Raw genomic sequence first — 69,454 nt, 5'->3', positions numbered from 1 at the left:
AAAATGCAGGTAGTAACTCTGCGGGTTTTTCTCCACTGGAACTGTAATTAATGTGGATGCTGTGCACTAAGTACAGGGAGAAATACAGACTTCAGAGCAGTGAAAATGCATCTCATTAACACCGGAACTACTGTATCGTCCAAATGCATTATGTTCAGCAAGGAAAAGCTGGGTAATTGAATTCCCACCAAAGCACAGTTCATCTGCATCAAACAGCACCATGCTCATCGTGCAGCTCCTTCGGGCTGCTGCTGGAAATGAGGATTAATTAGGATACCTGCTCATTACTCACAGAGCAGGCACACACACTGTGGTCAGGCTTGGGGCTGTAGTGAGAGGCTCTGCTCAAACCCCAGCCAGGCAGAGCAAGGCAACTCCAAAACTTTGGATCTTCTTGCACTCAAGATGCACTAAGAGTCAACATTTTTTTTTGTCCGTGAAGAAAAAGCTGGCAAAAAACCCCAACAATTCACAGGAAGACACCTCTGCTGCATAAATATTTCAGTAATAACTAATAAGTGATTTATGGAATTGGTTTTGAATTATTCTAGGCTGGATTGGCTCGAGTGGCAGGGATGTGCATAAATCATTCCATGCACAGCACCCCCCAATCCCAACATGCGGCTAATGAACCCTCCGGAGCCAAACACACTCCTCCTTCAGGAAGAACCCACTGATCTGCAGCATTTTAATGGGTAAATTATTATTAATTTAAATAAATACATTAAAAACTCCCAAATACATCAGAGGAGAGAGTTTGGGAAGGGGAAGGAGGCATCCAGACAGAAACAGCAGAGAGGGTTTGGAGGTTTGGAGCTGGAAATCTGTGCTTTGAGCAGTCTTTCAGTCAGATCCAAGTGGGACTAATCCATCCCTTTGCTGCAGAACCTCCCATCCATGAGCCCCAGCACTGGGGTGTGTAAGGGCAGCAGGAGCTCGTTAAATGCATTTTAACTCATTATCATCATGTATTCTCCCTTTTCCTCCCCTGTCACATGTTCACCAGAGCCCCAGCACACGGCTCTCTGGTATCCCACCGACACAACTTCCAGGCTGAGAAACCCCTGCAAAGCCAAACCCCAGAGTTATTCTGGGCACAGGCATCTTGGGGTAAAGCAGCACACGGAGAGGAGGTCACCCCATCTCATCCTGGGGTCCTGGTATGATTTTCCTCCACATTCACCCCAGACCCTGATCCCCCCCAAAGCCCCCCACAGTGAGAAGGGGCCAGCCCCCTCAGCATCCCCTTTGGGTGTCATTTTGGGCTGTAGGGGAGGCAGTGGGAGCAATCCATCACCCTCAACCTTTGGAAAACCAGTGACTGCTGGGATATCATTTTAAGCTGCCACTTGGGTGAATTTTACTCCCTAGAGGTGCAAAGGATGCTGAGCTCTGGCTCATTCTGGCTCCCTAAGGTGGGACATGATCCCATCACTCCCAAGACCTCACTGTGCTCACCAGTGCCTCAGCTCCCATGCAGCCTGGCACACCCCATTACTTCAGTGCTTCAAATCCCATTATTCAGCTCTAACGAGGAAATAATTTTAATTAAGGAAATTAAAAATGTATTTGCTTTGGAATTTTAAGTAGGTGCTAATTTGAAGGGATGAAAAAGAGCTGTGCAGCCTGTTTGTGTGAGGAGCAGCAGGGGATGGGGATGGAGGAGGGGAAGGGCCCTCTGCAGCACCTGGGGTCCCTGGGGAGCAGGGGCAGGGCGCTAAGGCAGGAGCAGCAAAAGGCAGAGCCACCCCCCAGCTAAGGAGGGCTCCTGCTGATTCCATTCCTGCAGGAGGGTGGAGCCAGGTGGGAGTCAGGCTTTTCTCCCAACAAGTGACAAAAGGAGTAGGGCCTCCAGTTACAGCAGAGGAAGTTTAGGTTGGATGTTAGGGAAAATTTCTTCATGGAAAGGGCTGTCAAACACTGGAACAGCTGCCCAGGGCAGTGGTGGATCCTCCATCCCTGGAGGAATTTCAAACCCCTGTTGATGTGGCACTTGGGAACATGGTTTAGTTTAGCAGTGCTGGGAGAACAGCTGGCCGTCAATGATCATAGAGCACTTTTCCAACCTTAATGATTCCACAGATCTATGAAATACAGCAAAAAAGGTTGGAAAATCCTTCAGAGAAGCTCTGACGCCGTGAGGCCACAAGGAGGGACAAGAATATTGCCAAGCTGGCCCTGGTCCCTGTTACCGCTGAAGATCAATAGATCACGCGGACACAGGTTGAGGTGTGGTGAAGAAAGAGCAGAGTTTATTTTTCCTCCCAGGATTTATAGGCTTCTTACCATGGCCAGGGATTGGATGCTCAGGATAACACTTTCTCACTGCCTGGCCATGAGAAATGCCCATCAGAAGACGTGTAACAGAAAGAATGTACACATATCTATGTTTACAGTTACTGTCCTGGGAAAGTCATTAGAAAACTATGTTAGCAAGCTCAGAAGCTGAGTTTTCAGGGCGACAGGTCCCCATGGGCTGCAGTGTCCTCTTATGTCCCCTGGTCCCCAAGGGCTGAGGTTCACCTGGAGGTGCCAGGTCCTGCTTCCATTCCCTCCTTCACTTGTTGCTAGTCTCCAACACCAAAAGACTCCATCAGCAGTGTCCCAGGCTTTCCACAGGTGCCACCAACCCACTGGGAGCTCAGCTGAGTGCCAGTGCCACGGGGGGTGGGGGGGGTGGCTTTTGGCCAGAAGGAAGGAGATGCTTCTCACTTTGTGTCCTTGCAGCAGAGACAGCCCAGAGAAGGCTGCAATGCAAGGCTCAGCTTAATGCAGCAGGGTAAGAGTCCTACCAAAAACAGCAGCTAATTACTTAAGTAATACCCAGTATTATTAATGCTGCAGCTCTGCCATCACCCATGTATTTATAATAATAGTGTTCCCACTGTAATAACATTAATCATAATGGATTTACTAAGAAATTAAGGGGGAAGGGATATTATCTCCCTCGGGAACAGCACTTGACAGCAGCCCTATTTACTGTGTGGATTTGGATTGGTTTAATTCTCAATGTCTCGCTCATTAATCTGCTTTTCCAACAGCCCCTCACAAACACCCCTCTGGGAGCACAACCACAGGAGGAGGGAGGCAGGACAAGCACAGCCAGCTGAGGGGGGCTCAGGCAGAGCAGCCCCAGGGAATCCTGGCACAGGGTCAGCACAACCACCAGGGCTGTCTCATGGGGTGTGAGGGCACGGTCCTCTCCTGCCTTGGTGGGCAGTGTGCACGTCTGGGCATCACCCTCTTCTCCAGCCAATCTGCTATTCTCAGCTCCATGCTTAAAAACTCCTTAGCTTTACCTGGTGAGCAAGGAATAGTCAGCATCTCTTCCCAACATTTATAACAAGAGCTCAAAGGTTTTATTGAAACTTGTTTTCCCATATACCTTTCTCCTCATCAGGCTTCTGGCTCGGGACACTTGGACCAAGAGCAGCTTGTCCAAGCCAGGGAATGCAGTGAGACACCCACAAAGCTCAGGCCCACCACCCTAACCAGAACCCATTGAGCTTTCACCAATGGGTTTTTACCAATCAGACAGCTTTTCACTGTCTGATGAAAATGAAAGATTAATGTATGTCCTGAAAGTCAGATGATCTGAGTAAAATTAAATCCTGATGAAAATCAAAGCTTGGTAAAAATTAAAGCCTGAAGTCCAAAGTGATCCAGTGATTTTTACCAGGAGTACGGCTTTCCTTGGTTAGTTTATAGCTGTGAGTAAAGACAGAGACATTTTATCACAGCTTCCATTAAACCCCTCTGATGCCTTGCCTGGGAGAGTGGAAGTGGCCTGGAAGCTGTGCACCTGTCAGCAGGAAAACAAGCTGGAGGAAAAATGCTCCCAAATCCCAGAAAGCCCTGGAGCCTCCTGGGCTGGTGTCCCCAACAGGGGCAGCTGGCTCTCCTCAGCCAAGGAAACACTGGGATTCCACTGGATTTATTGTACCTATCCATTGCATCACACAAAGGATCTGAGGACACCTGGCTAATTTTTTCACCCCAAGTTCTTGATACACAAATAAACACACTTCCCCCTTTTCTTTGTCCATTTAATATTTTTTTCTTTCTATTTTCTGCTTGAGGAGAGGGCTGGGCTGAGATTCATGAGTGTTCAGGAACACCCCCATGTCCAGCCCCCAGCCAGGGAGGCTGCAGTGAAGCCTCCTCAAGGTCTTCTCTCCTCCTGGCTGAGCAGCCCCAGCTCTCTCAGCCTTTCCTCAGAGCAGAGGGGCTCCAGCCTGCAGCATCTCTGGGGCCTCCACTGCCTTGCCTCCAACAGCTCCAGCTCCTTCTGTGCTCAGGACCCCAGAGCTGGGGCAGGGGTGAGCCCGGGAGGGGCTGCAGCTTCATGGGCACCAGCAGGGAATTTTGTGTTATCCCTGGAGAGGAACTAAATGCACTCTGGTGTTGAGGGATAAAATGAAAGGAATCAAGCCTGCCCTGGGCAGGGTTGCCACCAGCACCAGCATTTCCTTGTGCAGTCTGAAGGGATCTGTCAGGGGCAGATCCCAGGGCTCCCCTTGCTCCGGCCCCCAGCCCAAAGCAGCTGCAAGGGTGGCAGGGCTGGGCTGTGGGTCCATGCCCAGCTCAGTTCGGAGCTCCCTGTGCCACCACAAGCACAGGCTCCAAAGCAAACCCTGTCCATGGGGACACAGCAGCCGTGCAACGCTGGCACCCGGCAGCTGAAGCTGAGCCTGCAGCACCCTGGGGTACCCACACAGCCCAGACAGTCCCCAAGGCTTCCTGGAGCCTGAGCCCAGGCTCAGAGGCCCCAGTGCTCCCTTCTGGGGAGCTCCAGAGGAACCGAATTGAGAGAGCCTCGGAGCCCTCAGCAATCCCGCCAGCAACCCACGGGCTGCAGGACACAGATGGTGCTTCCTGGCTGGGAGAAGCCTCGTGCCCATCTCCAGGCACCACAATCACAGCGATCCCCACAGCTCCAGCCCCTGCCCAGCTCCTCTGTGGGCAGCATTAAGGCTTCAGCAGAAGCACCAAAGGCCGAGGGCCTTCTGGCCATTTTCCCTTCCCCACTGCACGCCTGGGCAGCTTGCTGAGCACAAGCACCCTTTTCCCCTCTCCCCCTATGCCCTGCGCACACTGGGCACCAGAGAAAGCACCTGAGACACTGGGTATGAGAACACATTCTATATTTCTATATATAATTCTGTATCTATTCTATATATTTCTATTTCTATATTTCTATATTAAAGAACAAAAAAGAAGAAGAAAAAAAAAACATCTTAAAGAAAAATCCTGCCTGGCTCAGATGGCCCCGGCAGACAGAGAGCCTCTCAATTCAGCTCTCCTCAGAGCTCCAGCAGCACCGCCAGCCACGGGCCCACAGACAAGGGCGGTTCTTGCGTGCCCTGCGGAATCCATCTTGCCACTTCTGCAAGATGGAGCCTTGAGCTGCCCGGAGGACAAAGGCTGTTTCCAGAGCCAGCATTCTGATGGCAGGGCTGATGTCCTGTGCCTTGTCATCAAGGGCTGCAAGAGAGAGGAACAGATCTCCATGGTCAGATCTGGATCTGCGGGGACCTGAGGAGAGCCCCGTGCAAGGGCCAACCCAGGTGGCTCTGGCCATGGCCAGGAGGGAGCAGGGACCAAAGGGATCAGCCCAAAGCCACTGGACACTATTGGCACTCGTGCCCCTGAAATCTCTGTGTGTGCCCTGGCCACACCAGGCCTGGTCCGCACAGGGAGCAGAGCCCTCGGCAGCCGGGGCAGGGATTGCAGCTCCCCTTGGCAGCCGGGGCTGGCAGCCCGCTGCCCTCACTCACCCTGACAGATGCTCTGGAGCTCTCGTTTGTTCCCCCGGAGGTGCTGCCCGGCCATCCCTGGGAACACAGAGCCTGTCAGGGTCCCAGCAGCACAGCTCCCTGCCAGCGGCGCTGCCAGCCCTGGGGCCACACGGCCTCCTTCCCCGGCAGGGCTCAGCCCCGGCCCTTGCCGCATCCTGACTCAGCCCAAGGGCCCCGGCTGCCAGAGGCCGGCAGCAGCAGCCCCGAGGGCAGCCGGGGCTCCAGGGCCGGGGCAGCAGCCGGGGCTGGGGCCGAGCTGCGGCGGGGCAGGGAGGGAGCCCAGCCCGGTTCGTGGCTCACCAATGAACCTGATGGCCGCCGCTCGCAGGGACTCCTGCGGGCTGTCCAGGTACAGCAGGGCCCGGTACAGGTGCTCAGCCGCTCGGCTCCTGTCCTGTGCCAGCTGCAGAGAGCGGCGGGAGGGAAGGGTTGGCGCGGGCTCTGCCCCTCGGCCGGGCACTGCTGCCTGCGGCCAGCCCCGGCCTCCCGTGCCCGCCCAGCCCTGAGGCACCGGGCAGCAGCCGCTGGCGCCGGGCTCTGGAGGGGGCAGAGGGCCGGGGGCTGCCCGGGGAGCCGCGGTGCTGCCCTGCCCGACAGACCAGCGGTGCCGGGGCTCCATGGGCACACGGCTCGGGGCCACAGGGGGCTGGAGTAGAGCCCGCGGGGCCCAGGGAAGGGAGCAGCGTGTGGGGCACAGGCTGGCGGCCCTGGGTGCGGCACTGGGCAGGGCACAGCTGCCAGCCGCACACACTGAGCTTCTCCAACCTTGGGCTGGGGCTTCCAGCCCGCCCTTACCAAGCCCTCGCCGAACCTCCAGGTCTGATCCACCCGCAGCATCTGCTGGAGATCCTTCCTCTTCAGGAATCGGGCGGAACAGAGCAGCGTTTCCCGGGAGGCCTGGAGAGCAGCAGAGACCCAGAGATGGCACCACAGCCCAGGGCACAGGACCCACGTCCCTGGGCCAAGACCAGGAGGGAGCTGCAGCCTGCGAGGCAGCAGAGCAGGAGGCAGCCGAGCGCCCTGCCAGGAAGCCACGGCAGCTGCCGAGTCCTCACATCAACCACGCGCTGGTTCTCGTCATGGCAGTGCAAGGAGAGTGGGAGCAGGCTCTGCTGCACGTGGGACTTCAGGGCCTTTTTCCCCTCCTTTGGTACTAAATCCATCATCTCTCGGAAGATGAACATGGAGCACAGCTGCACCTGGCTATCGTCCTGTACGAAAGGAAGAAATAAAGACCTCAGCATCAGCTGCTTCAGGCCCACCTGGGCACAGGCCTGCAAATGCCCAGGGCACAGTGCCAAGGCAGCAGCCATGGCTGGAGACACAGAGCCTTACATTGTCAAAGAGCGGCAGGAGCGCCTCAGCCAGCTGCAGGCCGAGGGGGATGGTTATCGGGCCACCATTGTACAGGAACAAACGGCTGAGGAGAGCGATGCTCATCCCAAGCACATGGCTGTCATTTTCCCCCAGGAGCTCCACGAGCCTTTCATGCAGGCCCCACATTCTTTTGGCCTGTGTGGAACACAAGTGTGTGAAATGCCATCCTGCTGCCACAGGGCCCAGAGGCCAAAGGCCTGTGCCAAAGGCCTGGGGCAGGAGGCAAGAGGCAGGAGGCAGGAGAGCTGGCAGCAGCTGCCTCAGTGCCCAAAGGCCAGCCAAGCGCAAGCCACTGCCTTCCCCAGCCCCACGCCGGCAGCCGCTGCCCCCTTCTCACCATGGAGGAATTCTTGCCGAGCACCACAAGGCCTCTGAGTGCCAAGCGACGCCTCTCCCTGCACTCGCTCTGCAGTTTGTTTGATGCGATCTCCAGGACGCTGTCACGGTATTCACTCGAGTCCAGGCACTCCAACATCTGAAGGGCACAGGCCGGTGATGGGGCAGCAGCGCACAGGGCTGGGCCCAGGCAGCAGCACAGGGCGTGGGCACCGTCCCGGGCGGCTGCGGCACCGAGAGGGCAGAGAGCTGGGAGACAGCTCAGCGAGACAGCGCTGCCCTTCAGGCTCACCTCCACAAGGAACGCCATGGCGGCCAAATCCCCGTGTGCCGTGTCTTTGCTGAGCAGCCCGAGCAGGTAGAATGCAATCGCAGAACACAAGGGTAGGGACACGTGACGCATTGCTCTGATGGGAGGAAAAAGGAACCAAGACCCTGAGCCAGCGGGACAAACCTCTCCATGGACTGACTCCCAGGAGGAGCTTGGCCCTTCTCCACCACCCTGCAAGGGGACCCAGGCCCTTTGGGAAGCAGCTGCTCTTGGGCACCCTCCTCTCCCAGGCTTGTGCAGTGTCCTTGGCCATCCCTTGGTGACAAGGCCCTCTGGCCCATGACCACGGGGACTGTGTGGGGCACCCCAGGCTCGGGGCACAAACGCTGTTTGGGGGCAGCTCACCTGGCCAGCACACCCACAGCACAGTGGTGCGTGCCAGCACACAGCAGCGTGTCCCAGCCACACTCGTCTTCCACTGCTGCCACCACATCCTCATAGTGCAGTCGGCAGAGCAGGGCCTTCAGGGTCTGCACTGCAAACCTGTGTGCACAGCAAAGCCCAGGTGATGCTGGGAGCACGGGCTTCTGCCCTGGGGACATGGCAGGGACAGGAGGACTGGCATGGAGCACCTGTTGGGGCTGATGGCAAGGCCGTGTTGCTGCTGGCATCTCTTCCAGAAAGTATCGACCTTCTCTGGCATATCCAATGTGCTGAACAGCACTTGCAAGAGCAGATGCACCAAGAGACGGGGGAAATACACTGTCACTGCATGTGGGAGACAGGGCAGCTGGAGCATCTTCCATATCACCACAGTTGCCTGTGAAGGACAGAGCAGCCTGAGTCAGTGCTCAGTGCTCAGGTGTCCATGTGGCAGGGCCCGAGCATGGCAGGGAGAGGCCAGTGGAGATGTAGGGACAGCAGCCGGCCTGGTGGCCCTGGAGCTGCTCCTAGGCCAGGTTGGAGCCCAGTGCCTGATGCAGGGAGATGCCATGGGAGGAGGGAGGATGGAGACCTGAGGGAGAGGTGACCTTGGGGTGAGCAAAGGTCAGTTGCAGAAACTCACAGCCAGGGCAAGGACAGCCGTGTGGTCCCCGTCGGAGGTGCACATGCTGAGCTCTGGCCAGGTGCCCAGCACATCCAGAAGTATCAGCATGGCTGGCTCTGCAGCCCTGCACGAGCACATGATGCTCTTCCACATGGTGGTAGCAGCTCTGTGGGGTCAGAGTTCTGTGTCAGGGGGGTCTGGGACACATCCCCGTGGCCTGGGCAGCAGCAGGGAGCTGAGCTGGCTGCCAGCCCTGCCTCTGCCCACTGCCCCTCAGTGGCAGCCCAGCCCTGTGGGGACTGGCCCCTGAGGGCAGCAGGCTCGGGGGCTGCTGTGCCAGGGCTGACAAAGGGAGGAGCCACAGGGCCCTGGAATCCTCTGTTTGTCAGACACCTGAGCCGGGCTGTGCAGGGGGATGCCCTGAGCCCTCTGGGCACGTGGGCCCTGTACCTGTCACACCATGGGGCCACACGCAGGAGAGCCATCACCACGTCAGCAGGCTGTGCCTCTGTCAGATCCAGAAGGGGCCTGTACAGATTGTACTCAGGAAACTCATTAGCCTTGAGCCACTGGTAGATGAACCTCACCATGGGGAGCACCTGGAGAAGGCACAGGGAAACTTGGAAAGCTGCCAGCAGGAGTAATGTGCCCAGCTTCCCAGAGAAGTGCTTCTCTTCCCACCACACTGCCACGGCCTCAAAGGCTCGCAGTGAGCAGCTGGCGTGGCCAAGCAATTCCTGGGAGGATCGAAGCCAGGCCAAAGACTGCCTTACTTGCTTTGGACTGGAAGGACCCTCCTCCACAAGCATGTCCAGCAGGGCAGCACTGGCCTTGGTTTTGAAGATGGGAGAGTATGCTCTGACCACAGTGCCCATGGCAGTGGTCTCTTCCTCCCGAATTCTCTTCATGAATTTGCAAATCATCTGCAGCAGAAGGGCAAGAAATGAGGGACATTGCATGGAGTGCTCCAAGCGTGGTGCTGGGCTGAGCAGGAGAGGGGATGGCTGCAGGTACCTGCGCTGTTGTGCGGAAGAGGCCACGGCTGCGATCCTGCTCTCGAGTGCGCTCCATGGCTGCTCCTGGCAAAGAGCGAGCGCAGCTTGAGCTGAGGGGCTGCAGGAAAGGCCGGAGAACACAGCCCAGCCCTGCACTCCCCAGGCAGGGACAGCCCCGGGAGGCCCCAGGGCACGGAGTACAGCTCCAGGGCGTCTGACCCAGCCCCACTTCTGTCCTGTCCATGGGCGTGTCCCCGGGGGATGGGATGGGATGGGATGGGATGGGATGGGATGGGATGGGACGAGGCCAAGCTGGCTGCAGGCCCAGGTCTGCCGCTCACCCTCCTGAGGTGGCTGAAATTGCTCCAGCTCTCCAGGCTGCTGTGCTGGGGCAGTCCCAGGGCCTTCTTTCTCCTCCTTCACCCAGGTCAGCTTGGGGACACTTGGAGGTCTCTGCTCAACATCAATGCCTGGATTCATGGCTACTCGCAGCAGAGGTGGCTCAGAAAAGGTCTGAGTTGGCAAGTCCTGCAGCTGTGCCTGGAAGGCACCTGCAGGAGTGAAGTCTTGGCAAGGCTGCAGGACAGCCAGTCCTGCACTTGGGTCTCAGGGGCTCGTGCCACAAGGACAGGAGACTCGTCGTCAAGGACCGCGGTGAGGAAATGCCACGGTCTGGGCTCGAGCACACCTGAGAAGTGTGGTGCTTCACCTCACCAGAAGTGAAGCCTCGGGAAGGCTGCAGGTCACCGAGTGCTGTGGTCTGGCCTCGAGGTGACCTGCAGGAGTAACGCCTCAGAAAGGCTCTGGGTCAGCAAGGAGTGAGTGCGCCGTGCGGGGGCTCCTCACAGCACCACTCTGTCCCGTCCTGCCCTGTCACGTGCACCAGGCACTGTGGTGTGGCTGTGTCACCACCAACACTAATGTCACCCCATGTCACAAAGGGCCCTTGGACACCCTGTCCCGTTCCATTCCACGGTTACCATGATGCACCGTGTCACCAAGGGCCGTTGCACACGCTGCCCCCTGCCCTGGGGCTCCACCCAGCCCGGCCAAAGTGGCCCAGCTTGGAAGCAATGCCTTGGCCCAAGTGTCTCAGACAGCCCAACAGGATCTTTAGGAACAGCTCAAACCTGTGGCTGCAGCAGGAAGGGTGGCAGGAGGTTTCCTGCCTGCTTTGCATTGCTGCAGGGGCTGCTCCTGTCAGAGCCCCCTCTCTGCTGGTGACAGCTTTGCTCTTGGGGACACCGCTCTGCAGCAGCCCAGGAACACGAGCGGTGCCCAGTGCCGGGAGCGCCACCAGTGGTTCCCTCCTGTGCACGGGGACCCCAGCCCCAGGGTGGCTGTGCCAGCACCCCCAGGGACCTCCAGCCTCAGGAACCCAGGGCAAGGGGAAACCACAGCTGTGCAAATGCTGCCTGTGCCCAAAGCAAATGCAAAGACAGACAGCCTGTGACAAACAAGGACAATTTATTTACACAACAGCACCACCACCAACAATGAACTACAGAATGTATTTATGTTATAAGAATCTTCATAGCAACAATCTATAAAATGTATGTACAATGAAAGGACCTCTATAGCAATTGCAATAAAGAACCTAACTACAGCCTGTAGAACATATATACTGAAGGGACTGTGTCCACCATCTCTGTTATTCCTGCAAGAGAAGGAGGCATCTTGGCCACTCCAGCCCAGCCCTGAGGGCCGTTCCTGTGCACGCTCTGGTGCCGTTTCTGCTCTGTCCAGAGCCGCTTCAGCAGCAGCGACTCAGCAGCGCTGCTCGAGGAGACATCACCACCCTCCCCATGGAGGCAGAAGCTGTGCAGACACAGAGCTCTGTGTCAGGGGAGCCTTGGTCTCAGCACTGTGGCCTGGGCAGGCGTGGGGGCCCGGGCTGGCCGCCAGCCCTGCCTCTGCCTGCTGCCCTGGCAGCACCCAGTGGCTGTGCCCTGCCAGGGCCTCCTTGCCCTCCTTGTCGCCAGCCAGCCCAGCCTGGGCACCTCGGGGCTGCTGAGGCCCAGCCTCGAGGGCTTCTGCTGCAGGCATGGCAGTCTCTCAGGGGAAGCACCAGAGCAGCGGGTGACAGGAACAAGGTGACTGCCTGGGGGCTGCTCGTGGCCTCTGACACCCAATTTCCTCAGGGCTTCCACCACCCTGGCCCCTCTGCTCTCCCCCAGCCCGGCCAACCTGCCCGGCAGCGGCGCAGCCCCGATGGAGCTCCAGAGGAGCCAGATTGAGAGAGCCTCAGAGCCCTCAGCAATCCCGCCAGCAACCCACAGGCTGCAGGACACAGACGGTGCTTCCTGGCTGGGAGAAGCCTCGTGCCCATCTCCAGGCACCACAATCACAGCGATCCCCACAGCTCCAGCCCCTGCCCAGCTCCTCTGTGGGCAGCGTTAAGGCTTCAGCAGAACCACCCAAGGCCGAGGGCCTTCTGGCCATTTTCCCTTCCCCACTGCACGCCTGGGCAGCTTGCTGAGCACAAGCACCCTTTTCCCCTCTCCCCCTATGCCCTGCGCACACTGGGCACCAGAGAAAGCACCTGAGACACTGGGTATGAGAACACATTCTATATTTCTAAATATAATTCTATATTTCTATATATAATTCTATATCTATATTCTATATATTTCTATTTCTATATATCTATATTAAAAAGAACGAAGAAGAAGGAATAAAAAAAACATCCTAAAGAAAAATCCTGCCCGGCTCAGATGGCCCCGGCAGACAGAGAGCCTCTCAATTCAGCTCTCCTCAGAGCTCCAGCAGCACCGCCAGCCACGGGCCCACAGACAAGGGCGGTTCTTGCGTGCCCTGCGGAATCCATCTTGCCACTTCTGCAAGATGGAGCCTTGAGCTGCCCGGAGGACAAAGGCTGTTTCCAGAGCCAGCCTTCTGATGGCAGGGCTGATGTCCTGTGCCTTGTCATCAAGGGCTGCAAGAGAGAGGAACAGATCTCCATGGTCAGATCTGGATCTGCAGGGACCCGAGGAGAGCCCCGTGCAAGGGCCAACCCAGGTGGCTCTGGCCATGGCCAGGAGGGAGCAGGGACCAAAGGGATCAGCCCAAAGCCACTGGACACTATTGGCACTCGTGCCCCTGAAATCTCTGTGTGTGCCCTGGCCACACCAGGCCTGGTCCGCACAGGGAGCAGAGCCCTGGGCAGCCGGGGCAGGGATTGCAGCTCCCCTTGGCAGCCGGGGCTGGCAGCCCGCTGCCCTCACTCACCCTGACAGATGCTCTGGAGCTCTCGTTTGTTCCCCCGGAGGTGCTGCCCGGCCATCCCTGGGAACACAGAGCCTGTCAGGGTCCCAGCAGCACAGCTCCCTGCCAGTGGCGCTGCCAGCCCTGGGGCCACACGGCCTCCTTCCCCGGCAGGGCTCAGCCCCGGCCCTTGCCGCATCCTGACTCAGCCCAAGGGCCCCGGCTGCCAGAGGCCGGCAGCAGCAGCCCCGAGGGCAGCCGGGGCTCCAGGGCCGGGGCAGCAGCCGGGGCTGGGGCCGAGCTGCGGCGGGGCAGGGAGGGAGCCCAGCCCGGTTCGTGGCTCACCAATGAACCTGATGGCCGCCGCTCGCAGGGACTCCTGCGGGCTGTCCAGGTACAGCAGGGCCCGGTGCAGGTGCTCAGCCGCTCGGCTCCTGTCCTGTGCCAGCTGCAGAGAGCGGCGGGAGGGAAGGGTTGGTGCGGGCTCTGCCCCTCGGCCGGGCACTGCTGCCTGCGGCCAGCCCCGGCCTCCCGTGCCCGCCCAGCCCTGAGGCACCGGGCAGCAGCCGCTGGCGCCGGGCTCTGGAGGGGGCAGAGGGCCGGCTGCTGCCCGGGGAGCCGCGGTGCCGGCCCGCCCCGCAGCCCCAGTGACTTCCTCCTTGTTCAGAAGAATGCAATTAGGAAAGTTAAACTGGAAAAAGGTGCTCGTTAGAACTGGTAACACAAGGTGCAAACATAGCTAGGAAATGGCCCTTTGTGGCATCTGCCATTCTCACCAGCACATCCTTCCTTTCCTTCTCCTGGCTCTCCAGTTTCCTCTGCAGTGATGCCACCTCTGATGAACAGTCACAGCCTCTTCCTTCAAGGCAGTTTCTAGAGAGGTCTTCTGCTGTTCTGCCCTCCATATTGCTGCAGGAGGGAAGGGGAAAGAGAAGGGAGAAAGCAAAGCAAAGTAAACTGATGGGCACCCTGCAGAGACAACAGCACTGTCTTCTCTGCCTGCCGTGGTTTGCCAGGCCTTAAGCCCACAAGAGCTTCCAAAACTGAGAGAAAGGAAGGAAACTTCCAGGCAGAGAAAAAAGCAGGAATGGCAGGGGCAAGGTTCAGAGGAATAGCAGTGTGTTTGCTCTTGGCCTTGTGCTGAGTGAACAATCCAAGAGAGACAAAGCAGCAGGGATGCCTGTGCAGCCCTGCTCCAGAGAGGCCAATAGCCTGGAGGCTTTGACAGGGCCTGAAATTTGGGGGAATTGAGCTGAGGCATCCAGCTTCAGCTGCTTAGCACAGACACAGCACCTGAAAGGCACCAGCTGTGTATGGGACCAGCCACAGCAGAGCCAGTTGGCACCGCCAGCCACAGCATCATTCTTGAGATAAACTTTGACTGGCGCCTGGATGGATAAGTCTCGTGCTGGTTGTTTTTCCTGTCTGCCATCTCTGGGCAAAGGCCTTTACCTCTGCATGGGATCAGAGATCCCCGCTGGTGGAACAGGATGGGGCAATGGATGGGAGAGAAGTTGTACCTTGCTGAGTTTCCTCCAACAGTGTCTGCAGCTCCTGATTGCAGGCCTTGATTTGGTTGTTGTCAGCCTGAGCCATCCTCAGCTCCATCTCCATGGCCTCACAGTGTGTGGCCATGGCCTCTGCTCTTTCCTCAGAGCTCTGGAGCCTCAGACGCAGCTCAGACATCTCAACCTGCAGCACATGCACAGCGTCCCTCAAGCTCTGTTCTCCTGCTTGGGACTTTTCCAGCTCCTGCAGCAGCTCCTTCTCTCGAGTGTCCTGCTGAGCTGCCTTCTCTGTCACTGCATCCTGCAGGGCCTGGATCTGGAAGATGGATGCAGAGAGCCTCAGGGACTGGGCTGCTCCTGAGGCAGCAGAGCAGGCAGTAGGGAGAGCATTGAAGGAGAAATGACTTCAGGCAGAAATACACCAGAAACAGAAGGTGCAGAACCAAGGATTCCAGTAGAGACAAAGGTAGAGAAAACAGGGAAAGGGAGGCAAGGGGCACCCTTGAGGCTGCAGCTCTGAACACGGGCTGAACTGGCTGTGGTGGAAGCGCTCTGCCCAGCCTGCCATAGCCACATCTGTGTCCCCACATTGCTCAGTGAATGGCACAGGCACCAATCCTGTCAGGGAGAGCACTGCTAACAGAGGGACAGAGAAGCTCCAGAGGAGTGTGCTGCTGCTTCTGCTCCCAGATTTCCTGCTGGGACCCAGGAAAGAATGGGGGAAAACTATGGCAGCAGACACCAGATCCAGCCTTGGCCTGAGGGTGCAGCAGCAGGAGGCCTGGGAAGAACATGTGGATGCTGCTGGGAGGGGAAAGAGGTTGGGACTAGCATGCCAAAGGTGGTGTTGTGTGCCCCTGGAGAAGAGGATGGAGTGCACAGCTTACCTGGGTGTTGAGCTGCTGCAGTTGTCCTGCACGGCTTGAAGAGACCAGTTCAGCCTGCTGAAGAGCAGAATGAAACTGAGACAGCTGATTGTTCAGCGCCAGGTTCCTTTGTTCCAGCATTCTGAGATCCATGCTCTTTTCCTCCAGAGACAGAATCAGCCTAAAGGGAAGCATGCAACTCATTACTAATGGCATCACATTTTATAAACTCCTAGGACTTGCAGCACCTCAGAGAAAACTGCTCTGTCCAATGAGGTTTGTCTAAACAACTTGGCTGTTTGTTCCCCCTGCAGTCACAGCCCAGCATGTGCCCACTCTGCTTTTGTTCCTGAAAGAACAGGGAGTTCCTGCCTTCATGGCCTACCTTCTATTTGAGATGGGAATGTGCATACAAACCTAACAAAGTCCTGCAATGAAGACATTAGGGGAGAGGAAGAATTTTCTTCTGACTAACCAGGCTCCAAGGGGAAGAGGTTTGGTCAACATGGAAGAGACGTTTCCTTCCCCCATCTTGTATGTCCAGGTGGGAGGAGCAGCACCCTACAGCCAGGGGATGTCTGGCAAGTTCCCTGAGATTTACCAGCACCCATCCTACTTTCAGCTGGAGGAACAAAGGCTGATGGCAGAAGTGGCAACAGAGGCTTAGAGCTCAAGCTGATGGAAGATGCAGAAACCTCCAGGCAAGCAAGAGTGCTCTGCCTTTCCTTTGTCTTCTTCTTGGAAGAAAAATCCTGTGGCACTGAAGACTGGCTTGACTTGATCAGCTGGAGGAGCCCCCCTAACCTTGCTCTGGTTTCTTGCATTCTTTGCACAGTCAGTAACACCTGTGAGTGTGGAGGGTGGCAGGGACCCTGCTTGAGCCCCTCCAGGCACCAGGGGGGCATTTTATCAGGAACAATGCACCAGAGACATTCTTGTTTCTTGGGTGCCTCCCAGGGCAATCTGGGCTTGATCAGCACTCAGGGCCTTAAGAAGGTGCTGCCCAGCAAAGGCATCAGATGCCAGGCTGATCAGATCCCAAAGGCCTCAAGTTACAGCAGCCAAGGTGGAGCTGATGGATGTATCCAGCTCCTTACACTGCAGCTCCAGCACTGTTAACATACCCACCTAACCTAACCTAAGAGCACAACACTCCCTAGAGGGAAAGAGCTACCCCAAAAGCCTTTGTCTTCAGAAAAACTCCAACTGAAGGCTTAAAATATTAGAGAATGAACACAACATACAGATAATGAGATGTGTCTTCATGGAGAGTTCAGAATCTGCCCCTTAGGAAATGCTGCCAGAGCCCCAGGCAGGTGCAAAGATGGCAAAGAGGGAATGCATTCACCACATTGCAGAGTCCCACAGGCTTTCATTTACCTGTCTCTTTCCCTCTCTAGGACATTCACGGAAGCCTGCAATTCAAAATTTTCCAGTGCCACTTCTTTGCATTCACTCCATTCCCTCTCCAGTTTCTGCAGCTTCACTTGGAGCTCCTTCTTCTGATGTTCTGCCTCCTCCAGCCTCTTCTGGATGTGTTCAGCCTCCAATTGCTTCTGCCTTGACTGTGCCTGGGCCTCGCTCACATCTTGCTGGGCTCTCTGGAGTGTGCTTTCCAGGAACTCTCGGGAGGCTGCCAGCTGAGATGTCAACTCATCCACCTCCAGTCAAACAGAACAAAGCAGTCAGAGGCGACAGCCACAGCCTGCCTCTGTCAGCCACAGTAGAGGCACTTAGGAATGAGAAAGGAAAACTTTCCCTTTCTCCCTGTCCTGGGACTGGCAGATTCCCAATAGAGATGGACAACTTGGTTAAGTCTCTAAGTGGCCCACCTGAAAAAGCACCTCCCAAACCAAGGCTAGCAAGAAGAGGCCAGCAGGAGTCCATGCTGATGGGTGCTGGCCAACAGCCCAGAGGACTGGCCCAGCTGTTCAGGGGGCAGCAGCTGAGATTCAGCAGAGCACTGAGTGTCCTTCAGAGCAGCTGCCATGGAGCCCCCACAGCATGAGGCAGCCCCAGGGATCACCCCATCAGCTGCTGCTCTGCCATGGAAAAGCAAGAAGGCCACAGAGTCCTCCCTGCGTGACTGCAGTGCCACTGCTGTTTCACTCACCTGCTTTTGTAGAGCATCCCTCTGCTCAAGGAGGACATTCATCTCCTCTCTCTGATGCCCTGAAGTTCTTCCTTGTGCCTCCTCTGCACTGCCAGCATTTCATTGTGAGCTTCCTGCAGCTCAGCTTGCAGCTTTGCCTTGATGGTCTGGCAACAAAATGCAGAGTGACTTCCTGGGACCTGCCCTCAGGCTCAGATTTTTGCACTTGCTGTCTCCAAACCCCATTCCTTCAGCTACTTCTTGTGGCTTCTCAACCCAGCTCTGCTTGCACTGCAAGCCCTCCTTCCTGGGCCTGAGCTCTGGAGCTTACCAGGCTCCCACAGCCTCAGGCAGCCCTTGTCCCCTCAGTCCCAGGAGCTGCCTTTTGTGCCCTTGTCCCTGCCCTGCACTCCATTCCCTGCCTACTCAGACTTACCTGTCCCTTCTCTTGCTGCTCTTTCACCTCCTGCCTGAGCTGCTGGACCTGCTGGCACGCTTGGCTGAGCTGTCCCCGAGTTTGGAGCAGTGTCTCTGTTAAAGCCCTCTTCTCATTCTGCTCTTCCTGCAGCACCTGCACAGAAGCAAAGAGCAGAGGGTTTCACACTTGCCTGCAACATCTGTGTGGCAAGAGGCAAAGACGGATGGGCTCACGCGCCCTCAGAGCACAGGACTTCATTGTCCATCTCCATAGTTTTAACAGAAAGATATTTCAGCTTAATTAAAGCATCTTCTTAATTCTCTACCTCTTCTGAAGCTTCTTTTCTTTCCTGTCACTGGTAGTTTATAAAGTCTCTTTTCATGTTGATCACTCTCTTTTTCTCTCTCTGGATAAAAAGATTAATCCGCAAGTCTCGTCTGGGTAATGAAAGAGTTAAAATCTTGCCCAGGCTTTTGTAGATGGCTCAGTGATCTCTGCCGAACAGGAGCTGGAGCCGTCTGCGATGGAAAGTTCTTCATAGCTGCTCTGGAGAGTGTGGTCGCTGTCTCTGCTTGCTGCAGGTCCAAAGCCTCTCTCCTTCTTCACTCAGCAGTTTCTAGTGAATTTAGTTACAGCAAAACCTGCAGCCGAGCCAGAGATCGGCTCGGCCCGGCCCGGGTCCGAGCAAAACCTTCCCCAGGCCCCCCCATCTCCCGGCCGGGAGACGGGGCAGGCCCGGCCCCATCCCCGCCCGGCCGCATGGCCTGGGCAGGGACGGGAGGCCTGGGGCCCTGCCACCCTCCACAGCCAGAAAACAAAGAGAACCCAGAGAGCTCTGCTTTTACACTTTAAGGTAGGGTTCACAAGCTGATCCCACTTTTCAATGGCCTAAACTGCTGTCAGTTCTCAGCAATGACCGATAATTGGTCAGGAGAAAAGACTCCAGGCAGTTCCCAGCAACTCCAACTCCCTTAAAGGTAAAGTAACTCCATGACACCCAGCTTGAGGAAATGAATGCAGAAGGAGGTGCAGAGTTGTTCAGAGAAGGTTTGGTGAAGATAAAACTAAGATAAAAAAGAGATCTGCTGCTTCTTTCTACCAAACTTCCAGTGTTTGGTGTGTTTGCAAAGCCCCTGCTTTGGTCAAGTGGCACATGACCATTTTCTCTCTCTCAAGATGGGTGCACAGGGGAAAGAGGTGCCTGTGTGGAAAATCTTGACATTTCCTGCAAAACAGTGAATTGCCTGGGTGTAAAAATAAACATCATAAACATAAACATAATATAATAATAATAATAATAATAATAATAATAATAATAATAATAATAATAGTAATGGCAGGGTGGAGGCAAGGGCTCCCTGCTTCTGCAGCAATGGGAGCACAGGTGGCCAAAACCTGGCTGGCCACAAGCTTCTTGAACTGTAGAACTGGTGAGGACTCTGAAAAGCCTCTCCAGACCCCTGCAGCCAAAACATCTTTGAGACAGCAAGACAATAAAATTCCCTTTGAAAAGATCAAAGGGCAAAACTCCACTTAAAAATACTGAAAGTATTTTAGGCATTTTTCTTTTAAATCTTTTTTCTCGCTCAAAACCATTCACTGAACCTCACCCTGAGCTGTTTCATGCCCTAGAAACATGGTTTTAGGGCAAACTCCCTGCAAATGACAATGTTTCACCCAGCTCTTGTTTTATAGCCAACGAGCATCAAATTTACAGATGCAGGAGGCACAAAGGTGCCTTATCCTGGTGCCAGGAGCTTGGAGCAAGAGGCCTGGGCTGTGCAGTCCCTGCTGTGAGCAGCCCTGAAATGAGTGCAGGTTTCTATGACAGCCCCCAAATGGCAGATCTGGGCCTGTCATGCACAATCCCGTTTTCTGAACCTCCAGCCCTGAATCTCATCACTCAGGTTTTGTTATCCACATCCCATCCTGACACTGAAGATCTCAAGGAGATAAGGGCTCAGATGCTGCTGGTATTGGACACCAGCACCATCTGCTCCCCGTCCTCATTCACTCTACATTAAAGACCAGAAAGATCTCATGAAGTCAGAAGAAAGAAAAAACCATGGATATGTCATCTGGGATTCCTGCTGTTTGCTGGTAATTAAGTTTGTCACAATCTTGACAGAGCTGGGAACGATGGAGGGAATCAGAAAGAAAAGGCAGAGGGAGGGAAAATATAATAAGAGTCACTCTGGAGCTTTTTCCTTCTGATTCTCTTGCCAAAGAAAATGATTAAAGAAAATAATGTTATCTCCATGGTGGTTGCTCTCCAGTTCCACTAGAGACAGGAATTCAGCCTAACAATTTGTCAATTTTTTCTCAAGCTCAGGTAATGTCATTCCAATATTTACTGGGCTGCACTCTGGTTCCTGGGGTTTCTGTCAATTCAAACCCAGGCTCTCCCTTTTTGTCTCTCCCTCTTTGTTGTTTTGTCCTAGTTTCAGCCTGTCTTTTACTTTGGGAGAGAAAACAAAGCTGAGCCCAGCTCGGCAGCAGTGTCCCAGTGTTGGGCTGAAGGGCACCTCAGAGGAAGGACTTGCCCATCCTCATCTTCCTGCAGGAAAAAGGCATCACTGGAGTTCATTTTCATCTCTTGCTGTGCTCACTGCAGCTCATTTGGGCTGGGAAAAGCTCTCAGATCATCAGACAGTGTGCAAGGATGCAGCAGAAGCAGGAGGTGTTGGCAGAGCTTCTTCTGGGTGCTGAGAGCTGCAGAGCCCAAACCAAGGGGCCACCACAGGCTTTGCCCTGCAGCATCCACAGAGCGCAAGAAGGGCTCTGCTGCTGGGGCTTCTCCAGTGGAGAGGAGTTTCTGGGCTGGAAAGACACATTTCCAGGGAAAACAGCAGCCTTGGTACCAGCAGTAGAGGATTCAGGGGTGAGGGGGGGTCATTGGGAAGCAGTTCTGGACTTGGCCTCATCCCTGCTCTGTCACAGCCCAGCTCTGGGGCTGCTGCTGGCACCTCCCTCTCCATGGGATCACTGGGAGGCCTGGAAAGGTTGGCTTCATGGTTGGATTGCATCTTAGAATCTCCTAGATCTTGGGATCTTTTCCAACCTAAAAATTTCTGTTATTTCTCCTTATGTTCCTTTGGTTTCCTGGACCAAATAATAATAATAATAATAATTTGCTCCTTATTTGAAAATACAGACCCTACCAAAATAACAGCAGGAAGTTGGAAGTATTCTCAAGGAAACAGGAGGAGAAATTGAGTCCATCTCACCTGTATCCTCAGAGCAAAACTTTAGAGGCATTTCCTGTGCATTCCCAACTTCATGGCCAGAGTTGGGGCAGGGTTTGAAAATGTGGACACCACAGGGCTGATGTGTGATGTGCACCTGGTGCTGCCCCACCTCCTCCCAAAGTGCTACATCTGCACAGGGCTCTCAGAGTGGACTTTGCAGAGGGCCATGAAAACAGATTTATTTTGGAATATTTTCACTTGCCATTACAATTTATCACCAGAAGCCAAGGAAAAGGAGTGGAGTTTATGAAAACATCAAGCAGGGAATGTGCCTGCAGGAAGCTGACAAATGGGACAGCCACACAGAGAGATGGTTTAGAATAATCCATTTTCATGCCAGCTCCAGTAAAGAGAACAGAGAAAGACTGAGCAGCATCCTTCCTTCTGACAACCTCCAGAGCATAACTGTGGCCCTCATCTGAAACCTTGCAGTGGCTCCTCAGAACATTTTTGAAAGACAAGGCAGTGTATTTTTCAATCTCTGTCTCAAGCAGGAAACTCAAAAGAGTTCCTTCTGCTGTGAAAAAATAAATGTTCCTCTATAAAAGAAGTAAATCCACATTTTTCAAACCCAGCCTCAACTCTGGCCATGAAGTTGGGAATACACAGAATAATGCCTTCTAAAGTTTTGCTCTGAGGCATTGGTGAGCTGGACTCAGTTTCTCCCTTTTTCCTTGGGAATGCTTTCACTTCCTTCCAGCACCTGCCAGGACGCAACAGGCTCCTTTGGGATGGGTCTTTGTAGGATAATGATGGGTTGCCATCATTAGGATGTCAGAGAAGTGGGGAGCGGCCTTTCCTCACTCAGCCTGGGTGTCCCTGCCCCAGTGAAGTGTCCCAACCTCCAATTTACCTGTGATGATGAAGAGAGCAGGAGGAAGAGAAGATCCCCTTGTAGTGATCCCACCTTTGGCTCTGTGCAGTGTCAGGTGCTCACAGGAGAGCGGATGGTTCAGGCCAACAGGAATTCCTCCACACTTGCACTGCACACACCAGGAATGGATTTTGTGTCCATCCAAACCATTGTCTTTGTTGCATCATGGCAGCTGAGCTGTAAAGGGAGAACAAATGCCCAAAGTGCAGCCCTGCCCTGGGGAATCAGCTCCTAAATGCCCTGGATGCAGGTGTTTGGGGAAGGCTGGGGGGTCTGCAGTTTGCCCCTGTGGGACAGAGGGATGGAGTTCCCATGCCTGGGCAGTCCAGGGGAGGATGATCCAGAGCCTCATGGCTCTTGTCAAGTCTCTGTGTGAGGCAGATTTCCCCCAAGACCTCACTCCAGCCTTCCAGAAAGCAAATAGTTCTGTGTTCTGCTTCCCCAAACCTTTGTCTCCTCATCTGCTCCACCCTCTGAGTGCACTCACAGCCTGGCCAAAAAGAATTAAAAGTTTTTTGTGGCTGGCAATTCAAAAACTATGAAAGCTCACAGACAAATTCTGTGGGGTTGGTTGGAAAGACAGAGTGAGTTTTGGAGGGTCTTTGTTCTCTTTGCTCTTCATCTGCACAAGTCTTCACACTTTCCATTACAAGTCCCAGCCAGAGCTCCTGCTGGGGGAAGGAAAAGCTCCATAGCCATGAAGTGGAGCATTCCCTTCATTCCAGCAGCCCCTCATTGACCAGGAACTCCACAGGTCACCGTGAGGCAGTTCATTGCCAGATTTCACCAGGAGTAATTCATAACCAGGAAAAGGCATCCCTGGGACTCCCAGAACTCCTGAATAGTTCATTATCCAAGGCACAATGCCTTCTGAGCATCCTCCTAGCAGGGAGGCTCCCATGTGGATACACCAAAATCCTCTCCAGCATTCCCCAGCAAGGAATCCCTCAGCTGGCATCTGCTCATTGCTGCAATAGCTGAAATTTAATTTGATCTTAATAATTAGACCTCCAAATAACAGCTTTCACATGCCAGCTGAACCATTAAATTCCAGGAGTGGATACAAGCCTTTTTGCAGTGAGTGGAGTTTACTCATGTGGAAATTTCCTGGTGTGCTACTGGACTTGTTATTGATGCAAATTTTGTGGCACTGAATAAAAATGTTTCTTTTCCCTTTCAGACGACGAAAGAATCCGTGAGTTGTTTGGTTGGGTTGGTTTGGGTATTTTTAATCCACTTGGCACAAAGAAACTCCTCGTTGTTTGAGCTGTGCCTCAGTGCTGATGCACAGGACCTTTTCCAGAGCTGGTTTTAGAACTGGAGTCACTTTGCAGCAGCCTCAGCTGGAATCTGTGGGGGTAAAAATCAACAGTGGTGCCTCCAGAACCCCTCTGAGAGTCTTCTGCAGGGCCTTGTCCTGAGCCTCACCCTCCAGGACACACCAGCCAAGAAATGCAGTGGGACCACCATGGCACCAGCACTCCCTGATAGACTCAACCACAGGAAATTACACCAGAGGGTGTGAAATATCAGATTTTCTCTTGTCCCTTGCTCTACTCAGTGCCCGTGGCTGTACAACACAGCCAAACATCCATCCCTGAGCTTGGCTCAGGAATCCTGGCAGCTTTGGAAAAAACCACTTTGCCACCACACGTGTAAGGCCAGCAGAAAGGCTTCCCCCGAGCAGCTCCTCCTGGATTCCAACCACAGACCTCTTCTTAAACCTAAATAATTTAAAAGGCACAAGCAAGACCTCTCTAGCTGCTCACACACCCATATCTGAGTATCTTTACTCACCGAAAAAGTGCACTAATGAAATTGTAATGTACATGTTAATTAATGTACATATTTTCTCTGTAAATTTTGCACAGCTGTAAGTGGCCAAATAAATAATGAATGCCGTGGAATAATTTATGTGAGCTCTGTTTCTTACTGTACATGTTTTAATTACCGATATGGATGCATCTCGATGAATTATTGAAAGTCAAAGAATAAATAATATTAAAATTAAAAAGTACACAAGAAGCAAAGTTCAAATAGATATTTAATTCTACTAACACGTTGTGATGTAATACTTGCCCCATAACTGGCAGCAGGAGAGGAAATGTTCGTCCTGGCCAGCTTGAGCTCCGTTTCTTCTGGGGTTTTTTGTGCCTTTCAGTGTTGAAATTCATCAGCTGAAGCTACAGGGATGCTTTTCACCATTGGACCTTCAGAAGGAACTATGTTAGTTACATTAATTATGTCAATTCTTCCCTGTGAGGCTGCTGAGGCCCTGGCACAGGTTTCCTGTGGCTGCCCCTGGATGCCTGGAAATGTCCAAGGCCAGGCTGGATGGGGCTCGGAGCAGCCTGGGATAGGGGAAGGTGTCCAGGCTCCTTTGTGATGCCCCAACACCAACTCAGGCAATATCAGCAGCTTGTCACACTCAGATCCTCCAGCAGAGAATCCCACAGCACTCAGGGGTTAATTGGAGAAGCTCCAAAATTCCCACGTGGAGCTACAAATTGTCATCGAACTTTTACACAGTCAGCCAAAGGCCAGGGCTGTTCTGGGCCTCCAAATGCAGCTGTTGCACACTGTGAGCTGGTTTTGCAGCTGGGACCAGAGGTGAGGAACAGCTGGGGGAAGTGGCCAGTAATTAACGCTGCTGGTCTTTAGCATGCTCGATTACTTACTGCTTATGCACTGCAGAGTAATTGTGTGCAATTTGCTGTCAACTGTGGGTTCCTCAAAGGTGCTGCCTTTGCAAGAACTGCCCTGGATGCTTTGCCCAGGGAGATGTTGGCAAAACTTGGGCAGAAGCTGTGCCTAAGGGGCTCCCTCAGGAGGTGTTGGACACACACTGATGTTTCCTGTGTGGATGGGCGCAGCCACTGCCCTCAGCCCAGCAGGAATCCTCCAGCCAGAACTGCTGCTGGCCTGTCCATCCTCCCCTCACTCAGTGCACCAGGATGGGTGTCACTGCTGGACACAAAATGAGTCACAGGGACACAGCTCGAGGTGTGGTGCAACAGAGTCCTTTATTCTCTCAGTATTTATAAGTTTTTGACCACCACCAGAGAATGGATAGTCAGGTCACCACCTTCCCAACCACACTGGCTGTGAGAGGTGTCCATCAAAAAGGCAAATGCTGGCTTGGAGATGCCAAGTCCAGATCCCTGCACTTGTGGGTGCATCCATGGGGATCAGGAGCTGCTTGCCCAGAAGGAGCTGGCCACCAAGCCCAGTCTCTTCTGAGGGACAAAATTCCCTCTCCCTGCTCACGGAGCGATCCCAGCCCAGCACAGGATGGGAGGCACAAACACCAGGGCAATGAGACAGACTGGAAGTGACATTCTTAAATGGTGTCACTTCCAATTAGTCTTTGTGCCTGCAGAACGAGAAGAACTATTTTTAAGTTATGTTGGAGATTTGTTTTCGAGGTTTTCCAAAGTATAGCAAGCATTTTTCTCTCCAAGATGTCACAGCTTGCGTTTTTGATCCTTTTTATGACTTGTCTTTGCTTCTTTTCCTTTTTTCTCTCTCCTGTCATATCCCAAACATTCACCAATTTTCCCCACAAAGACAGTATCCACTTGTGCTTTTTTATAAAGGGGTTTTCTATGGAACTTCTCAGTGAACAATTAATTCTTTGGCCAGCTCTGCAAATGGAAAATACTTGATTGAAGAGCAGCAATATGTGGACAACTCAAGAAACACACAAAATATCTTTAAGACAAATTAATTTTCAAACAAAGATGCAAAAATAAATTGCAATTTGCAAATACACTGAAGGTAAAATTCCCCCCCAGAATGGGTTGGGTTGGAAGGGTCCTTATAGATCATCTCATTCCTCCCCCAGCCATGGGCAGGGACACCTCCCACTATCCCAGGCTGCTCCAAACCCTGTCCAGCCTGGCCTTGGGCACTTCCAGGGATCCAGGGGCAGCCCCAGCTGCTCTGGGCACCCTGTGCCAGGGCCTGCCCACCCTCACAGGGGAGAATTTCTTGTGTATTTCTGACTTAAATTTCCCCTCTTTCAGTTTGATCCCATTCCCCCTTGTCCTGTCACTGCAGCTCCTGAGGAAGGGTCACTCTCCCACTTCCCTGCAGCCCCTTCACACCCTGGGAAGGAGCTCTGAGGTCTCCTCACAACCTTCTCTTCTCCAGGTTCAGCTTTCCCAGCCTGTCCCCACAGGGAAGGAGCTCCAGTTCCCTTGCCAGCATCTCCTCCTGGTTCCTCGTGCGACACAACTGATGGAACTGCTCAGGCTGAGCTCGTGGGCAAGATCCCAGCAGCCCCAAACCAGGACAACCCCAGACACTGCAATTCAGACCCAAAATGCTCGGGATGGTGAGGCTGAACATGGGGCAGCACAGCCCACATCTCAGTCAATATCCAGCATTTTATTCTGGCCTAGATCCTCCACTGCTGACATCCCCTTTCTCACGTGTCCACCTGCAGGACTGAACAAATCCTCTCTCCTGGCTGAGATTTCCTTGGCTTCCCCAGAGGGGAAGGAGATGGAAAACCAAAGCCCTGGAGAAGAGGGAGGTGGGAAACCATCCCTTTTTCACCACCTGGGAGCAACACAAAATTCTGCTGTTCCAAACAACACCTGGGGCTGTTTGCTGAAAAGGACGAGCACAACTCAGGGGCTGCTTAGCTCCAGACCAAAAATAAAGTCAAAAAAGCAAAGTCAAAATCCTTTCCAGGCTGTCCCCTGCCCCCTGGCCAGCCAGGTGACTGTCACTCAATACTGAATTCGTGCATCTCACAGGAACTTTGCCTCAAATGATAAATCAAGCAGGTTTTTTTAAAGCTCCACCTTATCACAGTCTCTCCTCCGGCACTTCCATGGGAAGGAATAATTATTTTGTGCTCACTGCATGTATAATGAATTTTCAGGCATACTTGTTTGATCGATAGCCTTGAAAATAAAAAATCCCATTAGTCTAACAAGCTCACCAATTATTTCCTGGGATCACTGAGCCTATTCCAGCAGAGAAAGTTGCATAAAATTGAAAGTGAACAGGGAACAGTGCAATATGTTGTTTTACAGGGTAAAACATTCTAAAGCAGTGTTTCACATCGTGTTTGGGGGCAGAGGAAAGAGAACTGGAAAGAGCAGCGAGCTTGGGTCTGCCTTAGCTGCGTGGAAATACCTGGGCAGGGAAGAAACATTTAAAGTTGCCTGAATTTAGATATTAACTACTCTTGTAGTTAACTGCTCTGTCCAAGCCAGCTTTTGCAGGTTCCATGTTTTAAAAAAAGGCTTTTCCAGGACACCCATTCTCACTCATTTCAGATATTGAAACCCAGGCTGGTGAATGGCACTCCAGAAAAATCAGTGTCTCTCTCTCAGCTCCAAAGAAAGCGTGAATAACTTGCTCAGACACTGGAGGTACACAAAGTTGGATGATGCAGATTTCCTCTCCCCACCCAACCTCCCTCAGTCCCCATGAGCTCCTGGGGGCTGTGGGGACACCACTGAGCTCTCTCCAACCTCCAAATTAGTCCTGCTGCCCTCTGGGGTCACCACCTCTCTCCACTGTCGTGGCCAAAATAAAAAATAATTCAAATTGCTCCCAGGAACTGCCTCAGCTTCAGCTGGAAGCTGAACCCAGCACACAAAGGGATTCATTCACTGAAGGCAGCAAGGGGCCAAATCCAAGGCAAAGATTCCCAAGTAAGTCTGCAGCTTGGAATAAGCTGGGGGTTGGCATGGACAGGACACAGCTTCAGTTTGAGCATCTGTGTCAAAGCAGCAGTAAAACCCCCAAAGTTGGTTATTGCTGGGGGTTTCCATCAGGATTACACCCAAATCTTGCTCCATATTTGGCAGCTCACAGATCAACACACTGAGGAAGCACCAGGAAAGAGGCTGGACGTGGCAGGGGTGGCTGCAGGGTTTCATCAGCCCTTTCCCTGCCACTCTGAGTGTTGGAAGGAGAACATATCTGAATTCAAAGCACAATTTAAATCTTGTTTGCTCTTTAGGGATGTTGAGAGATGTTTTTGCTGTGGTTCTGGAGGGGCGGCAGCAGCAAAGGCAGGCAGTGATTAGAGAAATGCCTAAAATTAACAATGTTATACACACTGGCATTCCTGACTTCCAGCACTCCACACTGCACCCAGAAAGGTGGAAGTGGCTGCTCAAACACCCATGAAAATTACAAATTAGACAGAGCATGAAAACAGAACCATTTTGTGCTGGGGGATGGGGTCAGCAGCAAAAATGGACCTTCATGGACAGAGAGGATGATTTGACTTAATCTAATAATTGCAGGCCTGAAGAGTTTGGGGACTGAGAATGAAGAGTTTTGAGGGTTCCATGGCACCAAACCAAGCCCAGGGTTGTCCCCAAGATGCCAGCCCAGCCCTGGGAGAAGCCAGGGCCAGAGGCTGCAGGATCTTGTCTGGGTTCACCCAAACTGCTCCCTTCTCTTTCAGCACCAGCACATCCCCTTTTCCTGGGCCTTGGAGTATCCATCTGTGTTCCTGCCCCTCACCCTGTGCCTCCCTGCAGGTCACAGCTGCTCTTCTGCTCCTTGCAGCCTCCTCCTCCTCCTCCTCCTCACAGCACTGACACGGAGAGGTGTCCCCAGGTGGAACAGGACGTGCTGAAGTGCTCTGGCTGAACAGATCCCACCAGGAATCAGGGGCTGCAGAGCAACACCAGCACAAATGGGCTCTCTGGGGGCTGGTGCCATCCCTGCCCAGGTAAATGACCATGCGCAGAGTCAGACAAGTTTATTTCTATTACAAAAGGCTAAAAAACCTACCACCACCAAAAATCCCACACATTTTCTCCCTGTTCCTGTCTCTGGAAAAAGATCCACAGCTAAAAACAGAACAAGGGAGTCTTCAAAACAACCAGGAATGATGAGAGAAAGGGCACAAGTGGAGTAACTGAGGCATGAAAATGGAGTTTTAGCTTGTCACATTCAGTACTGCCTAGAGGGCCCTGGAAATACTGAACCCCCTGCCACCTATCTAAACTTTAGAGATCCATCCCAGCAGGGCCATGAGCCACTTCTGGCTAAGCTGAGGTCTGTCAAGCACTCCTCAGGCACACAGGAGGACACCAGTGAAGGGTTTGGGCACCTCTGGTCACATCTGCTGAGGTGCAGGGTGCCCCACTCTTCCCAGCTGATTCCCAGCACCAGCAGCACATCACAACCTCCCAGCTCCGAGCCACAGGTGAGCAGGGCTGGAGTCTGCCTGCTCCAAGGAAAGGTTTTTCCCAGCTGCAGGAGACCCCAAGCCCAGCCTGTGTTTGCCAGCCCTCCTGGCCGTGAGTGAAGTGCTTTCCCTGGGGGAGCAGCACAGTTTGATTCTCCCTCCAGCTGCCTTGGCTGTCTCTTACTGACCCCTTCAGCCGCAGGGCTCTTCCTGGAGCACGTCCTGTGCATCAGGATTGTCTCCCCACACCTCCTGGCTGTGGAGACTTTTGTGGCAGAATGGTTAGGCGAGAAAGGCCATGACTGTACAAACTTGCTAGAGATAAAACACCACTAGTGCAGAGGCAGTCTCAAGGACGGATTGCCCTTGAGATATGGGGAGGAGAACAAGAATGTGGTAGACAGAACGAGAAAGAAGAACCAGGGACGGTCTGGTAACCGCAAGAATGCAGAAGCACATAGCTATGTACTGCAGTAATGTAGATAGCAGAATAACCAATGATGAGCTATACTTTTGCAATATGTATGAGCTAATTAAATCATGTATTTAGACACGAGTGTAATGATCAATAAAGGAGATTTGCTTGACGACCACCTGGTGTCTGCGTCTCCCTTCTCCGACAAATGGTGACCCCGACGACGACCCCCTGCTGAGAAAAAAGCGGGGGAGAGAACACGCCACGGTCGGTGAAGTAGTGTTGGGACCTGAGGCACCCGGGTCGGTGCTAAACGACGAAGGGAAAGCACCCTCAAGGACTACATCGGTGGTCTTGAGCCATACGTGCTGCCGGAGCCGGAGGGGTGCAACAGCGCTGACGACAAAAATGGACAGGCAAGCAGCATATGATTTATTTTTGGGGTTATTAGATAAGCTGGGGGTTAGAGACATAAATCCTAGAAAAGACGTACCGGGATTGCTAGCATGGGGTCACGCGAAGGGTTGTTTTTCCAACCCGCACACGGTACATGAATTGAGTGAGTGGCGTAAGTTAGGAGATGTGTTGTGTGAAGCAGTCTTAGAAGAAGATAAAACAGCAATAAAGTTAGGAAAAATTTGGCGAGTTGTGCATAATACTCTATTGAAACATCAGGCAGAAAAAAGAGCGGCTCAGCAAGCAGTAGAAGCCTATAAAAGGAATGCACGGTATGGAGATCATGAACCTTTAGCACCAAGTGTCTCCCAAGTAATTATACCTGCTTCTAGCAGTTTGGGCACAGATGATTGTGCTTGGCCCTCGGCACCCCCTCTCAATAAGTCCACAGAGGACGTTGAAGTGCCTGTCGTAGCCACCTCTGATATTAAGGACCCTTCAGCCCAATCTGTTAAGCCTGGAATGCGTAGTTCACAATCTCCGCCAGAGCCAGATCCTGTCCCTGGGGCAGAGAGTGACCTGTGGGAGGAAATGGCTAGACAGAGGGGAGAAGCATGGAACGCATTGGCTAAGCATGGGCTAGAGAGTGGGGATGAAGTCACCGTGGAGGCGGCGAGGACGTGGGCTCTGCCTGTAGTTTACACCCCGGGGGTAAACCAACAAGGACAAGCTGTTCAGTTAGGGACCTATACACCTCTTGATTAGAAGTTGTTAGCTCAGCTGCGACAGACAGTGAGTCAATTTGGATTTAAGAGTGAACCAGCTAAACAAATGATAGACTACATATTTGACACGCATTTGCTAACTGTCAATGACTGTAGAAGCATTGTGAAACTGATGTTTACTCAACATCAGCAGCTGCTGTTTAACGCACATTGGCAAGCTTTAGTTCAAGAGTCGGTTGGAGTTCAAAGAGGACCCGGTGATCCGTTACAGGGAATTACAGTGGAAGAGATGATGGGATTAGGAAATTATAGAAGAACCGAGGCTCAGATGATTTCCGGACCAGACAAAGTTAGGGAAGCTATGCGTCTGCTTAGAGTTGCTATCAGTCAGGTGAAAGATAGTTCAGGAATTCCCATGTATATGGGAATCAAACAAGGGAGAGAGGAGTCTTTTGGAGACTTTGTTGATAAGGCTGCTACCGCTATAGAACGAGCAGGGGTCCCTGAGTATATGCGAGGGGCTTTGCTTAAACAGTGTGCCTTGCAGAATAGTAACGAGACTACTAAAAGAGTTCTGTTGACCCTGGGGGCTAATTGGACGATTGAGGAAGCCTTAGAAAAAATGGCATTACAACCAACAGGGCAACAAGCATTCCTAGTGAATGCCATTAAAGCATTAGGAGAGGGGTTACAGAAACAGGCAGAAAGTACACAGACACAAGTGTTAGCTGCTCTTGCTCCGCTCCGCGCTCCAGCAGCGGCAACCGCGGCTGCGACCCAGAAGCCCCCTTCCATGAAATGCTACCGCTGTGGAGGAGGAGGGCACATGAGGCGACAATGCCGCGCGACTGGGGTCTGGTGCCAAAATTGTCAAAGCAACACGCACAACTCTTCTGCCTGCCGCCGGCGTTCGGGAAACTCACGGCGGAGCGCGAATGGCAGCCGCGCTCAGACACAAGTTGCTGCCGCGACGTCAGCGCCACCTCGTGTCTACAACCAGCCACTGCCGGGAGCTTGGGACTTGACTCGGCAGCAGCAGTGAAAACAACGCTGATGACAACGCACCCTGTTCGAATTCCTACGGGAGTTTACAGCCCAATAAAGATTAGGGGACAAGTATATGGAGGACTTTTATTGGGGCGCTCCTCGATTTCTGTGATGGGCCTATTTGTTTTACCTGGAGTCATAGATGCGGACTATACCGGAGAGATACAAATTATGGCATATACGCTCTACCCTCCAATTACTGTTGAAGCCGGTCAACGCATTGCCCAATTTATACCACTGCCACAAACAACCAAAGGCATTCAAACATTGATGCAAGGCCCTCGGAATAATCAAGGATTTGGATCATCAGGGATAGCCATGCTCACAATGGACTTAAACAGCAGACCAAAAAAGAAAAAATACAACAGACCGCACCTTGGAAGTACCTGGGATGGACTATTACCAATCAAATTGTGCGTCCACAAAAACTGCAGCTCTCAACAAAAATTGTCACTTTAAATGACGCGCAACGCCTACTTGGTGATCTTCAATGGTTGAAACCCATAGTTGGCATCCCAAACACCTTACTAAACTGCCTTCGCCCACTGTTGAAGGGAACAGATCCCAGTTCGCCTGTCACGATTTCCCCTCAACAGAACAGAGCAATCAAAGATATTCTCCAGTGTATAGAAGTAGGTTTTGTTTCCCGTCGCGATATTGACTTGCCCATTGACCTTACCATATGGAATACCTCAGAACATCTTCTCGGCGCTCTTACACAATCCAAAAAGAAAACGGGGGAAGTGTGGAGACTTTTGTGGCAGAATGGTTAAGCGAGAAAGGCCATGACTGTACAAACTTGCTAGAGATAAAACACCACTAGTGCAGAGGCAGTCTCAAGGACGGATTGCCCTTGAGATATGGGGAGGAGAACAAGAATGTGGCAAACAGAACGAGAAAGAAGAACCAGGGACGGTCTGTTAACCGCAAGAATGCAGAAGCACATAGCTATGTACCGTAGTGACATAGATAGCAGAATAACCAATGATGAGCTATACTTTTGCAATATGTATGAGCTAATTAAATCATGTATTTAGACACGAGTGTAATGATCAATAAAGGAGATTTGCTTGACGACCATCTGGTGTCTGCGTCTCCCTTCTCCGACATGTATACACTCAATGTGCTGCAAGGCCATAGCATGCCAGCACAGTGTCAGCACTATTAAAAATAAGCTTTTCAGCAGATAGTGACTGCTGAAAATAGCAGATAGATAGAAAACAGGTTTGAAATCAACATAAAAATAATGTAATATTTGTCCACTATGAATTCAGCCAAAATCTCCTCAAAGGTATAAAAAAGAAAATTATTATAACGAATTTAAGCAAAGTTCTGATGATTCTGTTTGTACCTCTGATTTGATTTGCTGTCGTAACCTCCTCAAAGATTGAGGGACCTTCCTCATAAAGGCTCGAATCAGAGAGAGAGAAGCAAACCTTTTTTGAGACTGCTTGAAAAGTTCTGTAGCCTTTAAGAATGTCAGAAACAAAAGACAGAACAAGATAATTTTTCACTTTTTAAAACTGAAGTGATAGACCTTGCCATTTTTACTAATTTTTTCCATCATGTAATTGCCAAACAGAACAGATTTACAGTTCTAATCTGAAAGCAGGCTGACTGCAAATCCCATCAAATATGTCAACAGAAAACATAATTTGAAATAATGTAATTCTGCATACCTGCTCCAAGCAGCTCGATTTTATTTGCTCCACATCTGTTTTGATTGAACTTTCAAAGGAGTCAATTTCTTTACTTTCTTTCTGAAGACACTTGCTGAAAAACTTTACCTCCTCAGAAGAAAAGTTACCGACCTCTGAAAATAATCTGAAAGCAAACATAAAAACAATTGGCTGTGAGTCATCTTTTTCCCCAAGACTGTTTCAGCTCAACAGCCCTGAAACATATATATCAACACAAATGTGATGAAAACAGCATAATAATTGTGGTTTAACAAGATGCATTTATTTTTTTAAATGGGAACCTAGATGAATAACAAAATAAAATTTACTTTTACTCTTCTGCCTATTCAACAAACGCTGATTCCCAGAACTCGGTCACCATTTATAAACAACACTTCTATGAAATCTATATACCTGCAACTTTTGAGAAAATCCACATTTGAATCTCTTAATTTTCCTAAAGCTTCCTCCAAGTGCTGCTGGTAACTTCTCACAGTAACCCTGACTGACTCCAGGTGGTTCTGGAGCTCTGATTCCAGATTGTTGCTGGAAGAAGCTGACCTAACAGCAAATAATAAAAGATAAGGAAAGATGTCTGAAAAGGAACACAACACAATGATTCAACAACTGCTGGCTGTAAAGACATGAGCAAATCTGAGGACTCAGAAGTGATTTATGACTCTCAAAGCAGCTCCCCAAGTTGGGATGGTTTGGATGAACCCATGGAAGGTATCAGCAACAGCTGATACTATTGCATCTTTTTCTTCAAAAACAATTAGTCAGCTGCTCTTACAGTGCATGTTCAGTAAACTGGATAAAATCTAAACCAATGAAACATCTTTTCTACTTAAAGACTGTCAGATGAAAATTTCCAGGTGTTCAGTCCTGATTTTAATTTCTTCAGGGCAAGAGAATGAAATTCTTTACATGTTTTCAAGTTTTATCAAGTAGTCTTCATTGAAGAGCAATAACATATGAAAGAACAGGTTCAGAATGCAAACCATAAACACCTCAGACAGAAATCAGGAGTATTTAACTAGGGAGATTCACAGCAACAGCAGTGGCACACTTACTGCTCAGTCACAGGAGCGTGGAGCAACTCAAACTCCAAGTGACTGACTCGGCAATTGAAGTGTGTGTTGAGGTTATTTAGCTGGTCTGAGAATCTGAGGAATTCAGCTCTCTCCTTTTCCAGGCCTTCTGCCAGTACTGCACAGTGGCGCTCAAGATGCTCTTTGTGAAGTGACAGTTCCTCTGAGAAGAAAGGAACTTTACAACAGGAACATTATTCCCTGTTTACTGTGAACTATCACTATGCCCAGTCAACCTGTGACCAGCAGCAGCAGCAGCAAAATAAAACAAAGCCATACCTCATAGTAGCTGAAATATACAAATTAAATACATTCCATTTGGTTTCTTTGACTTTTCTTCTGTGTAAGACACAGATCCTTAACAGCTCCTAATCCATTCAAACCACATGTGTCTCTTGTCTGCTCCAAGCATTCTTTTTCCTTTAGTTTTGGTCATTGCTGACATCTCCATTTATCTCTCTGTTCTCAGTCTCGTAACAAAACCAATGGCCATATTTTTTAATGGAAAATCATCCACTTTTCCTAGTTTTGTGAGGGAAGGAAAAAAATCAGTTTTGGTCTCTCTTCCAGAATGATAGCTGGATAAATCAAGAGCCAGGCAACCACCTGAAGAAAGCTGCCAGAAGAAGCACCTGTCCTCTTTGCAGAAAAAGGGAAATTGAAAAATTATTTGCCTGCTCTCCAAAAGCAGAATTTTTTTCCTTATGTGTTAAAGACCAAGAAACCTGTCTAAAATCCCTTTTTCTCACCATAAAAACTTGACACTTCCTATGCAAAAAGAGTTTTAGTTAGACGATGCTCTGTAGCTGCTCAATGACATTTCACAGAGTTAAATCCTCCCTCTCATGTTTTCAGAAGCTTGGCCCTGACATTTTGGCTCTCCCAACTTGCTAATTTCTTTTCCTGCAATACTTTTAAAATATTTTTTGTACAGCACAGACTCTTGTTAAATAATTTCAAGGTGGATGAGAATTCACAAACATTGACAATAGAATGTTCAGTATCTTCTGCAATCCAGTTGTTAATCAAGGCACTACTGTCTATTTTTCCAAAAATAACACAGCACAAACCAGGAAGAGCTCTAGAAAAGAAATATCATTTTAAAAATATGTAAGTAACATAATATACTGGGAATTCTTGACAGCCAACTGCTTTCTATTGTCTTCTACTACTAAGTCAACTAGTGCTGAAACAGATTTTGGCCCACTTAGGACCATCATGTTAGGAACACATGCGATGCTCAGAATACAAAAAAAAAAGTCAATACCAGCTCGAACATTGTAGATTTTTGTCTGTATATCCTCCTGCTTTCCTTGATGCAACTTAAGATGCAGCAGAAGTTTTGAATTCAGCTCCTCTTTCTTGGCAGCTACAAAGACATAGGAGTTTGACAAGGATTCTGCAAACCATTTCTCCAAGTGCTCAAAAAAGCAGAGGCGAATCCTATGGTTGAAAAAGAAATATTATGGTGAGGAACAGCAAATAATAAGTAAGAATTTATTAAATACATAATTTCTAAGAATTTAACTTCTGGCTATAGGAAGGTATGGTTTCAGTACCATTTGCATAGTACTGGTAGAATTTTTGAGCTAGCTGCATACTACTGAGTACCAGGCATTTTACCTTCAAGGCTTTGCAGGGGATTTGGGCAAATTACTTGTCTCACTAAATAATTTTCCTTAAATGATGAATATTCTGTAAAGGTAAATGTTTTTATGGTACTTTGACAGCCATGGATACAAAGCAATATAAACATTTTCTCGTATTTGTATGAATTTCAAAAGTGGATTAATGTAATAATTGTACAATTAATTTTATAATTAAATAGCTAACAATATAAATATCTAATTATACAACACTAATTAGATAACTTTTCCTCTGTAGTCTAATGTTTCTTCTAAGCAGCTGAAATTTGTGTGTTACATAAAGGGAAAGAACAGAATTTGTTTTCTACTTACCTTTCCTTCAGCTTGACAAACATGGCTTCTGTGAGAAGTACATATTTCAGATACATAGGAAGGGATTCTTCTTTTTCGAAACTTGTAAGGTAACTCTCTGTGATGTCAGTCTTTCCTGCCTCTTCAACTCCAAGAACAGTAAAAGTGTTTCCACTAGCAGTGGAGAAAATCTCCGTGGCAATTTCAGCACTTTCTGCCTCACTGCTCTTGGATGCTGACTGGGAAACAGTGGGAAATTATCACGTTACTTTTAAAGGTATCAGCATAGAATTAACAGCGCACCAGCTAGTCTAGGAATCCTAAGGATATTTAGAATAATGTTCTCATTCTTAATTTGGACATTTACACAGTGCTGGCAATATTTATATATTTATATATTTATATATTTATATATTTATATATTTATATATTTATATATTTATATATTTATTTATATATATGCCAACAAGACATAGGCAGAGTCAACAATGTTTGAAAACTTTTTCGTTATGGTATTAATTCATGGAAACTGAAAAACTAATACGTAGGTACAAATACTTCGCTTAAATCATTCACTACAGGCTGAGAACACTGTGATGAAAGACAGATTAGAAAAAAAATTATGAAAAATTATCAAAAAGAATGGTTGTGAACTGTTTTATACTCTCCATTTTCCCATAAAAGGATCTAGAGCCCTGGGTGCTTTGTATACAAACTAAGCAAAAAACGACTTTCTATTCATTCTCAGCAAAAAGATTCCTATTCCTCCTTATTTTGGTCAAGACTGCCTTCACTTTCAAATGTATTCTCTTGCTCACTTACCTGCATAATACTTAGTCCCTGTTCTGCATGCTCATTTTCTTCACTTTTATGAGGAACACTCTCCTCATCTTCTTCTTCCTCTGTTTCTGCAATTTCCTGTGCCAAGATCACCTGTTTCTCCATTAAGTTTGTTTCTCCAGCTGATTTTTGACAACTGTCCCTATCTTCTGGCACCAGTTGAGAGAGGCCATTGTCCTGCTCTGCTCTGGGCTGGGATGTCCTTGCTTTGAGCCCTGGGGGTAATTTTGGATGCCACAATGTTAGAAAGACCTAAAGCTGCTAGAGAAGTCCAAAGGAGGGACACAGAGATAGTGAAGGCTCTGGAGGGGAAACCATACAAGTGGCTGAGGGCATTTGGCTCAGCTGGAGAGAGGAGACTGAGGTCACACCTCACTGGGGGCTGCAGCTCCTCTCAAAGGCAATAGAGGGGCAACTTTAATTTCTGCTCGGTGTGACCAGGGACAGGACCCAAGGGAATGCCTGGAGCTGTGCCAGGGGAGGATTAGACTAGGTACTAGGAAAAGGTTCTTCCCTCAGTGGGTGGTAGGCACTGAACAGGCTGCCCAGGGAATGGGCACAGCCCCAAGGCTGCCAGAGCTCCAGAAACATTTGGACAATGCTCTCAGGGATGCACACGTTGGGATTGTTGGGATGTCTGTGCAAAGCCAAGAGCTGGACTTTCATGATCCCTGTAATTCCCTTCCAACTCAGGATACTCTGATTTTCCTCTCCTTGCACAATGCTCTCAGCTTGCTGCTCCACTGTTTGTTCAGCTTCTGAAGCCTCAACTAGTTACTTACAATTAAAGCAGACTTCTACTGGTTACAGCCCAAAGAAATAGAAATTGAAAAACAAGTAAGCAGAAATACCTGTTTGGACTGTTGAGGTATTATTTTGATCTTGAACTGTGGAGTCTATCGTGCCTTGCAAGTTTGAAAACCAAAACAACAACAAAAAATACCTGCCACACTGTTTTAAAATATGGATTTGCTTATAAGAAACCCATATTCCTTCTCAAAATGTTTCTATTTCAGTAAGATATGATAGTCTTGAATAGATCACTTACTATCTAAAGAACCTGTAACACTCAAATAGATTATTTTAAGTCTATTACCTTGTAGTTCTTTGTTCAAAAGGCAAATGGATTTGCTAAAATGCCGTTTGTAACAAGGACAGAGTTAAAAGCGGGACTGAGAAATGTTTTGTTTTCCCTCTGCTATCTCTACCAAAAGCATTTTATTCAATGGCTGAAACAATATATAATCTGGATTTTAAAGGTAAATTTTCTCTAAAGTGAAAAATGAATACACTAATAAGGTTCTAAACCAGTAGATATTTTCTTTTTACCTGTTTGGAGATTTCCTTCACACTAAAATGCTGGCTGATGGATATACTATAAGAAATCAATTCCCACAAAATAGCTTTTGGGTAAGCCATTACTTCATCCATTACAATTTGCTTGAGTGTCTCATTCCTGTCCAATTTAAGGTCACTGTTGAAGAGACTCAAGTATGTATAGAAATAAAATTCAGTATGATTGCAGTGCCTTTAAATCTAAATCTGACCTTCTGATCAGTCTCATAAAACCTTTAGGCTAAATCTTGCGACTGACCTGTTTACACTGAATACAATCACATTCTGGCTTGTTAGAGATTAGTTCATTACAAATAAATAAATGCACAAAAGTTAAGAAATATTTATAGTAAAGCCTTTTACATCCTTCCTTTTGGATGGGGAACCATACAAACACTGCTTACATAAAAGATGTTAAAATATTGTCTTCCATGTTAGTTCTGCACTGTGCTCAGCTGCGACTGAGCCTTTCTGGTTCATCTTCCTTTTACTTGAAAATAAAGCTACATCTTGATTCAAGAAAAATCAATGTTCACACTTGTTTTCATTTACATTTGCATTTGCTTTGTCTCCTAAACAAAGATAATTATGGGGAATTTATGTATATGTTCAGATAGGTTACATTCCATTTCTGCAATCTGGACTTGTATTTTCACTTGGTCTGTTACCTCTGACTTTCTTTTAACTGCTCAAATGAGTGTGGTTTTGGAATGATAGCAGTCTCCCTTTGTCCCATTCCTAAACGGTGGGTATTATTTGCCTTAACCTTGTTCAATATGTACATTATTTTATATTCTTACATGAAGTTAAAAGCAGTCTTTTTCCATACCTTCACACAATAGCATAAACAAGACCTAAGTAGTACAACCAGCGTTAAAATATGCTTTACTTTTTAAGTTTACAATACAAAACTCATACCTAGTTCTAATTTGATCTAAAGAGGAAAGGGCTTTCTCCAAATATTCCTTCAGCTCTTCTTCACAGCTTGCCATCTTCATTTTTTCCAAACTTGTATCCAGATTATCTTTCATCATCTAAGGCCACATGAAAAAGCTAGTAATAATGGTTTAGTAGATACTAAAATCTCCATTACTATTTAGGATTCAAATAAGTTAATTATGTACATATATTCTACACCAATAAGGGAAGCTACCTTAGCAAAACTCATCACCCATGAAGATCTGCCTAGATAATGAACACCTCTGACATTGCTATCCCAAGCTGGCTGTTGTAACTATGAGAACTTTGCATCCAACCAGACTATACCTGCACGACATCCCATAATAGCAACTTGCAGCCACTTTATACAGAAAGCAGCAGTGATCCTTAACACTGTTGCCCTATCAAGAAGAAGACAGGACTGTCCATTCAGTGTGAATCAAGGAGTTAGCAAAAATGCACTTGACTGAATGAAACTGAAAAGTAGAAATTCCAATACAAAAGTCAGATATTATGTTCTTAATTTTATAGCAGCTATTTTGAATTCCAGAGGGTTCTTTGCATTAAGAAGTCCTTTCTTTACAGCACACCCTTGTTTTTATGTTTATACCTGAATTATGTTATCCTGTTCCCATCTGCATTCATCTACTTTCTTCTCAAGTACATCATCCTGCTGGGACAGTTGGAGCTGATGGACATCCCAGAGAGCCATGGCATCCTGAACATAGTTGTACAAGCCTTCACAATGCTGCTCATGCCATTTAGCCATCTCCTTAAAATCACTCTAAAGAAAAACATTCAAGTGAACAAGTTCTTTTTAAACTGCTGGAAGGTGAAATGAATGAGTAAGAGGATATGTAACGTGATAAAAGGCTGCCTGGAATTACATGACTGGTATTCAACATGGTGTCTTCTATTTGGAGAGTTAAAAAAAATGAAAAATCCAAGTAAACTGGGTAAGAATGTGGATTTTTGTAGTACAAGCTGAGAGTATCAAAACTTCTGCTTATTCTGGCATCATAAAGCACCAAATCACATTCTACAATTTATCACATCAGGAACAACTGCCCAGTCATTTTATATATAGAATCACAAAAGATCAGATTGGAAGACATTTGGGAGATCATTTAAATATATTCCTCTGTCATAAGGCAGACTGGGTGGGCCATACGTCATTCATCTCTATCATATGCATTTCAGATATAAATTATAATAAAAATACAATATATTTATATTACAAATAATAAACACAATAATTATGAATTCTTCCACAGGAAGCTTTTCCACACCAAACTTTGCTTCTTTGTAGTGCTTAGTCACACTGTGGACCTCTTTCTAATGTGACATCAATAGCCTACAATGCAGAAGGCATTGCAGGTGGGAGCACAGGAAGAAAGGACTAATCCCAAGGAGTGATAAAAATAAATGTAATAGACGCACATTCATGTGCTCCAGTTGTTCTTCAAACCTATGTTTTAGTTTCTCAGTCATCTGGAGCATGTTGGAATGCACAATTTCAACATCTTCTACTGTGCAAATATCCAACAGGGTCATCTAAGTGAAAAGAATAGCAAATTATTCACATGCATATAAGAAATACTGCATGGCTTTCAGAGAAGATGGCTAAACTTAGTGTTTATTTGCTTGTAATGGACAGAGGGAAGATTCAACCTCCTAGAGCCCACATTCCGTTAGTAAACAAAACAATTCAGTTGGATACAAAGGGAGAAACTGAGGCAGAGAGGTGGAATTCCTTTGCCAAGATAAGATGGATTTAGCACAAAGGCTGAGGGTCCTTGCATCCTCCAGGTAAATGCAGGACAGCACCCCCTTCATTACTGGCATTTGTTAGAGCTTTTACACATTTCAAGTACCTTTTGAACAGAGTAAGAGGTTAAAAACTTGTTATCTCAATGTTTGGCGGATCCTCAAACATATTTTACTGTAATGACATATCGTACCATCACTTCCACACCCAAAGCTGACACTCACCTTGCAGACCTGCACTTTTTCCTGACATTTGTCCTGGACCAGCTCATACTGGATGCGCATTTTCTCCATGCACTCCACATTAGGTGTGTCTGAATGATATGGAACAGACCACGGTCAACATTCCTGTACTTCACAGTGCAGTGTGAAAAGGAAACATGACAGCAGCCCTGTGCTGAATCTCAGCACAGGGACAGATGCCAGCAGTGTCTGCACACCACTGTGACACCACCAACCAATCAAAAGAGACACCTTAATACACAGCTGTTTCTAATTATGCTTCAAAGTAGCAAGTTATTTACAATTGCTACCAACCTCCATGCTACCATACAGGCTACAAAGCTCACTGTGCTCTGCAGCAAGAGAAAGCAGACACAGAGGGAAGGCATACTACAGGACTTGGAGAAAGGAATTATCTGCAATATTTCCCCTCTTCTTCTCTGAGAGTTCAAAAGGAGGATTTTTTTAGGATTGAGAACTGATCCATGTCAAAATTAACCTTCTATTTCCCCCAGATTAATTCTAACAAGCCAGTTTCTGCTAGATCTCACCATGAGTAAGTGTTTGCACTGGCCAAAGGAAAGTGATGTCACAGGCAGCTTCTTTGGGTCTTCCTAGTAGCCAGCTCAGAGCAACAGAGAACGTAAGTGGGAACATATAGAATAAAGAATTGAGCAAACATGCACTTTCAGGACAACTGTCTGCCTCATGGTTGCCTGGGGAAAAAGAAAGGATTGCTTGAATTCCAAACTGGTTTTATCATTTCTCAACTTACCAATACTCCTGTTTAAATTCTCCAGAGTTCTGTACCATTCATTTATTATGTCAGATTGTGTATGTTTTGGAGGCAACAAGGTGCTATCAAAGTAGGAAACAAGAGTCAGGTATCTTAAAATACAAATCAGTCAGTACTTAAAATATAAAATTATGAATCAGAGTATCCATACTACTGTGCATTATTTTATTTAAAGCCATTTTGGCAATGAAAATAAACCAAAGAGACTGTTGTTGTTTGAGGCCAACTATTTACTGCCTGACAAGGAACTAAGTGTAATTCCTGCATCTAGGAATGTAATTGTTCCTACATACACTGTAAAAAAACTCCCTGTAAATATTGCAATACATTACACCCAAAAATGCTTCTTGTGTTCAGGATGGATATTCAAACACAGCAGTGTTGGATTTCTATGCAGACTCCTCTCTTAATTTATTACACAAATAAAATCCCACAGAGAAAAAATGTCTTGACATACCAACTTCTAGTTCTCCACCCATTCCTACCCCATTTCAAACGTCAGTAAGATTTACTTTTGCGTTCCTGCATTTTTAGCCCTTGATCACCACCTATTTAGTGTAGCTGGTGCAGTGAAAATCAAGAGTGCATTTTTTTCCATTAAAAAGAGCTGTACAAAAATAGGTTTAGACCCTGCCTTATTGCTGAATTTAACAATCACACACTGACAGGAAGCAAAGTGCATTGTGTAGCCAAGTCCCTCATTAACTCCAGAAAGAATTGTTTCCCTTTATGCTACACCCTCTTCTGCCATACCCAATGTGCTGCAAAACTCTCAGTCTCTGTTCACTAAGTACAATCTGCTTCTTTATCATATTTTCCATTTCTGTTTTCACAGTTGGGGGATTCTGTATTTCTTCACTTGCCGTAAATTCTCTGCAGGATGGAAAAAAGATATGTATAATGGAAACATGATATATGTGACATCATATGTGATATGTATAAAGAAAAAATGATAAAGTATTACTTTTATAGAAACTAGTCACTTTGCGTTATTCATTGTCCAAAATAAGACTGCAAAATTTCTGACCTGAAACTGAACTATGCAGTTCTTTTGGATGAGCTTCCAGACCTTGACTCTCTCTTGCCATTTCAGTTGATGCAATTTGTCTTTCTCAAGCTCTGATTTCATTAGATTAAAGAGCAGCTTGGCAGTTGCCCTCTCATTACCCAGCAGTACTCTGTTTATATTCTGTGTGTTAAAAAATAAAACCAGGAGTAGAAGCATTATACAACATGCAAAAACCAAAAAAATTGTCTCTTCTACAGAAAATGAGGGGAAAAAAAGGACACAAATGATAATGGATACCCTGCCAAGTAGAAATCTCTTCTATATTTCAGTGATTGATAGGCAGAAAAAATGCATTTCAGTTGGGGAAAAAAAAGACATTCTAGGAATATTCAGACTGATATCTTGCCCCAGGTAAAACATTTACCATGGCCTTATTGTTAATGAGCTGGTGAACATCAGCTGCCAAGAAGAAAGAAATTTCTTCCAGTTTCAAGGTCTACTTGGACAGTACATCTGCTATCTGTGCAATAAAATAATAAAGAAAATCAACAACAAAAAGTGTAACTCAAATATCAATTTTCAAAGTCAAAAAACTACAGGAATGAGACAATTTTTCCATTAAAATGAATTAAATTAATTAATCAATTAAATAAATTAAAATGAATTTATGTTAATTGGATGACACAGACTGAGAAGTAAATTTTAAAATATTACTCTTAGCTATCTTAAAGACTGATTTTTTCATTAATTCATAAAAATAGTAATGAAAACATTCCACTTTGCTACTACTCAGCTGACTTCTCTTTAATTGTGATAATTGAGTGCTCTGCAGACAGGCTGCAATATGAATTTAAAAATCAAACCAGCTTCCCTTCAAATATCTGAAGGGAATCCACCAGCGTCTGTTTTAAGTGAACACAGAATTAAAGCAAATGTGTTCATCTCTGCCATTTGTTGCAACTAATCCAACAGAAAGGTTACTGGTGATACTCTCAGACTTACTCACCATACCTGAATTACAAAGAGAGGAGGAATAGGCACTGATGGAACAGTTTTTCTTTGCCTACAAGGACAGTGCAGCAAGCTCTTCCAGAGTCTATCCATTTTTTTATCCAAACGTTTCCTATGATGTCCAATGACTTTGACAGGTTAGGCTGGATACTACAAAACTGCAACACATTTGCTACTGACACCCAGCCAACACAAACTAAAATCAAGCTAGCTCATGTCTATGCTCCTTCTCAGCTGCAGAATAGCTATGTTCCCCAAAAAAATAAGAGACCAGATGAAAGTTTGACCTACACAAGTCTCCAGGAAAATAAAAGCAGCTCACATATTCCTTGCACCTGTAGTATCCGTAATCGTGAAAGAAAGAAACACCTTAAAACTAGGAAAAAAGTAGCTTTTCCTGATTATGTGGGTGTAAAATGAGTGAAAATAAATGAGTTTATTAGTGAAAAGAAAGCAATCACCACATAACAGAACTACTGGCAGGCCTCTGACTCCTGTGGAAACAAGCTACTCCTGCTCTGCATCCAGCATGGTATCAGCAAATAACAATCTTATGCTTAAGCAACAGTTATTGAGACTGCAGCTCACTTTAACAGCTCGACTCCTTTCAATCTCCTTCAGGGATTCGTCCACTGCCCTAATCCACTTTTTTCTGTTTGAGGATTCTTCATGGATCATATTCCACAGTTCTTCCAAACCCTGCAATAAAAATCTACTCTCAATCTCATTGAAAAGTGAATATATATAAGAAAAAAATATAAACGGAAAAAACCCAATAATTTAGGACTTCAGTGAACCATAAGAAGACATTACATAGAGCAGGTACAAGTAACTGAAGTTGAGCCAATGCTCTGAGCTGCCTTACTTCAAATGAGAAACCTTCCAAAGCCATGTCAGATGCAATCTTTTCAAACAGAAGTTTACTCTTTTCATCTGATTTCATCACTTTAAGCTGAAGGAATTCCTGAATCTTCCAAACAGAGGCTTCCATCTCCTAAAACGGTAGGTCAGTGTAATCATTTCAATATTGGGCCTTGACCTTAGAAGAGCACTCAAGACTCTGCATTAAAAGATCCTGCTTTACCCTGCCAATGCCGTCCAGCTCCTGCTGCATTTCGGTCACTGCTCGATCGTGACGCTTTTGCCGCCGTTCTGCCAGGTACTTCCATGTACCACTGCCTGCTTCCTCAGGAACTGCAGAGAAAGAAATGAGCATTCTATAGCCTGGAACTGTTGCTGCAGAATATAGGATGCATGAACAATAAATCCCTCAATCTACACTGTAACTGCTGTAGTCTGTGCAGTTCTCACAGTGTGCAACATCTTTCCTTGGGAAGTGCAGTCTTAGCAAATGGAGGTAAAAATACAAAATACTAGAGTGTATTTTAAAATTTCCTTTATTAACTTCTGTTTTTCAGAAGGATAATAACATGGAACTATTAGCTCAGCTATGATGTAAAAAAATTGCAACATTTCAGGAATGAGATTTGATTACATCAAAACTGGAATTTATAATGCTAAACATGACCTGTGATTGACAATTTCACAACTGCTTTTTTTTCCTATTAGAAGACTCTTCATCTTCAAAATCATCAAACCATCAAAACTTTGAAACAAAAATTTGAAGATGAGGCCTCTTAAGCTTCAAATCATCAAAATTTGTCAGGCCATTTCTGAGCCTGATTTTTGTTGTCTTGCAGGAGAAAAATGTGCCAATGTGGCTGTAACCAAACTGTGTATTCTATTCCCCTCTACCTCATTTTGTGATGAGCTGTTAATGATAGATCATTTTCAGTGCATACCTGACCCCCCAGGATACAAGCTGGATGTTAAAATGAGAAGAGGCAGACCCTGCAGGGTGAGATAGTGTTTCTTTATCCTTCCTTCAGCTGGGGAAGCAGTAGCACCACCCATCCAGTGAGGGTCATGTCTGCCAATGGGCCATAATGAACTGAATATGTACTAGCAGAATGGGCAGCTGATCAAGGACTCCAAAAATATTCTAGATTCAAGGGATTCCATCATTCCATTGTGAACCTCCCTGCCCTGGGGGATGTACCACCTGAACCTCATGGATATAATCTGGGCACTTGGGCACTTGGGACACCACCACCACCACTGGACATCCAGAGGAGGACCCAAACTTTCACAAGACCACTGCTTCTGGCAGGACTGCAACCACTGCAACCCTGACCACAAGGGTGCCAGGCTGTACTCTGACTTTGTGTTTTAAATGTTTTTCTGTACCATTGCATTTACTGTAATCTTTCTATTCAATTGTAACTCCAATTCAAAATCTCTCACAAGGTATTTGTGTGGGGTTAATTTCTCCTGCTGATTTTCTTTCAAACCAGCACAATTTCATACCTTGTTCAGCTAAAACTGTTACATGTACCATGTCTCCTGTGAATGCAACTTAAAATAGATGACATTAAGAGAAACCAGTTTTACCAACTACATCAGGCAGGCCTCTGACTTTCTCAGCTGAACTTGCATCTACATTTCCCAATGCTTCTGAAAAAGGTGTAGGTTGTCTGAAACAGAAAGTGAATAAAGCTTCAATTTGTACCATTAATGCACCAGAAGAGGGACTAACATAATAGTATAATTCACTTTAATTGGCAAAATGTAACATTAAAGTGATCATAAATATCATCCCAACTTTCAAGAATATAATTTAAAGAATCAATGTTGCTTCTTCTGAGACAAATTGAAGCCTGGATGGTAGATGCCAGCTTAAAATCTATTAAGATGGCATTAAAGCAATACATGTTAGATTTAGAATGTGTAAACTACAGAGACATACAGAACAGTTCTAACAGGTAAAAAACTGTGAACTCTTTAGGAGACACCAGCAAGAAACGTGGAAATAGCCTTTATCTGCCCAAGTGCTTTTCCCAACAGCTTGGGCACTGGGTTTTTCCTTGGGGTCAGTGAGAATCCCTGTATCATTATTCAGCAGCTGGCTTAGGATAAAAAAGAATGGTTGTATTATCTTCATTCTTGTTCGTCACATTATCTTACAGCATCATCATGTAAGCCATTTACTTGGAAATACAGCCTAAAAAATATGTTTCTGACTAGGTATATATCTAGATTGCTATGAGCAAAGACAATTTCTTTTTAAAAGGAAAGCCATACAATATGCCTTCTATTGCAAATATTGGTCTGTTAGCCTGCACTTCAATGGGCAGCAAGCAGTTCATTATACTAAATTTACACTTGGCAAGGAGACAGTCTATTACAAGTCGTTAGTTCTATGACCAAGAATTCAGTAGTTCCTAATTCCCACTGAAAATCTGTCAATTTCATCCCTCTAGTTATGAACATGTAATTGGGGTTTTATGCTTCTGTTCTTTACCTGTCTGACTGTGGCTTTTTTGTGAAGTCACTGATGGGTGTTTCACCAACACATTTCTGCTGATTACATGGTAATGGCATGGCATCAGCAGACATTTCTGAATGCCTATTTAAAGTGTACTTTTTACTCTTCTTAGAGAATCTTGTCTTTTTTCCTTTATCCAAAAGGTGGGCTAAGTGAGCCTTTAAAGAAACATAATCTCAACAATTAGAATTCCTTCAAACCTACTGAATGGAGAGCAGCGACAAAATAATTAATAAAAACAGCAGGGCAAAGACAGCAGAAGAGAAAAGTAAAATAATGAACCCTACACACCACATGCATAACCACTTTCATCTAAGGCTATCTTCAAAATGAGAAAAAAAAAAAAAGGATAATCTTTTGCTTAGAGAGGAAAAGTGGAGTAACTGGATTGTGCTGCCTTGCTTACAGTTACCAAAGTTAACAGCAGAGTTAAAAATGCCTGTATTTGGCTAATTATGCCTCTAAACGTTTTACTACTCTGTTATGATTCTGCCTTTAGTTAATATAACCTGATAGACAACAAAGAGATGGGAACACATGTAGATTCACTGGAGAGCATATGCTGGAGATAACACATCCATTTTTTCCTAAAAAAAGCCAAAACCAGAAATGTTGAAAATGACCTGGGATCATTTCAACAGCCAGCAAACTGAGTAACACAACAAACTCCTTTGGCTTTTACTCAATCCTCTGCTTTTTTCACCTGGGCCTTGAAGATCTGTTTACAGATCTCTCTGTGAACATGTCACACTCGTCCTATTGAGAACACATGGCTCATCGCAGCTGACTGGCCGCGCCTGCTTCCAGAACTGGCAACTACAAGCTGGGAGCCAAGAGGAGATACAACACTTCACTTGGAAAAGGGCCTTCCTTGAATCCCAGAATCCCAGAATGGTTTGGGCTGGAAAGGACCCTAAAGATAGATCATCTTACAACTGCCTGGCATGGGCAGGACACCTTGGACTATCCCCCGTTGCTCCAAGCCCTATCCAGCCTGGCCTTGGACACTCCCAGGGATGCCACAGCCTTTCTGAACAATCTGTGCCAGGGCCTCAGCACCCACACAGGGAAGAATTCCTTTCCAAGCTCCCATCTATCCCCACCCTTTGGCAGTTTGAAGCCATTCCCACTTGTCCTGCCACTCCGGGCCCGTTTCCAAAGACCCTCTCCAGCTCTCTTGGAGCCTCTGTAGGCACTGCAAGGGACTCTAAGGTCTCCCTGGAGCCTTCTCTTCTCCAGACTGAACACCCCCAGCTCTCTCAGCTTGTCCTAAAGCAAAGGAGCACCAGCCTTCACAGCAGCTTCGTAGCCTCCCGGAGACTCCTAACGGTGAAACTCCACGCCTACCGCTCCCCTGCCAGGCCCCACGGGTGTCGCTCCCGGGTGTCGCTCCCGGGTGTCGCTCCCGGCTGTCGCTCCCGGGTGTCGCTCCCGGGTGTCGCTCCCGGGTCTCTCTCCGCCCCCCAGGGGCCCTCAGGCGGTCCCGCTCGGACGCGCTCGCGCCGAGCCCGCGCGTGCCGTTGTCAGACCAACGGGGGCGGGGCCCGCCTCATCCACAGCGCCCCCCGGCGGCCGCTGCCGGCAGTACCCGGCCGGCCATCCCGGCCCGCTCACCCGGGACCTGAGCTCCGGAACCGGGGAACGCAGCCCCCGGTTTGTGTTCGTCTCTGCACAAGGCACACCAGACTTCCCACGACCGGACCTTTCAGCTCAGCACGGCAATGAGAACACACCTCCGCTTAGGGGAAGGAACTTCTAAGGTCTTCCCCATACATTTTCTCTGAATACCCAAGTCGTTGCCATTCCTGAGGCTAGACTATCGCCTTTTCTTGCCTTACGGCTAAGAAATACCATTGCTCTGATCTACAGGTAAAGGCGCAGAAACTGGAAAAGATATTTTTGTCTGGATTTCAGCCCATTTCTTAAAATACTTGGAAGACAAGATAATGGCGCTCTGTGCTATGTCCCAGCACGCCACGTCCCTGTTCCCCGTCTGCAGCTGAGCCAGTCTGCAGCGCCCCAGGGAGGCACCCAGGGTCCCGCGGTGCGAGCTCTGTGCTGCTCAGCAGCGGAGTGTGGCTCTGAGGAGAAACATCATCACACGCTGTGCTGTCCCGTCCTGTCCCGTCCTCGCATCAAGAGTTCTGGGGGCCCCTCCACCGACGTCCCCATGGAGGCAGCTGTGGCTGGCCAGAAGACCCCCGGCATGTCCACGGGACGGCTTTCCTCATGGATACCGCAGAGGCTGCTCCCCGTTCCAGGCGTTTGCGCCCGCCCACGTCCCAGGACACACGGCCAAGAGCCGGTCGCCCTCCGGCTTCCGAGCACCTCAAGGCACGAGCACGCCCGCTGGGTGGTTTCCCCCAAACCAGCGGCAGCATTGTGCACCCTGGAAGGGTGCGAGCACCTAGTGCTGCAAACCCAACGCCGGGCAGCACCACCCTGCTCGCCGGCCTCTGGCCATCACCTGTCCCGAGCACTGCCCGCGCCCTCCCGGACCCGCCCGGAGAGGCGGCGCCGCGACCGCCACACACCGCTCGGAGCAGCTCGGCGTCTCTCGATTACTCTCGGCGTCACTCGGCATCACTCGATTACTCTCGGTGTCACTCGGCTGGACTCGGCGTCATTCGGCTGGACTCGGTGCCACTCGGACCGCCGCCCCGGCCCGGGGCTCTCCCACGGCCGGCACGGCCTCGGCCCCCCCCCCCCCCCCATCCCCCCGCCGTGTGCGAGTTGTTTGCATCGGTGGAAAAGGGTCCGTTTTAATGACAGCATCTTGAAGTTCTGTAAGTGTGAAACTGGGAAGCTCTGGAGCCTTTGTGGTGGTTTAGCCGAAGTGGCGGCTCTGCCCCAGGGGTGTTCCTGTCCGTGGTACCGCTGGCGGGCGGGACAGGGGAAGGAGCGGCCTGAGGGGGCTGCGAGCAGGGCTGTGGGAGGGAGCAGTAGTGGGGAAGGCTCGGAGCCGGCAAGGTCGCCAAAGCACAGGGAGCAGTAGATTCTGCTCTGATGAGGACGATGTTTGACAAGTAAAGAGAGTAATCTAGAGGTGAAAAAAGGCTTTCCCGGATGGTGTTGCTGGAGCAATCAGCTCATCACGTCTGCTGCTCATACATAGAGGTCACAGGCAAGTGCTTTTGCGAGTGGGCAAAATCCTGACCAGGTGACTCAAGGAACTCTGGAGCACTTCGTTTCAAGGGACTGAGAGCTGTGGAGAAAGTGGGCTGCCTGTATTTCAGAGTAGTGTTTCAAACCAGGTGCTTATAGACTGTGTCTTGCTAAAGGATTGTTCTGCAGAGCGCAAACTCGGTCTGAAAGTTTATGATTTATTGCTGTCTTAGCCTCTGACAAATAATCAATAATGATAGTGTTAATAGGCATTAATCAAGAGCCCCAAAGCAGTGGTTCAGCATAATCTGGCTCCCTGAGCTAAGTCAGGGGAGGTTTAGGCTAGATATCAGGAAAAGCTTTTTTCCCTGCAGGGTGCTTGAGCGCTGGAACAGACTTCCCCAGGGAATTGGTCACAGCACCAAGCCTATCTGAGTTCAAGAAATAGTTGGACAATGCTGAGCCCATGTGATGGTATTATTGGGCTGTCACGTACCAGGCCAGGAGCTGGACTGGATGATCCTGGTGGGTTCCTTCCAACTCAATGGTTCCATAATAAACCTCCACAGGTGCAACTTGAGGCAATTTCCTCTTGTCTGTTACTTGTTACCTGAGAGAAGAGTCCAGTCATCACCTGGCCACACCCTCCTGTTGTGCAGAGCCAGAAGTCCTCCCTGAGCCTCCTTTTCTCCAGACTGAGCACCTCCAGCTCCCTCAGCTGCTCCTTCTCCAGCTCCTTCCCTAGATCTGTTGCCTTTTGTGGACACACTCCAGTCCCTCAGTGTCTTTTTTTGTCATCAGGATCCCACAAATAAGCGGAGGATTCGAGGTTTGGCCTAAGCAGTGCCCAGAACAGGGGGACAGTCGGTGCCCTGATCCTACTGGCCACACTATGTCTGGTAGAGGCCAGGCTGCCCTTGACCTTCTCGCATACCTGGGCACCGTGCTGGCCCATGTTCAGCTGCAGTAGTGATTTCTCTCTCCACTCCAAAGCAGCAGTTCAGTAATTCTTTTGTTACCAGCCAAGGTGTAGCAGAAGATGAACACAAAGCAAAGGGGAATCAGGTCTTTTCCAGGATGCAGAATAATCTTAAGTGGAGAATAAAGCTTAGAGGAAGCTGTCACAAAGAATGCTTTCATTTCAATACCACAGCCCTTTCACTAGTCCAATATGCAAGAACGAAGAGAAACCAGGGAGCCTGATAATCATTCCTAGTCTCTAGCTCTCTGCTGATTCCTCTGAGGCAGGACTCATCAGCAGACAGCGATTGCACCCTCTGGTGCCTCCTCTGCACTGTGTGAGCAGTGCACAGCAGCTCTGGGAGGGAAGCTTCACTGCAGAGAGCTTGTGCTTTTTGGCTTTTCACCTTTACGAAATGGTGCTTTGGGTCCTTGAACTGAAACACGCAGGACACTCCTCAGCTGAGGAAGAAGCAGCTGCTAAATCTCTTTTTGTGCCCAGCAGGTGAGGAATTACCACGGAATAATTTACGCCACAGATCTTTCAGCTGTAGCTTGCTGTTCCTCTGCAGACTTCTCCTGTGGTAAGATGACTACGGTGACATTCTGGCAGGCGGTGATCGCTCAGGTGTGAATTCCCAGGCAAGTGATCCCTCAGGTGTGAATTCCCAGCGGGCGATGCCGGGGGGCCAATTCCAGCGGCGATCCCTCGGGCTCACGGTGAAGTCCCACGAGCAGCAGCAGCAGCAGCAGGGCCGGAGGCGCTCCAAGCGCTCTGCGGTACAAGGAGGACACCGGGCGGTCGCTGCCGGCACACACCGGGTCCTGCCCGCTCCTTGCATTTCCTGTCCTGTGATGAAAGGATGGGAAAAATCTCTGATCTTCCTCGGACAATGGAAGGCACCGCTCCTTTGGAGAGGGAAAAGTACTTAATGCAGAATTACTATTTCAGCCTTGTAGCACACTTGCTTGGAAGTTTTAGAAACAATTCCATTTTACAGCCACATAAACAGAGCAGGTATTTAGAAGGTGTGTTCAAAGTCCTGCAAACAAAGAACCATCTCCTGATCACACTGCCTTTGCAGTCTACAAATGGGAATGCACAACATGAGAAGCAAGAAGGTCTGTGCTGAAATCCATGTGTAGGGAAGGACAGCAGCAGTGTGCCAGTGCTTGCTTTTTCAGGAGAGTGCAAAGGGTGCAATGGCAAAGGCAGTTTCCTGTGCCTTGGGACTCAGTATTGCTGCAGCACTGGGGAGTGAGTGCCAGCTGTGAATTCTGAGTGCTGGGCTTTCATCCTTGGCATGAGAACTGCTCTTTATTTTTTTTTACCCTGTATTCATTCAAAATGGCTTCTGTAAACATTTATCTATATATAGACTTTTATTTGCAGGAGCACTTGAGAGTCTGGCTGCGATGAGGACCCTAAATTTTAGGAGAGCAAACTTTCAGTTCTTTAAGGAAGTAGTGGATAGGATGCCTTGGAAACTGTCCTCAGGGATAATGGAGCTGAACAGAGCTGGCACCTATTTGAAGACATTCTTCTTAGAGAACAAGGGCTCACAATTGCCACTTGTAAGAAGTCAAACAAGGAATGCAGGAGACCAGCTTGGCAGTGTAAGGATCTCCTTGTTTAAAATGCAAGAAAATAATATGCATACAACATATGTAATGCAAAGTGGTTTTTGAAAGAAAGTTAAAGCAAGAGGGTTATTGAAAGTTAATATATGTGATGCAAGAAGGTCATATGCAGGCAATATGTAGTGGCACACATCATGGGAAAGATAGAGAGATAACACATTGGTGTGTGAGGATGAGATCAGTATAGCTAAGGTTCAGCTGAAGCTGCATTTGGAAAAGCCTTTAAAAATAATAATAAGGGCACCTAGAGGTACTTCAGTGGGAAAAGGAAGATAAAAAGAAACCTATCACACCTCCCCTGTTTCCCCCCTACCCCCACAAGCCAGACAGGACTAGTGACAACAGACAAGGAGGAGGCTGAGGTACTCAACAATTGTTGGTCTCAATTTTTACTGCCAGTCACTATTCCCACATCTCTCAGGTTATTGGGCTGGCAGACTTAATTCCAGCCCCTTGTAGCAGAAGGTCAGGTTTAAAACCACCTGAGGAACCTGAGCATGCACAAGGCCATGGGACCCACCCAGATGCATGGCAGGTCCCTGAGAGAACTGGGAGCTGTAGCTGCTCAGATGTTCCCTCCATCATATTTGAGAAATCAAGGCAGCCAGCTGAAGTCTCCATGGATTGTGTTGTACTAACACAGAAGCCATTTGACTCCAATACTCTTGATCTTTTTTGTAAATCTTAAAGTTCTGAGTAAATTTCTGCAAAGGATGTCCAATGCAAAGTTTCAAAATGGAATCTTTGTTATTTGTTTTCATATTGATCTTGGATATTTCCATTTTTTGCACTCCTATATTTTCTAAACATTTGTAGTGACTGAAAAGAAAACTGAAAGGAGTGACTATGTTCTTTCCAGTGGTATAAATGTGTGGCCAAGACTATTATTTTTTAAGACAAATATATTTTTGCTATGTCTGTACACATGTGCTTACCTGTGTTTAGTTTATGTTTAGAGGTTTTGGCAATGGGGGAGCCACAGGGCTGGCCTGTGAGAATAGCCCAGGTTCTGTCCTGTCCCACCTGCTTCCAGCTGGCTCCACTTCAGGATGTCCTCCCAGTAGAGAGAAGAGGCTGGGAAAGCAGCCTTTAGAAATGTGACTTTTTGTTTGTTTTGATTTTTTTTAAGTTAATAAAAACCTTCAACCTGATTGTTTAGGGTTTTTTAATTTCTGCCTGTTTGATTGGGTTTTTTTCATTATTTGTTTGGGGTTTTTGTGTCTGTGTTTGTTTTGTTACAGTTTTGTAGAATTCTTTAAGCAAGATTGATTTGAAAGCTGAGCAGTCCTGTACTGTATTCTCCTGGATTCACCTGAGACTCTTCCTAGGCAGCTCCCTGATCCTGTTTGCACTGCGTCACACATCATTCTCCTGAAGAAACTGTCTGCTCATGGCTTGGATAGGTGCATTGTTTGCTGGTGATAAACTGGGTGATGGCAGGGCCCAGAGTGGTGGGAAGTGGAGTTCATCCAGCTGATCCCCAAGGCTCAGTCTTGGGCCCAGTCCTGTTTAGTATCTTTATCAGTGATCTGGACAAGGGGATTGAGTGCACCCTCAGTAATTCACAGATGATGCCAAGTTGGGTGGGAGTGTTTTTCTCTTCTGGAGGACAGCAGGCACAGAGGCTCTCTCTAACTACAGTTCTACACAGTCCCAGTAGGTGCCCCTGTGCTTACCCCTTCATCTGTCCATCCAGGTCAATCTGTAACCTCTACACCAGCAGCCTTTATTCATCATGATCAACAGGTCTGGACATGGAGACCAGTTTGTCACTATTCAATGTCAGTCTTGGCTGTGGGCACATGCTACTTCTGCTTTATAAGTGTGACAAATTTTTAATGCTCCAAAGAGTTTTGCTATGTACTGTGCATCATGCAGGTTTGGAAAGAAAAATTTTCCCAGGCCAGGAAATAGATATAAAATAAGAGGAGATGTAAACTATTTACTTTTGTGAGTTTTTACTCTTTGTCCTTCTTTCCCAGCTTTATAAATGTCCATTAAATACCTCATAAAATGTTATCATGACATAGCCACTTCTGTAAGGAATTAGATAATCCTGATGCTTTACAAGACACTTGATTTGGCCCAGGTAGAATGCTGTTCACAATCATTTGTCAGCTGTCACTACAAACACCTTTTGTACTGGTGGTTTGTGGGTGCTTGGGTTTTGGTTTTTTTGGAAAGGACTTTGCTAATTGCACAGAACAGACGGATTTCAGTTTATTCTTTCTATGAGTTTACTGACTTTAATTAAATTTTCTCAGTAAAAGGCATTGATAGAATGTATTATAATAGAACTTTGTAAGCTTTCTTATTCATGAAAATTTCAGTTACTGAAGTTTTAAGCAAAGAAGTGTACATTATCTACTTTGTCATATTGCTAAACTCTATAAGAAAAACATAATATGTAATTGAAGTTGCACCTTCTTTTCTGGAATGAGTAATAAAAGTATTTAATTTGGTAATAATGTACCAAACCAATATACTTCTGAAACAAGTATCAATGGAAATCAAAGATATATTAAAAAAATTACCAGAGTTTTACTGTTTTCTAACGTGTTAGCAAATAGGACTTTTTTGCATTTTCTTTTCTTTTAGTTTGTGAACAAATATGAAAAGGAAGACTGTGTCTCAGCAGTTTTTCAACAGCTTAAGGAAGAAGACTTCACAACCACCCTGGGCAACCTGTGCCAGTGTGTGGTCACTCTCAAAATAAAAAAGTGTTTCCTGGAGATTAGAGGGGATCTCCTGTATTTCAGTTTGTGACCGCTCACTCCGGTCATGTCACTGGGCCCACTGAGAAGAGCCTGGCTCCCTCTTCTTTGTGCCCTCCCTTCTGGTATTTATAGACATGGATAAGATCACCCTAAGCCTTCTCTTCTCCAGGCTCAATAGTTCCATCTTTCTCCATCTTTCCTCACGGCAGAGTTGCTCCAGTCCCTCCATCATCATCTTCACAGCCCTTCACTGCATTCTTCTGAGCTGAGGAGCCCCAAACTGGAGCCAGCACTAGAGGTGCTCCCCAGTGCTAAGCAGAGGAGAAGGATCCCCTCCCTTGGCCTGCTGGCTGCACTCTCAACACAACTCAGGATCCCTTTGCTCTTCTCTGCCAGAAGGGTGCATATTTTGGCTTGTGTTGATCTTGGTGCTCTCCAGGACGTGCCAAGCCTTTCCTGACCATCTGCTTTCCAGCCCAGCTAGGAGGCCTGCAGCATGCTCTGGTGCCTGCCTGGTAGTGTTCCTCTCCAGAAACGGGACTTGGGGGTTCCCCTTCTTGAACTTGGTGATGTTCCTGTCAGCCCATTTCTCAGGCTTTTCGAGGTTCCTCTGGATGGCCACATGACCTTCTGGCATGTCTTTGTAGATCCTTTCCCTCTATTCAGTGCTGGTGAGGCCTCAGCTGGGCTCCCAAGCTGGATAATGAACAAGTGGGATATGAAGCTACTGGAAAGAGTTCAACAAAACATCACTAAGATGATGACATTTTAGTTCTCACTGTTTTTCATGCACTTCAATTATTTGAGAATATCTGTCTTTTATTTTAGCACCTAGTTTAATCTTCTTTTTGATTCTGTCTGCCATAGAATACTTGAAGTTTCACCTGTACCTAACATGAAATTGAAAAATAGTTTTATCATGAACAAAATGACTCAACTACTATGGTTTCAATGGAATCAGGATCAGAGTAATATAATTTTTTTTTAACAACTAAATTAACTGACAGTAAATGAAGAAGGAGTGGCTGAGGTCACTTGGTTTGTTCATCCTGGAGCAGAGGAGACTGAGAGCAGACCTTGTCGGCAGCTGCAGCTCCTTCCAAGGGGCAGCAGAGGGGCAGCTCTGGTCTCTGCTCCTTCTGACCAGGGACAGGAGACCCAAGGGCACTGCTGGAGCTGTGTCAGGGGAGGATTAGGCTGGGTATCAGGGAAAGGATTTTTCCCCAGAGGGTGGTCAGGCACAGAACAAGCTCCCCAGGGAATGGGCACAGCCTTAAGGCTGCCAGAGCTTCAGGAGCATTTGAACAATGCTCCCAGGGATGCACAGGGTAGGATTGTTGGGGTGTCTGTGCAGGGTCACGAGTTGGACTGGATGAATCTGGTGGGGGCTCCTTCCATTTCAGGATATTCTGTGTTTCTGTGACTGTATCAGTTATAATTTCAGGATCAACATCAAAATGTTCTATCACCACGTAAGCTGGATGCTGGCACCTCCTGGCACCTCCTGCTGGTCCAGTGGCTCAGATGTTCTTTCTGTCCTGGGCAGGGATAGCGAAGTTGTTTGGGTGACATCTGTCAGTGTTGCACCAGGTACTGAATATTCTATTTTACCCACACCAAGAAGCTTGCTGTAAGCCAATCATGCCTTATAAAGTGCTATCAAGTATGACTCTCAACTTTTAAAATTAATGACCTGACTGAATGTTCCTGATGGAAATACGGCAATCATTCTGAAGAAATACAAGCTCAGTGGTGCAAGGCAAAGGAAAGGGTAGCTTCAAGTGCATTTATCAGCACCCAGTATGTTTGGAGCTAAAAAAACCCTAAAGCCCCCATTCAGCAAGCCCTCAATTTTTACAGCCCCATTATGTAATGACATTTAAGCAAGTTATGTAACTGAATGAAACATTTATTAAGTTCCCTCTTAACTAACAGTGAAAATGCTATTAATTCTTTCCTGTATATCATGCATATAGGCATACATCATAATACATAAACTTCACATGTTATCTCTTCCAAGTTTAGGAGTGATGTATCCCAACAAATAGGAAGTCAGGCAGAAATGCAAGGAGGCATGCATGGATGAAAAATGAACTCCCAGACAAAGCCAAACACAAACAGGAAGCCTGCAGAGGATGGAAGCAAGGACAGCCTGGGAGGAATACAGGGGGATTGTCCAAGCAGCCAGGGATTGTCTTGGGAAAGCTTAAGCCCTAATAGAACTAAACTTGGCCAGAGACATCAAGGTCAACACTGGGACTTGGACCAACCTGGTCTGCTGGAAGTGTCCCTGCCCATTGACTCGATCTCCTCGAGTGTGGCCCGGCTAGCTCAGTGATGAGGTTTCTCTTCACTCGAGTTTCGAGCCAGCATATGTTTGTGGGGTTCACTGATTTTCTTCAAGAATTCAAGTCTATAGAGTGAGTAAAGAAATCAGGGGGGGACTCTCTCTCTGGTTTGCATTCCACAGTTTATTTCTGTGAAGGGGAATCCAAAGGACGAGAGACAAAGGATTTGGGGTCTGGGGGGTCTCTTTTAACAGGGTTTCTCGGAGGGAGGGAACATCAGAGAAAGAAACAATTATTTTTCTCAGTTAGTACATCTTACAAACTTTCTACAAATCAAGGTCACACACACCGAGAGAAGAAATAACAGACACCAACTTCTTCAAATGCCCACAAAGGTGCAGGAGTATTCTCCACAGAGGGGCAGAGGGGGGGAGAGGGGGCGGGCTTGGTTTCCTGGCAACACAGGGGGGAAAGAAAGGGAAGGCAAGGTAAGCATGGCCTCTCAGCTTCCATAGCTCAGAGGCATTCTGGGACAGGAACAACAAAGTTACAAACTTGCGTGTTGGAAAGAAGGGTCTCTCTTCTCCCAAGCCCGTGCTTTCCTGGGCTAAAGAAACTTCAAGCAGCTGGAAATGCCAGCAGGGTCTTCTCTTTTCTCTGTCCGGCCTCTCGCCGTGGGGCTGAGGAGAGAAACTTCAGTAACCGTGGTAACCTGACACCAGGTAAACAGGAGAAAGAGAAGCTGGGGGTGGGGGGGAGATCCCAACTAAAAGAGGGGAAAAGATATATTTCAGGCTATCAACTACAACAGGTTAGTATTTTCCCTTCTATAGAAACCTGCTGATAAGAATTCAATGTGACAACTGAAATAGATTTTCCGTTGTCTCATGATTATTTTTTCCCCTAATTTTATATAATATGAAACATTTATTTAGTTAAATAGCCTGAATTTCATATGTCATGAACAATTAAGCATATGAAAAATTTTAATTGCTAATGCAAACTGTGTCCCTTTACATAGGATGTAGTGAAATTATTCCTTCCATACACACGAGCTCTGTCCCACAAGAACTCTGCTGTTCTCACAGTACCACTATGATCCAGAAAGATGGGGAAGCTTGCTGTAAAAGTAATGAAAGCAGGATCCTGACCCATGCTCTAATTGTCCTTTCTTCATGGATCCAGCCAGTGAACAGGAACAGTGTGAACACCAGAAAACTTAATTCTGCTGACAAATTTTCAAGCTTGATGTCCAAAAGACATGGTATTTACCAAGTTGACCATTTTATGGATGACTGCTCCACTGAAGAAAAAAAATATACAACCTTTCAAATAGAAGCACAAAACTGTCTTGAAAAGCAACACTATAATTATATTACTATGTTTTTATAGCAACGATAATTATTATATATATAATATAATATAATATAATATAATATAATATAATATAATATAATATAATATAATATAATATAATATAATTATTATTTATAACTATAACACAAGTGCCAAGTTTTGCTCATGACAATCATCAGTAATTGATTTTATGGTCTTTTGTCTTGACCCATGAGAGTTTTCATTTTATTTTCTCTTCTCTCCCATTGAGGAGAGGGAGTGAGAGACCAGCTGGGTGAGGGCCAGATCAAGGTCAATCCACCACCCAACCTTCCTCAAACTTCACTTACTCACTGTAGGCTTGTAATACAAGATTCCCTAGGTCAGTGTATTTCAAATTTTGTATTGCAGCCATAACTGGTTGCAAAAGTCAAGAGTTAACTGAGAAATAAGAATGCATTCATGTGATGCTGACGTATGAAATTGCTGATGCCAGCACATGACTTTAATTGCACTGACACAGAAGTTTAAAGCAGAGAAGCTATTTTTACTAGCTCCTTACACACATTCCTAATTGCAAAATTAATTTTTTTGTTTAGAAGAATTCACTTTATAAAAGTATTTCAGCTGAAAGAGAAAAACCCTCTGAAAAGGCAACATATTTTCATAGAAAGTTTAATCAGGAGAGCTATTTTGGATCTTTTCCCCAAACATGATATATAGTGAATGATTTAACACATTTGTGAGCCAACCCACTATAAATGTTTATGAAAGACTGTAATTTTTAAGTATTTTAGAAAAAAAATAACTGGAATTCATTAACACAGCTACTTGCAATCATGGAGAACTTGGGAAAATTTGGGGTTCTGCAGTCTTACTGTCAGATGTATCAAGAATTTCATCATGGTTGAAAGAAAAAAGTGTTTATCCTTTCCCTCTTCATTTCTGAAACTTTCTTGTTACTGGCTGCGATCTTTCTTTCATTTCTGTGGAGACCTCCATCCGAAATGCTCCGGCTCCATTCCACTTCCTTCTTACCTACAAATATCTCCTCTGTTGTAACAGGACAGCTTTATAGCGCATACTGAAGCAGAGAAAGCAACTGCAGACTGTCAGATGGAAGAACCCAGCTGGTTTTAGTGTGATCGGTTCCAGGTAAGGGAATCTAAGAAGGAAAAAGAAATAAATAAAATAAATTAATAAAATAATCTTTTCTAGGGCAGTGGACATCTGAGGACACTAACAAGTAGATGAGGGCAAGGGAACACTGCAGAAGTTATTACATGCCACCAAACGTGGAACTAGATCCTTCTTGAATCCAAAGTCTAAATTGCTAATAGAATTCAGGGATTCGCTGCTTCTAGCTTAATAGACAAAGTGTGGATTAAAAATCTTGTTTCATATATGTCAACTAAGGAAAAGTTAATCTAACAGTTTACTTAAGGAGGAACAATATTAGGAAACACTATTAACCAGACTCCCAGAGCTCCAGTCCCTGCTTCAGAATGAAGGAATACAATGGGCAGAATTTAATACTATGCAAATTGTGAGATTACAAACAAAATAAAATATCTATTAAATATTTATAAATATGTTTCTATGGTGCTTATCTAAGTCTGAGTTTCTAAAATTACGGTAAACCTCACTGACATCCTTGAAATTGATTACATTCTTGCTGTAGGGCTATAGTGGATATCTGAACTAGTTTACTTGTACTGCAACTTACTGGAAAGTATAAGAATATTAAAATTTTATATTTAATATTTCATTGGTTCTGATTATTATTATTTTATTGCATGTTCTGCCTCTTTACTTGGAGCAGCTATTCTTTATTGCTGTGTGGCTTCCTGTAGTGAGAAGACATCTAGAAACATGCTCGTGGGTTTCAGTTAGACATTATCATCTTCAACATCTAAGTATTTTTTATTTTAAACTATGCTTTCAGTCTCTGACTCTTTAATTTGTACACATATATTTGTGTTTCCTCATTACACCTGATTTTATAGATTAAAAACCCTTAGTAGATGAACCTATAAGCTATGAAGCTTATATATTGTGCTAGAAACTGCATATTAAAGTATTGACATGATACTTACTTAGAACAAAGTTTTCCACATACATTTTTGATGATTCTTACTATCTCCTAACAATGTTATGTCCTTTTGCAGGTAAATGATTTCTCATCTGAGAATTGCCACATCTTTCTTTGATGGTAATGACAATGCCCAAGTCCTCATCTCCCTTTGGCTGTGTGGGTTAGCTTACAGAATCAGATCATAATTCATCGGGGCAGAGGTAGAGTCACAGGTGCTTGAGGCAAAGCACAGTGGGAAAATTCCTGTTGCCATTCACTCCTTCCTCTAGGACACTGGTAGAACGTGGTTGTTTATGTTCTGAAATGGTTTTCCCAGGCTGGACTCCCTGGGCTTGGACTATAAGGAAAAATATGGATGCTCACAGCCCCTGGGTGTTTGGAAACAAAGCCAAGTGAAAGCAAGGCCTCCCTCCAGCTGCACTCTCTGCAGCCCCCTCTATTCCTGCCTCCTGCCCTGAGGGCCGCGGCGGCTGGACGGTGTCCTGTGGGCAGAGCCTGGATCCTGTGGGCACTGCCTGGATCCTGTGGGCAGCGCCTGGATCCTGTGGGCACTGCCTGGATCCTGTGGGCAGGGCCTGGATCCTGTGGGCAGAGCCTGGATCCTGTGGGCAGAGCTGGGATCCTGTGGGCAGAGCCTGGATCCTGTGGGCAGGGCCTGGATCCTGTGGGCAGAGCCTGGATCCTGTGGGCAGAGCTGGGATCCTGTAGGCAGAGCCTGGATCCTGTGGGCAGGGCCTGGATCCTGTGGGCAGAGCCTGGATCCTGTGGGCAGAGCTGGGATCCTGTGGGCAGAGCCTGGATCCTGTGGGCAGGGCCTGGATCCTGTGGGCAGGGCCTGGATCCTGTGGGCAGAGCCTGGATCCTGTGGGCAGAGCTGGGATCCTGTAGGCAGAGCCTGGATCCTGTGGGCACTGCCTGGATCCTGTGGGCAGGGCCTGGATCCTGTGGACAGAGCTGGGATCCTGTGGGAAGAGCCTGGATCCTGTGGGCAGGGCCTGGATCCTGTGGGCAGGGCCTGGATCCTGTGGGAAGAGCCTGGATCCTGTGGGCAGAGCCTGGATCCTGTGGGCAGGGCCTGGATCCTGTGGGCAGGGCCTGGATCCTGTGGGCAGAGCCAGGATCCTGTGGGAAGTGCCTGAATTGCCCAGGCAGCGCTTCGATTCTCCAGGTAGCGCCTGGATCATCCAGGAAACCCCCATCTCCCTCCCAAACATACCCCACTTTGGGAACCTGGTGATTTCTAAAATCTATACAATTGGTGAGAAACCTCATCAAGGCATGTGATTGTGAAAAATTAAAATTCCTGCAGGAGGAGATGAATCACAAAAGCATCATCCAACTTCCATCAGCACAGGCCAGGGCTGGCAGGACCCACAGCACTGGGGCAGCTTGTGTCTGCTTCCTGGGGGAATTTTTTCCCTCCAGTTCCACAGATTTAAAATCAAAAGAAAGGGTGGAGAGAAATAGGACAGAAGGGATATGTTTGCCTCACCTGGATGAGCTCACTGCTCCCTGCACATGGGCAAGATATCGCCAAGCACAGGACTTGTGTGTTTTTAAAAGCTCAGGCCTCAGAACATCCTTCTGGCCCTGCTCGAGATAAAACTGTTTCCAGGATCCACAAGTAATGCCACCAAACCCAAGAACATCCATCAGGGAGCACAGATAAAAATGGAAATCTGCCCTGTATTTGCCAGGTTTAATTGGCTGTGCTTGGTGCTGGAAAATCAAGATCTGGAGTTGCCTAAAGCACCTAAGGAAGGTGACGGATTTTTGCCTGCACTAATAATGTGCAATTCCAAGTGCCTTTCAAATCTTTTGTGCACAGGCATCGTCCAGAATCGTCAACATGAATGGGAACAAGGGTGGGATGCCCAGAGCACAGAAACTGGTGCTGTTTGGAATGTGTGTGGGAGAAAACCTGATGCTGTTTGGAGTGTAAATAGGAGAGAAAGTGACACAAACACGGATGGGGCTTGGGCAGTGGAACATGTGGTTGCACCAGGAGAGGGAGCGTGTAGCTGCCCTGAGAGAAGCTGTTCTGTGTGTGTCAAGTTGTGAAGATTTAATTCAGATACCCAGTTGTGTGGGTGGTCCCTGCTGGCTGAGAAGCTGCCATTTGCAATGCCAGGCAAGCACTCCTTCCCTCAGAGATCCCCCAGAATGATCTCTACAGCAGGCAGCTATCTTGGAGGAGAACTGGGATGGAAGAACGGGGTCCTGCATCAAACAAACTCCTTGTGCCACAAGTCACAAAGACTTGGTGTCCCCACATCCCTCCCGGTGCAGGCAGCGCCTTTCTCCTCTGCCCCACACAGCACACACTGCACCGCCCCAGCAACCCAAAGGCTTTGGCATTCAGGATCTCCCCCCAGAACGATGACTATAGCGCAATGAAAAAAGCAACCACTCAGTATTTATTAATTCAGTCCTTTTATTTCAACAAAACCATCTTACCTAGACTGGTCAAACTAATCTCTAGGCCATCAGAACACTAATTTCACCTACAGAACTTTATTATTTACCTATGCTAGCTAAAGTTTTCTCCCCTCCCTCTCTACCCACCCTCTTAACTCCCTTGTGTTCCCTGTTACCCCTCCCTTGGTCCCCCCTATCTCCTAACCCTCCCTTGTTCTCCCTGCCCTCCCTCTCTACCCACCCTCTTAACTCCCTTGTGTTTCCTATTACCCCCCCCTTGGTCCCCCCTATCTCTAACCCTCCCTTGTTCTCCCTGCCCTCCCTCTCCTGATCTCTATGGCCGGCTTCACTGCCTCCGGGCCCTGACGCCTGTGGCTCTGTGTTCCCGGCATCGCCGGATCACAGCCGCCACCCTGCTCCGGATGGCCCGGGAGCCGCGCCGCAGCGAGTGCAGCAGAGCCCGGCCGCGGGCCCTGAGGCTGTGCGGGGCCGCTGCCCGGCTCTCTGCTGCTGCCGCCTGCGCGCCAGGGGCTGCACCAGCGGCTGGCTTTGCCATCTCTTGTGGCTGGCCAGTGGCACGCACAGGGTGCTCCTTAACTTGTGGAGCTCTGGCCGGGGCAGCACCTGCTGGCTGGGTGAACCTGTGAGCTACCAGGCCATAAGATGTGCCCGGCAGCTCAGCATCTTCCCCATCTTCCAGCACCAAGTCGGGGTCCATCAGCAGCTGTGGGTAGCGGGGATTCACCCAGATGGTGTGGATAATGGTGACATTCCTCTTCTTCGGCAAGTTGTTCCTGTTGTTATCTTGCCCTTTCACAGCTGCTCGATCTTCGGTTTTTGTGCCGGTCCAAAGCTCCAGGAGTTTGGGGTCAGAGCTACATGTAGAGCTGGTGTCTGATGTTGACATCAGCAGCGGCAGCAATGCCGAGTAGCTCTCAACCCCACTGGTGCTGGACCGGACATCCTCTGAGATGTCCCCCTCCTCGTTCTGCAGTTCTGGCAGAACTACCCTCGGTGCTGCCCACTGCCCGTGAGCTTCCTGTGTTGCTGAGGGGCCGGGGACGCAGCTGGGGCCGTGCGGGGCAGCTGCCCCGCTCTCTGCCCCTGCTGCGGCGGCTGCTGCCGCCGTCCCCGAGCCCGTGCCCTGAGCCAGGCCCAGCTGCTGGCCGCATCTCCAGATCACGGCCAGCACCTTGCTCAGGATGGCAAGGAAGCCGCACCACAGCAAGTGCAGCAGAGCCCAGGCGCAGGCCCTGAGGCTATGAGGGGCCGCTGCCCGGCTCTCTGGTGCTGCCACCTGCGCGGCAGGCCCAGCCCAGGAGTCACGGTGCAGCAGTTCCCTCGCCCATGGCAAGCCCGGCCCAGGCCCCGAGGCAGCTGCGTGCTGCCCCATCGCCTTCTTCGGAGAGGTGTTCTCTGGCTTTGTGGATGAGCTCGTCTCCATGTCCATAGACATTTCCGACTTGCTCACACTCCGCCTTCTCCCGGGAGCCGCTGTCTCCTGCCGGAGCCGCTGTCTCCTGCCGGAGCTGCTCTCCTGGGAGTGGGCACCGCCGGGCTCTCCGTGCCCTTTTATACCCGCCTGGTCAGGGCGTGGCCCCAGGTGTCACAATGGGCTCTGGGCACACGCAGCCTCCTCGTCACAAAGGGGAACGGCGTGGGTGGGGTCCCAAGTGTCCCAAAGGGCTCTGCGAACAGATAAGAAGTCCATAATTTCCCCCTTTATAATGTAGAGTGAGACGCAGGAGAACTCGTATGGTTCAGGTGGCAAAGGAAAAATAATCTGATGATGAGCTATTGGAATACAATTTGGAAAAAGGGAGACCAAATACCCCTGAAGGGCTGGAGTACTTCAGTGTCTCCTTGGCTTCAGTTTAATTCAAAAGGTTTCATTTCTAAAGTGATTAGAAGTGAAACACTTAAAACCCTTTGAAGTGTGCTTTTTCCCTTGTTGTGTCTTTTGTCTAAGATTCAGTATTGGGTGATGATTAAGCAGGTGTTTAACTGTAAAAATGAATGCCAGCCAAGGTGGAGGGGCACTGGCCTTGACCCCCTAAAAAGTGATGCTGACCTGTGGGACGTAACCACTAAAGAAGTTGCTTTTGAAAGCGAGAGGTATCCATCCAAGAGTGAGACCAGCTCTGCTGTCCTGGTCTGCCACTGAAAACTCAGCGTATTATTCTGCAAAGCAAGAGAGACATGGTAGAATTTGTTTATGTAGCAGGGTGGGTGGTCTATTAGGGTCGGAAGAGGAAAGCTGCATGATTTGGCATGGGGAGAAAAACAGCAGGAGAATGACTGCCAGTAAAGAGAGCTTGAATGTGACTAGCATGTGGTTTGAGCATTACCCCTGATTTTTCCAATCTTCCTTGTCCCATTATCCTTGTTGGTTGCAGTTTGGTAGTCTTTGACTCCACAAATGCTGCAGCTGAGTCTTAATGTCAGGCAAATCTGCTTTGAAAAATTGAGACGTATTTCACCTTGACATCTAAAGACATAGACAAAAATCATTCTTACACAAAGTGCTCTCAGGAATTAAGAACAAGCACAGACTAACAGGAAAGAGAAAACATTTGCTTGCACTCAAGTAATTCATCCAGTTCTACTGAGTTTCAGTAGTCTCAAAGAAACAAAAGAACAGTGATACAATTTTGGTATTCCTTTCTATGCCTTCAGTAATACCACCTTGAATTTGTCCATTTTATCCATTTTGCTAGCCAGAAGTATACAGGTTTGGGAAGACTTTCTGTGATGCAAGTGGAATAGAAGATAATAATGCTGCCAAAGCAAGTGCAGCCAAACCTGGTGACATCTACTCCTTCTTTCAAAATCTGTTTGTTCATCTTCAAAGGAACCAAATATGTAAGAAATCTGATACTATTGGTACCAGAGAAGTTGTGAGTTCCCCATTCCAAAAGTGTTCAAGGCTAGGCTGGACATGGTTTGGAGCAACCTAGTCTACTGGAAGGTGGCCCTACCCATGGTAGAGGGTGGATGAGTTTTAAGGTCCATTCCAACTCAAACCATTCTGTAAGTCTATGAATCTGGTACTGTATTGTGATGAATCTGGTGTGTTGAGTGTAAGAGGCAGATGTGGAACATGTTCCATGCAGATAATATACTATAGTAAGAGTCTCCCACTGTCTCTGATGTGCCAGGTACCCAGAATTACTTAGATGAAATAAATGTGCTACATTACTCTCTTCTCCTTCATTACTGCATTTTTTTTTTTTTAGTATGGGTTAGTATTTTCCCTTCTATAGAAACCTGCTGATAAGAATTCAGTGTGACAATTGAAATAGATTTTCCATTGTCTCATGATTATTTTTCCCTTAATTTTTATAATATTAAACATTTATTTAGTTAAATAGCCTGAATTTCATATGTCATGAACAATTAAGCATATGAAAAATTTTAATTGCTAATGTAAACTGTTTCCCTTTACATAGGATGTAGTGAAATTATTCCTTTCATACACATGAGCTCTGTCCCACAAGAACTCTGCTGTTCTCACAGTACCACTATTGATCCAGAAAGATGGGGAAGCTGCTGTAAAAGTAATGAAAGCAGGATCCTGACCCATGCTCTAATTGTCCTTTCTTCATGGATCCAGCCAGTGAACAGGAACAGTGTGAACACCGGAAAACTTAATTCTGCTGACAAATTTTCAAGCTTGATGTCCAAAAGACATGGTATTTACCAAGTTGACCATTTTATGGATGACTGCTCCACTGAAGAAAAAAAAAATACAAACTTTCAAATAGAAGCACAAAACTGTCTTAAAAAGCCACACTATAATTCATGCAAAAAATGCTCAGAAAGAAAACCCAGTAAATGTATTCAATGATAAAGAGCTCTTTTAGATTGTGATCAGATTATTAAGTAGTCTGCATTATCCATGGTTTAAAGACTTAAGTCATGCTCCCATTTAAAATCAAGTGATCTCAAATTGTTTTCAGACTTGCATTCATGAAAGTCAATTTTGACATATAAGAATAAAGCATTTCCTTATCTTTATGATGAACTTTCAGATATTCTGTAGGGAGTTTGCATGCAAAAATAGTTCCTACTAGAAATATTCAAGCAAATGTCTCTGTCTAATGAATATTCTAGCAGGTCATTCAGTGAAGCATGCGGGGTTGACATGTTGTTTTCTAAATGATTCTTCTGCAGGGTGGGAATTCTTATTTCAGAACTCACTACATTTTAGCAGTGACAAAAAGATCCATTAATCCTTGTGGTGAGCTGGATTGTGAGCTGCCATTTTCCTTGGAAATGGCTCTGTTTATAAAAATATTTGAGTTAATTATTGTCAATTCCAGATGAACAAAATCATTATACAACATTATTGTTATTCTACATTAGGACAAACCTCACGGCTTTACAGTCATTCCTGTTGTTCAAAAAATGAAATATAATTACACAAGAGTTAATGTGAACCTGATCTCTGTTTCTGTGTCATCAGCAGATTATGAAACTGAACCTTCAGCAAAACAACTTTGACCTCTGTATCTCTGTCTTTACCCCTAACTGGAACATCAATAAATCACACTTACTTTATTTCATGATCCATTACTTGAACTCTCAAAACTTCTTGAATAATTCTTATATTAACTGTTTACCTTGGCACCCCAAGAAACTCTCTAACCTCAAATTCTTAGGGTAAATGATGTCTCAGGCCAAAAAATACATAAAAAGTAAATCCCCATGTGATAAATATGTAAGAAGACTAAATTTAAGCAAATATGTAACCTGAAGATTAAACTCATCTTACCAGGATCAGGATAACATTTATTAAGAAGAACCTGACATATTTTCCCCATGTTTACATGCCACCTAGAAATACTCCTTCTGAGCAGTAAAATATAAAATCAGCTATCAGCAAGGCTTTGCCTAACACAAATTATCTGAAGCTGGGTTAAGTTTTCTTTATTTGTTCCATTTATCAGAAGGCAGGTGAATATTTTCACTCTGAAGGAGACCCGAAAACCACAGCAGTCACCAAGGCACAAATTGTCCAAAATGGTTAACATTTTCAGAATTAAGTGCATATGAGATACACAAATGTGTATTTTCAGAGGTTATGCTCTCTAACTCT

At 47.6% G+C, this 69,454-nt stretch overlaps 3 protein-coding genes and 2 long non-coding RNA genes across 6 annotated transcripts; 1 reads left to right on the top strand and 4 right to left on the bottom strand.

Moving 5' to 3' along the window:
* Positions 1–5,127: 5,127 nt before the first annotated feature.
* Positions 5,128–10,718, bottom strand: LOC147651510 (maestro heat-like repeat-containing protein family member 7). Its single transcript, XM_086842803.1, has 15 exons — positions 10,167–10,718; positions 9,845–9,909; positions 9,604–9,753; positions 9,281–9,429; positions 8,849–8,996; positions 8,415–8,602; positions 8,188–8,325; positions 7,804–7,918; positions 7,513–7,650; positions 7,134–7,310; positions 6,854–7,009; positions 6,594–6,695; positions 6,099–6,201; positions 5,778–5,834; positions 5,128–5,484 (listed from the first exon to the last, which is right to left on the bottom strand). The coding sequence occupies exons 1-15, from the start codon at positions 10,303–10,305 to the stop codon at positions 5,294–5,296; spliced, it is 2,016 nt and encodes a 671-aa protein (XP_086698929.1). The 5' UTR covers positions 10,306–10,718; the 3' UTR covers positions 5,128–5,293.
* A 4,706-nt stretch (positions 10,719–15,424) lies between these two features.
* Positions 15,425–18,734, bottom strand: LOC147651509 (uncharacterized). 2 transcript variants are annotated; one of them, XR_015274115.1, is made up of 4 exons: positions 18,239–18,734; positions 17,932–18,066; positions 17,517–17,662; positions 15,425–15,584 (listed from the first exon to the last, which is right to left on the bottom strand). It is a non-coding gene; the product is annotated as an uncharacterized LOC147651509 (long non-coding RNA). The 2 variants fall into 2 exon arrangements; XR_015274114.1 differs by having other exon boundaries at positions 15,425–17,064; positions 18,239–18,529.
* Positions 18,735–25,521: 6,787 nt separating this feature from the next.
* LOC147651508 (coiled-coil domain-containing protein 180-like) lies at positions 25,522–49,250 on the bottom strand. Its single transcript, XM_086841983.1, has 21 exons — positions 47,774–49,250; positions 46,864–46,946; positions 45,497–45,606; positions 45,278–45,406; positions 45,001–45,111; positions 43,826–43,921; positions 43,420–43,581; positions 43,146–43,265; positions 42,372–42,454; positions 41,600–41,688; positions 41,048–41,161; positions 40,218–40,391; positions 39,587–39,702; positions 38,642–38,789; positions 37,316–37,411; positions 36,515–36,732; positions 34,539–34,745; positions 33,880–34,026; positions 33,466–33,610; positions 33,138–33,254; positions 25,522–25,679 (listed from the first exon to the last, which is right to left on the bottom strand). The coding sequence occupies exons 8-21, from the start codon at positions 43,211–43,213 to the stop codon at positions 25,662–25,664; spliced, it is 1,740 nt and encodes a 579-aa protein (XP_086698109.1). The 5' UTR covers positions 43,214–43,265; positions 43,420–43,581; positions 43,826–43,921; positions 45,001–45,111; positions 45,278–45,406; positions 45,497–45,606; positions 46,864–46,946; positions 47,774–49,250; the 3' UTR covers positions 25,522–25,661.
* Positions 49,251–50,422: 1,172 nt separating this feature from the next.
* Positions 50,423–54,654, top strand: LOC147651507 (uncharacterized). The gene is made up of 3 exons (XR_015273690.1): positions 50,423–50,583; positions 52,368–52,508; positions 53,256–54,654. It is a non-coding gene; the product is annotated as an uncharacterized LOC147651507 (long non-coding RNA).
* An 89-nt stretch (positions 54,655–54,743) lies between these two features.
* On the bottom strand, positions 54,744–63,210 carry LOC147651506 (uncharacterized). The gene is made up of 3 exons (XM_086841633.1): positions 61,940–63,210; positions 60,882–61,008; positions 54,744–59,811 (listed from the first exon to the last, which is right to left on the bottom strand). Exon 1 carries the CDS (start codon positions 63,208–63,210, stop codon positions 62,230–62,232), a length of 981 nt encoding a protein of 326 aa, XP_086697759.1. The 3' UTR covers positions 54,744–59,811; positions 60,882–61,008; positions 61,940–62,229.
* Between the last annotated feature and the right edge of the window lie 6,244 nt (positions 63,211–69,454).

The sequence above is a fragment of the Cyanistes caeruleus genome, chromosome 9 (genome assembly GCF_971803275.1).
Source record: "Cyanistes caeruleus chromosome 9, bCyaCae1.hap1.1, whole genome shotgun sequence".
NCBI classification, from domain to species: Eukaryota; Metazoa; Chordata; class Aves; order Passeriformes; family Paridae; genus Cyanistes; species Cyanistes caeruleus.
The sequence above is the reverse complement of the archived record's forward strand: the minus strand, read 5'-3'. Positions and strand labels throughout refer to the sequence as shown.

What these genes read in the sequence shown, in the direction of transcription:
- LOC147651510 (XM_086842803.1), bottom strand. Translation starts at nt 10,305, where the DNA reads ATGAATCCAGGCATTGATGTTGAGCAGAGACCTCCAAGTGTCCCCAAG. An exon ending in TCTTCCGCACAACAGCGCAG is followed by an intron (nt 9,754 to 9,844) that starts GTACCTGCAGCC and finishes CTTCTGCTGCAG; the next exon opens with ATGATTTGCAAATTCATGAA. An exon ending in AGAACCAGCGCGTGGTTGAT is followed by an intron (nt 6,696 to 6,853) that starts GTGAGGACTCGG and finishes GCTGCTCTCCAG; the next exon opens with GCCTCCCGGGAAACGCTGCT.
- LOC147651508 (XM_086841983.1), bottom strand. Translation starts at nt 43,213, where the DNA reads ATGGAAAATATGATAAAGAAGCAGATTGTACTTAGTGAACAGAGACTG. An exon ending in GAATTTAAACAGGAGTATTG is followed by an intron (nt 41,689 to 42,371) that starts GTAAGTTGAGAA and finishes CATATCATTCAG; the next exon opens with ACACACCTAATGTGGAGTGC. An exon ending in AACAGGATAACATAATTCAG is followed by an intron (nt 39,703 to 40,217) that starts GTATAAACATAA and finishes ATGTGGCCTTAG; the next exon opens with ATGATGAAAGATAATCTGGA.
- LOC147651506 (XM_086841633.1), bottom strand. Translation starts at nt 63,210, where the DNA reads ATGAGGTTTCTCACCAATTGTATAGATTTTAGAAATCACCAGGTTCCC.